The sequence below is a fragment of the Ochotona princeps genome, chromosome 29, assembly GCF_030435755.1.
Source record: "Ochotona princeps isolate mOchPri1 chromosome 29, mOchPri1.hap1, whole genome shotgun sequence".
Classification (NCBI taxonomy): Eukaryota; Metazoa; Chordata; class Mammalia; order Lagomorpha; family Ochotonidae; genus Ochotona; species Ochotona princeps.
The window spans coordinates 2580621-2648949 of NC_080860.1; the positions used below are offsets into that span (position 1 = coordinate 2580621).

The following is a 68329-nucleotide window of genomic DNA, read 5'->3' on the forward strand; positions in this document are numbered from 1 at the left end:
CATATGGGCACTGGTTCTAATCCCGGTAGCCCCACTTCCCACCCAGCTCCTTGCTTATGGCCTGGGAAAGCAGTCGAGGATAGCCCAAAGCCTTGGGACCCTGTACCTGTGTGGGAGACCCAGAGGAGGTTCCTGGCTCCTGGCTTCGGATCAGGTCAGCTCAGCTCCGACCGTTGCACTCACTTGGGGAGTGAATCATCGGACGGAATATCTTCATCGCTGTCTCTCCTCCTCTCTGTATATCTGACTTTGCAATAAAAATAAAATAAATATTTTTTTAAAAAGCCACTGGGTTACCGTGCTGGGCCCAACATTTATTCATTTTACATGCAGGGGACAGAGGAAGAGAAACTGGACTGGTTCACTTCCTACATGGACACAACAGTGAGAGCTGTGTCATGCCAAAGCCAGGCTCCTAGAGCTGCATCCGGGTCGTCCATGTGGGTTCAGGGTAGACCCCTCCCCGGCCCCACAGGTCTCACTCCCACACCACCCACACAGGCTGCGGCTTTTTAATTGGTTGTGCTGTTAACACACAGTTCTCTCTGTTTTATTTTATTTTAATTTTATTGGAAAGTCAGATATATAGAGAAGAGGAGAGACAGAGAGAAAGATCTTTTTTTTTTTGGTAAGATTTATTTATTTTATTGCAAAGTCAGATATACAGAGAGGAGGAGAGACAGAGAGGAAGATCTTCCGTCCGATGTTTCACTCCCCAAGTGAGCCGCAACGGGCCGGTGCGCGCCGATCCGAAGCCAGGAGCCAGGAGCCAGGAGCCAGGAGCCTCCTCCAGGCCTCCCACACGGATGCAGGGTCCCAAGGCTTTGGGCCGTCCTCGACTGCTTTCCCAGGCCACAAGCAGGGAGCTGGATGGGAAGTGGAGCTGCCGGGATTAGAACCGGCGCCCATATGGGATCCCGGGGCTTTCAGGGCGAGGACCCTAGCCGCTAGGCCACCGTGCTGGGCCCGAGAGAAAGATCTTGCATCTCAAGTGGCTGCAATGGCTGGAACTGAGCCAATCCGAAACCAGGAGCCAGGAGTTTGCTTCAGGACTCCCACACGGGTGCAGGGTCCCAAGGTCTTGGGCCATCCTCTACTGCTTTCCCAGTCTACCAATAGGGAGCTGGATGGAAAGCAGGGCCCCTGGGATTAGAACTGGTCCCCATATGAGATCCTGATGACTTTAGCCACTAGGTTACTGTGCTGGGCCCGCATTCACAGTTCTAAGTGCTGTCTAGACAGGAATTTGCTTCACCCACACAGTACCTCAGAGATGGGTATGGTCCCGTTTTCCCAGTGGGCCACTGAGGGCTGTAGAAATCTGGCAACGTGCCAGGGCTGGAGCCTGGCTGGCTGACCCTTCTGGGCTGGTTTCCCTTGAGTCTTTGGCTGCAGGGATCCCCTGTGCCCAACAGGGCCTGGGTCTGCCCTTGCTTCCCCTGCATGCGGCAAGCCTGGGCACAGAGCTCGTGTGTGCATGAAAGCATGGGAGTGGAGACTGTGCTGAGCAGCTGGGAGACAGGTCCCCCAGCCCAAGGGCAGGATTTCCCAGCTCTGAGTGGGGTCAGCTGGGAAGCCCCGAAGAGCTGTGTTAGGAAGCTGGCTGCCAGCCTGGGTCTCCTCCTGGGATTCCTTGGTGAGGGACTGAGCTTAAAGGAACGTTTTCTGGGGTTCAGCCAAGATGCTAGGGGATGGCAGAGCCACAGGCTGTATGGTTTTCCAGCTCCCATGGGAAGGCACGGCTCAGGGGGCAGCTGGGGAGTGAGGGCCGACCTCCCTATGCAACCTGCTGCAGCTCCCGCTGAGACCTGGAATACAAAGGAAGTAGCTGAGGCCAATCCAAGACCTGTTGGCTCCAAATAGGCATTTCTAGAAACTTCTAAAGCATTTTTTTGATTTGAAAGGCAGAGAGAGAGAGATTTTCCACCCTTTACCTTCTGCTTCATTCCCTAAATGTCTGTGGCAGCTGGGGCTGTGCCAGGCCAGACCTAGGGGCCGGCAGCCTGGTCCAAGTCTGCTGCATGGGTGGCAGGGAGCGTGCGCTTGAGCGGCTTCCCGAGGTGTGCAGGAGCTGGAGGCTGGCGGTAAGCAAGGTTGGTGGGGACTGGAGCCTGAGCACCCCGACATGGGCTGCCGGCTTCGCGCTGTGCAAAGGACCTGCCCCCATGCAAGCTCAGTGAGGGTGTGAGCAGTCTGTGTGAATGGTGGTCCCACTGCCGCCCCTGCACGATGAGCCAGAGGGGACATGCAGAGCCGGATCACATGCGGCCTCCACACTCGCATCAGAATCCTCCCCAGGCCTGTGGGACAGGTGGCTGCGACTTGGAGGAAAAAGAAGGTGCTAGCAAAAATAATTTTGGTGTGTGCGGGGAGGGGCATCTTTATGACTCACAAGCACTGGTATCCCATATGGGCACCGATCTGTGTGCTGGTTGCTCCACCTCTCGTCCAGCTCCCTGCTTGCAGCCTGGGAAAGCAGCAGGCCCTGCACCCGTGTGGGAGACCCGGAGGCTCCCGGCTTTGGATCGGCTCAGCGCCGACGGTTGCAGCCATTTGGGAAGTGAACCAGCAACGGAAGATCTCTCTGTCTCTTGTCTCTCTAGTTCTGCCTTTCCAATAGAAACAAATGAATCTTTTAACAAAACAAAATCTCTCTCCTAGCACAAAGAGAGGCCAGGGACACGGTGATCTGCCCCATCCCTGCTCCAGCATACAGTAGATCTGGCAGCAGGTGGTTGCTTAGCAGCATGCACTGACTGAATGAATACTGGTTCCCTGGGCAGGGAGAGGCGGGGCCTGGGTTGCTGACCTCTTGGTGGGACGGGGTGACGGTCCACACGCAGCTCCCGTGTGAGCCCGGCTAAGGGTCAGTCAAGGTCGATGCTGGCAGGAAGTGGGAGCTTCCACGGTGCCCAGCACGAGGGGACCCCGCAGACTGAGTGGCTGACAGGCCGCAGGAAGTGACCTCTCAGCGCTGCCCAGGCTGAGGTCAGAGGTGAAGATGTACCAGGTGGTGCGTCTGCGGTGCAGGTGTGAAGGAGTCACCCCCTCTCGCGGCTCCCCCTGTGTGAGGGCCTCATTACCTCCCCAGGCCCGGCCTCCCAGTTCCTTGGGATTCGGGAGCGGGCGATGGAGCGTCTCATGTGTTCACCACTCTGGTGCCAACCAGAGTCTTGGCAGCAGCTCAGTCCACCGCACCACGGTGCCCGCTCTGAGGGAAATATTCTTAGCGGGCACATTTTAAAAAGTAAGCAGAATAAATGAAATCGATTTTACAGCACATTTTATCTAGCCTCAGACACCAGCCTGTCAGCCAATTGAAAACGTTGAGTGTTCTTGTAGAGCTAAGCGTTTGAGGCGTCACGTCCACGGCTGGCATGTGGGACTTACTGGTCTGACTTTCCCGGCGACTGCATGTGTCACCTGCTTGTCGCTTGTCTGCTGGGACTCAGGCTTTGCAAGGTGAGGGGACTGGGCACAGTCACCGTCGGGCCTGCAGTCCCTCCATCTGGTGACCACGCAGCAACAGTGGCTGAAAGGAAGTGGGCTTCCTTGGTGGTTGCCTCTGTTTCTCGCCCATTCTCTTGCCCTCGTTCCCTTCCTGAGACAGAAGCCGAGCGGCTGTGACACAAGTCCCGGTCGTCTCTTGCCTCTGCTGCCTTTGAGCCTCGCTGCAATGCCCCGGGGGAGCATGCTTCTGAGGGGTGGGGCGGGGTGGGGTGTACAGCATGTGGTGGCCTGCTCAGAGCACAGGCCACACCTGGTACCAGCACCTTGCTGAACAGGAACAGATCCAGCGGCTGAGTCCTCCTCGCCACCGCAGGGGCGGGTCCCACTTAGCCGAGTGTCCTGGGACAGAGCAGTGGCCTGGGGGGCAGCGACGGTACACACTGAGTGAAGACCTATTGGGCTCTGGGCACTGTTCCGGAAGGCAGGGGCATCATCTGGGTAAAAGAGGCTGATTGCTGCTCTCTAGACAAAGCAGAAAGCCCATGGACAAGGGGGTGGCCTATGTACAGACCCAGGAGCTATGGAGAGACCGAGGCAGAGGAGAGGCGGGGAGGCATGTCGTTAGAGGGGATGCAGGATGTGTTGGCTGAGAGGATGACAGGTCAGCCAGGACTTGAGTGAGGGAGGGTTTGCCTCTCAGGTGCTGGAGGGATGGCCACTGGGCAGGGGCACAATCGCCCAGAGGAGGTCCGTGACCTTGTGGGCCAGGGGCAGGACTTTGGCTTTTAGCCTGAGTGAGGTGGGGGCCATGGGTTCCATTTCTGTTGCTTATTTGGGAAGGTCCATTGGTCCCTCCCCCAACAGCCCATAGCCACGGGGGCTGGGTCGGGCTGAAGTCAGGGGCTTGGTGAGATTCCCGCGCTGGCAGCAGGCACTCGATCACCTGCGCCATGGCCGCCGCCCCCCGGACCTGCATTGGCAGGAAGCTGGAGGCAGAGCCGGAGCCGGAAGTGGAAGCAGGCCCTCCGATGTGGCACACGATAGTTCAGCCAGCCCCTTTGCCACTAGCCTGGTAAACAGGAGACCGGCTCTGGTCCTCACGCCTCTGCCCGTCGTCCAGCTCCGTGCCAGTCCACAGCCTGGAGGCTTCAAGTACGAGGGTCCTGCCACTCTCGAGGCGGACCGTGATGGAGCTCCGGGCACCTGACCTAGCCCTGGCATTCACAGCCATGTGGGCATGGGAGAGCTCTCTGTGTCTCTGTTGCTTTTTCAGTGAAAAAACAAAACAAACAACTTACAAAGCATTCCACTGCATGTTTAGATGCCATTTTGTTTGCTCACCAAGGGGTGGCCGAGGACATGGTTTGCCCTCCGGCAGCTGTGAGCACTGCTGGGCACGTGGCCGTGCATTGTCCTCCGTTGCAGGCTGGCACCTGGCCGCAGTACGGGCAGGCCTTGCTCCGTGTGGAAGCGTTTGCGGCTGCCCTGTGTTACACTGCATCGGCCGTGGGAGCCAATCCCAGCCGCCTCCAGCTCCACGGACCTTTGCCAAGGTTCATTCTCTTGCTCTCTCCTTTTTCCTTCGAAAAGGCTGAGAACTAGCAATAGAGAAAGAAATGTGGAGAGAGGGAGGAAGGGAGAGAGATTCCACCTGCTGGTTCCTGCGCCCTCCCAACTCCCCTAACCCAGGCCCTCTGAGCAGGGCAAGCAGGGTGCCCAGCAGCAGCTTTTGTGCTCCACACGCCTACCCCATATGTCTTTTCAATCTGGAGCATTTGGGGTGCAGAGGTCCCCAGGGCCCCTGAGACGCCCTTGCAGCTAGCACCTGCTTATCTGGGAGCTCTGTCCCCTGCATGCCTGCCTCTCCTCCCACAAGGCCTTGTGACGTACTTCCTGTTCCCCGGGTCCCCCCTCTGCCGCCGGAGGTGACGCCCCTCAGCGAGGCCCAGTGTCCTCTCATCTGGGCCGGCTGTGGCGTCAGGGGGCGGCACAGCGTGCAAGGGGACACGCAGACTGTGGCCTTGGGACTCTCTTGGGTAAGCACCACGCACTTCTGGGCCTTGAAGATGTGGTTGTAAATTAGTGCCAGCAGAGGGGGCGAGATGGTCAAGGCAAGTGTGGCGCAGGCATGCGCAGAGGAGGGCCGAGGCTGGGCCCAGGCCGTTTTCAGGGACTTGGCTGATTCCTAAACAGAGCAGACGCAATGAAGCACAAAACATCGCCATGGCCAAGGCTGTTGAAGGCTGTGAGGAACCCGAGACTGCATGAATCAATTCATCCGCAGCACGGCTCACCCAATGGGTGCACTGATTGGCTAATGGGACCACCGTGCTAGGGGCACAGATCTGAGATCTGGAGAGAAGACACCAGCCATGTAAGGATCCAGCAGCAGGTGCAAAAGTCCTGTGGCCAGAACCTGCCGGAGTGGACAGTCAAGGGAGAGAAGCGGGGGGGGGGCAGGAGGGGAACAGCTGGGCAGGAAGGTGGGCGAAGCCCAGCTAGAGAACTTGAGTTGGGCTCACTGGTCCCAGGCACAGCCCCAGTTACTCCTTCACCTAACTCCCCTGCTTTTCTTTTCTTCTTCTTCTTTTTTAACATTTATTTTTATTTGTAAGGCAAAATGAGGGAGAAAACTTCCATCTGCTGGCTTACTTCCCAAATGGCCACAACGGCTGGAGCTGAGCCAACCCAAAGCCAGGAGCCGAGCTTCCTCAGGGTCTCCCATGTGGGTGCAGGGTCCCAAGGGCTGGGCTATCCTAGAGCATTAGCAAGGAACTGGATTGGAAGTGGAGCAGCTGGGATTTGAACTGGTGCCCACGTGGGAAGCTGACGCTGTAGGTGGAGGATTAGCATGCTACACCACTGCCCTCCTCCAACTTGCTTAATGCTGTGAAGAGCTATTCTTGTCACCCTGCTGCATGAATGGGGAAATTGAGGCACTGAGCGTTCCAAACCACTTGCTCCAGGACACTGGGGTAGGATTCCGGATCTCTTACCTTCCAGCCTCACCCTCCAGGCCTTGACCCCTGCCAGATCAGGGTTTGACCCTTTCCCCAGGGGCCCTTGTGGCATTGAGTCTCCTGAAGAAAGATAGTGCCAGGCGAGGCGGCCCGGCTTCTGCAGTCAAGGGTGCAGCCGAGGATGGGCCTGGCAGAGGGCTGCTGTCTCCCAGGGCTCCATGGGCAGCCCTCAGCTAGGGGTTAAGCGCCCTGCTGCACAGGCCCTGTAGCCCGGGAAGCCTGCGGCACCCTTGCAGGAAGAGCGTGAGGAGGCTGGCAGGGTGGGCGGGGCTGTGGGGGCAGCCCAGCACTCACCCACCTGTCTCCAGCAGGCGAGACTTGAGTGCCTCAGCACGTGTACGCTGGGGGACAGAACTGTCAGCCCTGGGCCTGGACGTTTCTCAGGAGAAGCCCTCTTGCCCCGCAGGCTCCAGTTGGGAGCAGACATGATGCGCTGCCAGGCCGGGTGGTGCGTGCTGATAAGGGCCAGGCGCCCAGGGAAGGCCCTTCTGATAAGGTGGTCTGGACAGCCGTGGAGGCTGGAGCCCGGCCCTCAGGCAGGGATCTGCGAGGCTGACACCGGAGACAACAGGGTTGGCATAGAAAGTAGGTGCGGAGGTGAGGGGGTGGGGTGGAGACCCTCTTGTAGGCCTGGGCGAACCTGAGGGTCGCTTCCTGCTCACTGGGAGCAAAGATGACCACGGTCGGAGGAGAGGGCACGAGGAAAGCAGAGACGAAAGGGAGCGGGGAAGGGGCCTGGGCGCCAGGCCCAGCCCACGCTCCTGGCCAGTCCTGCCCGGGGCGAGGAGGTGGGCGTGCCCCAGAGCCCCGCCCCGCATAGGCTCCGCCCACGTCCTGGCATCCCACGCGCTGGGCCGCAGCGCTCCTGGCCAGCCCTGCCCGGGGCGAGGTGGGCGTGTCCTCCGAGGCCCCGCCCCGCAAGGCCCCGCCCCCACGCAGGCTCCGCCCCCCGCGCGCTCCCGCCCGAATCCGGAGCTGAGGCGCGCGGGGGCGGCGCGGCCGCCGGGCCATGGCGCATAAAACCGCGGGCCGCCGGCCGGGCCGCTTGTCCGCACGTCGCCGAACCCCGAGTCCCCGGCTCCGCCGCCGCCGCAGACATGGGCGGCCGTGTCCGAGCGCGCCGGGCGGCCGCCGGGCTGGGCATCGCTGGGCTCGTGTGCGCCGTGGTGGGCGCCGTGCTGATCGTCGCCGTGCCCCCGCTCATCCGGCAGATGGTCCTCAAGGTGCGTGAGGGCGCAGGCCCGGGCTGGGGAGGCGCCATGCGCGCCCCTCTGCCCGGCCGCGGCGGGAGGGCCAGGGTCCTCCACGCCGGGAGTCGGAGAGGCGGCCCCGGGTGCCGAGCGCAGCATCCTCCCAGCTCAGCCCACCCGGGGTCCCTCTCGCAGTCCCCGCTGCCCGGCCCTGCAGACTGGAAGCCCAGCCTGAGCTGCTGTGCCCACAGGGGCTGGCGGGCAGCTGCCCAAGGTCCTGGGTACACACGGCCCGAGCTCTTCCCTCTGATTCCAGCCCTGCCCAGCGCGGCTTGCCCTTTTAACCGCGGAAACACTAGGCGGTCAGCTGGCCAGCTTGAGGACAACCTCTGGGCGGCCGAGGGCTGCAGCCTGCCTGGCCAGGGCTGGACAGTTGCCGAACATCACCTGGCACTCCTTGTCGGCCCGAGGTCCGGCGGGGGTCCTGAGGCGCGGCCTCAGCAGGGCGAAGGGGCGGATGGCAAGTGTGCGTCTAGCGGCCGCCCCTGCTTGGCATCCGGCGGAGAGGGCCCTGGAAGGCAAGCTCTGAGGCATGCTGAACGTGCCGGGCCTCTTCTTGGTTTGACAAATCCGGTCTCCCCGCGGCCTGGGACGCGCCTTGCCTCTGCGGAGGGCGGGAAACGCGACCGTTGTCGCCGTGCTGGGGAGAGCTGCAGAACCGCTTGGTGGTGCTGGGGTTGCAGGTGCCCAGCGGGCGCGTTACCCCCGTGGCAGCCCGCCCGGGTGCGCATCGCTGCCTCCCGGGTGGTGCGAGCCGCTGGCTTGTACACACAGCACCTGGCCCGGCGCGCTCAGGGCGTGGGGCGGCAGGACTTCACAGATGAGCCGTCTCCGCCGCTGGCGGGCTGGTCTCAGGCTGTGGGTCAGGTTCGGGGTGTGTGTGTGTGTGTGTGTGTGTGTGTGGCCCCACTCTCCCCACTCCTTCCTCTGGGCCGCCAGAGAGGAAAACCGCAGGAGTCCCCATTCTCCAGGAACCCCGGGGCAGGGAGCCCAGCTGAGGCGGCCGAGGAGGGAGCGGCCCAAGGCGATTGGTTTGGGGCCGAGTGGTGTGAAGACGCCAGGGAGGCAGGCACGCCCCCCCCCCCTGCCGGCTCTGGCCAGTCCTGGAAGAAGCAAGCCTGTGTCCGGGCCGGGGGCGGGGTGGGGGCGGGGTGGGGGCGTCCCGCCCTGTTTTCTTTGGCTGTGCGCACCCTTCTGCAGCTTGAATGGGAGTCCTTGTGTTTGGGCGCGTTATTTTTTTTACGCTTTTTGGGCAGTTAAAGAAATTCATATGGAACAGACCTGAATATTGGCTTGCCAAAAAAAGTAAAAAAAAAAAATCAAGAGAAGAAAAAAGGAGAAATTTTCTTGCTCTGGTCTTCGGTGCGCCTCTATAGGCCGCCACTGCGGATGTGGATGCAAATGTAGATTTAACCTTAAAACTATGTTGGAGGCAGAGAGTGAGCTGGCTGCCATCTCCCATTGGCAGGTCTGCCTCCCCAATGGCCAGGCCTAAAGCTGAAAGAGTGGGACTCCATCTGGGTCTCCCACACGTGGCAGGAGCTCAGGTTCGCGGGCCTTCCCTGCTGCCTGCCGGGGCCTTGCGTGTGTGCGGAAAGCTGCAAGCAGGAGCCGGGGCTGGGGGCTGAGAGCTGCACCTCCGACCTGGGCCGGGGCTGGAGTTTCTCTGAGTGGACACCTACACTGTGTCTCTGCTCCTCTGCCAACTGCCCTCTTCGTTCATGAGGGACAATGGCTGTCCTGGCAGCACGCCCTGTCTGCGCATGGGACCAGCCTGACTTTGGGGAGGACTTCTGGAAGTAGAGCCCAGACATGACTGTGGGCTCAGTTGGAGCTTTAATTTAAACCAGTTGAGGCAATGAGATGCACGGGGAGAGAGAGAGAGAGAGAGAGAGAGAGAGAGAGAGAGAGAGAGAGAGATTGATTGATTTGCTGGTTCACTCTTTTTTTTTTTTAAAGATTTATTCATTTTATTACAGCCAGATATACACAGAGGAGGAGAGACAGAGAGGAAGATCTTCCATCCGATGATTCACTCCCCAAGTGAGCCGCAAAGGGCCGGTGTGCGCCGATCCGAAGCCGGGAACCTGGAACCTCTTCCGGGTCTCCCACGCGGGTGCAGTGTCCCAATGCATTGGGCCGTCCTAGGCCATGCCACTGGGCCCGCTGGTTCACTCTTAAATGCCTGTGACTGCCAGGCTGGGCTGGGCTGAAGCCAGGAGCCTGGAGCTCCACTCGGGCCTGTGGTGTGCCCACCTGCTGCCGCCTGGGGTGCACGTGGGCAGGGAGCTGAAGCTGGAACCCAGGCACTCTCATGTGGGTGCCTGGCGTGCTAGGCGGTGGCTGGACCGCTGGGCCGGAATGCCTGCCCCTCATCTGGCTTTGGGCGATGACGGCCCCCTGCCCCCGTGGACAGCGAGACGTGGGCCTGCCCCAGCCTGGTCCCAGAGCCGGGTTACTACTCTCTCTTAGGGCTCCTCCGATGGGTTTGGTGTGATTTCTCAGGTTCCTGATGTGTTGAGTGGGATGGTGATGCGTTTTGAAATCTGTGTCAGGTTCCAGAGCCTGGGCCACTGCTGTGCCCTGTGCCAGCTGGGGGTGAGGGACCCCAGGCCGGTTCTTCCAGACAGGGTCAGGTATGGTTTGCCTCGTGGTGGGATTATGCGGTACAAAGGAGATTAAGGGTGTGTGAATGCCCTGGGCAGATCTACTTTCCCATCGCAGGCTCACAGCAGCTTTGGGAAATAGGCTGAGGCTCTGGGACTTCTCCTTTGTGCAGATAAAAGAAACGGGGCCAAGGCAGAGGTCTGTGGTGGGATGGGGCACACAGGCAGCCAGTGTGGAGGGCGGGAGGCCTCTGTGGGGACCCGGGGAGCCAAGTGCAGGGGCTTCCTGCAATGGATGTCCAGGCCGGAGTTCGAAGGACCTGGACCGTGTGCTAGTGCTGCTGCAGGGGGTGGAGAGGCTGCATCCCACTCCACGGTGCTGGGGTTCAGGGCCACCCCCTCCCGGCTCTAGCCTCCTGCCGCACACCCTGAGAGGCAGCAGGGACTGGGTTGGGAAATCTGGATGCGGCCTCTGGCCTGGCCTTGACCCAGCTGCTGGAGGCCTTTGGGGAGTGATCCAGTCCGTGGGTGAGAGCTTGCTCTCTGTGACTCTCAATTAAATATATTTAAAAATATTTAAAAAACCCATCTGTGCAAATGGGGGGTCTGTATTGTTAATGGCTTAATATGAGCGTGTGTGAAACTTTTGGAAAAGGTGTGGAAGGGCACGCCCAGACTGACCGTGCCCGTTGCTTCTAGGCGGGAGGCCCAGGGCGGCTGCACACACATGCACGTGTGTATAGAAGATGTGTTTAATTAAAAATTACACACAAATATACCTCATTCCCCTGAGAGTGACGAAACAAGTTAGACACAGGAATGCAGGAATCCCAGAGCAGAGAGTGGTGTGAGGAAGTGAAACTCCTCCCTTCTCTTGCTGCCCTGGGGAGGGCAGGCCAGGGGGTAGAGAGAGCGCATGCAGGCTGTGCCTGTGAGCTTGACAGGGTCAGAGCGCCCGGGGAACCCTGTCAGCACGCTTGGTTAGGAAGCAAGCCGAGGGGAGAGGCTCATTTGCGGGACCTAGCTGGGACGTGCGTGAGGGATATCAGCCGAGGTGGACGGCCCGCTGCGCCCACTGGGAGCTGAGGCCGGCAGGCCAAGTGTGGAGGCGTGACAGGCCTGCTCCAAGTGCCTCACGCTCACCTCCAGGGACGGTGGCCAAGGCCTCCACTGCGGCTGGGCTGTAGGGGAGCTGGGTTTACCATGCTACCAAATGTGTCCCTTCTGCCACAACCAAGGGAAGCTGGGTTCCTTCTGTGGTCTCTCGCTCTCCCCCCCCTTTTTTTAAGATTTACTTATTGGGGGCTCAGTGCAGTGGCCTAGCTGCTAAAAGTCCTCACCTTGAATGTGATGGGATCCAATATGGGTGCTGGTTCTAATCCCGGCAGCCCCGCTTCCCATCCAGCTCCCTGCTTGTGGCCTGGGAAAGCAGTTGAGAACGGCCCAAAGCCTTGGGACCCTGCACCCATGTAGGAGACCCGGGAGAGGCTCCTGGCTTCGGATCAGCGCAGCACCGGCCATTGTGGTCACTTGGGGAGTGAATCATCAGATGGAAGGTCTTACTGTGTGTTCTCCTCTCTCTGTATCTGACTTTGCAATAAATACAAATAAATCTTTTTAAAAATTTACTTATTGGGCCCAGCATGATAGCCTAGTGGTTAAATCCTCATCTTGCATGTGCCAAGATCCCATATGGGTATCGGCTCGTGTCCCAGCTGCTCCACTTCCCTTCCAGCTCCCTGCTTGTGGCCTGGGAAAGCAGTCGAGGATGGCCTGGAATCTTGGGACCCTGCACCCGCGTGGGAGACCCGGAAGAAGCTCTTGGCTCCTGACTTTGGATCAGCTCAGCTTTGGCTGTTGGGGCCACTTGGGGAGTGAAACAGTGGATGGAAGATCTTTCTGTCTCTCATTCTCTCTGTAAAACTGCCTCTTCAATAAAAATAGTGTCTTTCAAAAAAATTTTACTTATTTATTTATTTGAAAGAGAGAGCGGGAGCAGCAGAGATCTTCCGTCCACTATTTCGCTGGTGGCAGGGACCGAGGTTCGAGCCTCGTCTGCTGCCTTCCAGGGTGCGTGGGCAGGGAGCCAGATCAGCAGCCGAGCTGGGCTTGTACCCAGGCACTTACTCTGAATGCAGGGTCCCAGGCAGCAACTCGGCCGCCCTGCTAAATGCTCACCTCTGCCCAGTTTTGTTCCAGACGTGTCTGCGGCCTGAGCCTTTTCACCATCTCCACTGCCTCATAGCCCTGGGCTCCGTCACCAGATGGACGCTGTGGAACCATGTCCCCCTCTGCCCAAAGCCCTCTGAACTGCCTCTGTCCTGTCTCCCCAACTCCCTGTGCCCCTCAGCTGGCCACACTTGTCTCCCTGGTGGTCCAATCCCACGCAGAGTCTCCGCTTGCCTGGAAGCCTCAGCCTCCAGACGCGTGTGCTCGCTGCCCCTGAAGTCCCTGGTGTTGCCCCGTCCTGGGACCCCCTTCTCCCTCACAGACCTCAGACGCCAGCCAGGACCACAGGGCCCTGGGCCAGGGCAGCCTGGCTCAGGGTCAACCTGGGACGCCAGCTGTATGTGGTATGACAAACTTGCGGCCAACACTCGGACAGCCCCATTGTCCCCTCCTGGCCTGCACGGTGACCTGTGGGAGCTAGCACTCTGGAACTGTCCTGAGTTGCTTTGTGCCCCAGGCTAGTCTCCTTTGCCCGTAGTTGAGACATGGGAGCTGGTGATGGATGCCAGCTGGTGGGTACCTGTGACTGCCAGACGCCCCTGAAAGTGCTCTGTGTTCACTCATTTCATTTGGTGTCCAGTCACCACTGTCCCTGTCTTACTGTGGGACACAGCTGCACAGCACCATGTGGCACAATCAGGATTTCAACCCAGGGTGCTCGCAGAGAACACAGGCTCCTGGGAGGCAGGGCCCTGCCTGTGGTCGCACTTGGCCCGTGGTCGCGCCTGGGTGGGCTCCTGGGAGCCTCTGCATGGCTGTGGGCTCTGACTCTGCCCCAGGTCTGTCTCCTCATGCTCACTGGACAGGTGGTACAGACAGCTTGGCAGCTCGTCTCTGCAGTTCTCATGGGCTCCCAGCAGCACTGGGGCTTGTCTCCTGCCTGAGCCACAGGGGCCAGCTGTGTGTTCTCCGGCCTCTGCCAGCCCCTGCGGTCAGATGTGTCACACACAACAGATGGCTTTTTGTCTTTCTTCCTTTCTTTCCTTTTTTTTTTTTTTTTTTGGTTTTTGTTTGTTTCTTTCTTCCTTCCCTTCTTTGTCTTTCTTTTTTTCCTTTCTTTCTGACTTTTATTGGAAAGTCAGATTTACAGAGAGAAGGAAATACAGAGAGAAAGATCTCCCATCCACTGGTTCACTCCCCAAGATGCCACAACAGCCAGAGCTGAGCCGGTCCAAAGCCAGGAGCCAGGCGCCTCTTCTGGGTCTCCCACGCGGGTGCAGGGTCCCAGGCCACAAGCAGGGAGCTGGATGGGAAGTGGAGCAGCCAGGACATGAATTGGCGCCCATATGGGATCCTGGCTCATGCAAAGTGAGGACTTTATCAACTAGGTTACCATGCCGGGCTCATAGCAGGTATTTCTTAAAGACTCCCACATTTAGACACATGAAGTGAAGTGTGGGCTTATCGGGGGCCGCAGGCGGGGGCCTTGGCCAGGGTCAGTTGGGGCCATAGGTGCGCCCGTGTCTCTGTTGTCTTCCTCTTCCTGTTCCTTCTGGGGGGCCCTCCTTGGCTGAGCCCCGGCCACTGCTGAGAAACATGGGCTAATTTTAGTCTCTGTGGAGCTTATTTTTATTTCCTCTTTGTGCGTGGTGCAGTTGCTTCTTGCCAGCTCCACAGTGTGTCTGCCTGTTTCACATGTGTGACCAAGTAGGTGCGTGTGCGAGCCGGTGTGCTGCCACACCACCACATGTGTTCCTGGCCTGTGCATGGGTCCGCGTGTGTCAGCCTGCCTCCCCACGCGTGCACACTGTTGTGCTGGCAGGTCCTGTTGCCATCCAGCCTCAGTGAGGCCAGGCAGGTGTGTGTTTGATGTGCTGCTCCCCATTCCGGGAAGCAGTCCTCATTCCTGGGATGAAGCCGACTTGCCGTGCCCACACTCACAAGTCGCCCTGATACCTGGGAACGCTTCTCGCTGGCCTCAGCCTCTTAGGGGGCTACATGACTTCAGGGTGACAGAGACCTGTCCTGTCCTGTGGGCCCTGGGCACAGGTGGATCTCCTGCTGCTTGGGTCCTAGGTCCAGATCCTTCAGATGGTCCCTCTGCAGAGGGTGGTCCTGTGTCCTTGCACAGCCCAGAGGAGCTCCCACGGTTGGCCCAGGGCAGTGTTCTGCTTCATAGCCTTAGGCCCAAGGGTCCCACGGGTGTGCCCACCCCAAGCTGTGTGCCCTGTGAGGGGGCAGCAGCTCTGGTGCCATCAGCATGATTATGACTCCAGAAACTGCACTGTGGGGCCAGCCTGGAGTAAAAATATAAGTCAAATGGAGAATCTGTCTGGTTTTCCTGCCCCTCCCCTTCTTCAAATGTGGCCTTGGCCCCGCCTGCCCCCAGGGAGTGTCCAGGCTGGAGCTGCAGCCCAGACAGCAACAAAAACAATAGAGATGCTTCCCTGGGCTGTGGGGCCTGGCAGGGCCAGGAGTGGGCTCGCACAGCAGGTCAGAAGCCCCCAGACCCAGAGCGGATGCCCTCCCAGCCTGAGGCGCCGGCTTTATTGTCCTGTTGCTCTTCCTACTGCACACTGCGCTTCTTCCTGTTCACTGAGTGCCTGGGGCTGGGGAGGGGGAAGGAACAGGGCTGGCTCCACCCTCGCTTCCTGGCATTTTGGGTGAAGGTCTCACACCCTGGCTGGCTGCTCCTGAACCTCGCCTGTTGTTACCGCTGTGCTCACCCTCTAGTTGTTGGGGTGTCCTCAGACCAGGCGACTCGCCCCCGGGCTCCTGCACCTGCCTGCTCGTGGCCTCTCTGTGTCCACCCTTGCCTGCCTGCGGGCCCTCTCAACGCTGCGGCTGCAGGCTCCCTGTTCCAGGCTACTGTCAGGCCACCCGCCTCCTGCACTTGGAGGCCTGTTGGGGCAGGCCCAGCCCGAGAGGCCTGTAGTGTCGACCCTGGATGCCTCTCTGGCCTGGCCCCCGCCCATCTCCCTTCCACACTGGGACCCTGCTACCCGCAGTCACTCACTCCGTAAACATGAGGCATCTTGTCCTGCCCCTGGCTCTAACTCATTCCCCAGACACATACCTGCCCTGCTCTCTGTTCCCTGGGGTCTGGCCAAGGCAGGGACCTTGGGGCTGTCCACAGCTGTGTCCCAGGTCCCAGCTGCTGGAGCGTCCTCCTGGGGCTGCCCGGCCAGGTCCCCTTGAGACCAGAATCTGCTGTCCAAGCTGCAGTGGGGCGTTCAGCTCACCTCCCCGCTCCAGCGTGTCCAGGAGCTTCACTCGCGCTGCCCCTTCTTCCCCTGACTCTGAGCCTTGGGTCCTCTTGTATGTTTCAGCTCAAGGGTACCCTCTTGAGGGAGGCCCTCCCCTGGCCACCCCCCAGTGGGCACTGCTTTGTGTCCATCTGTCCCTGCTGTGTCGTAGCCACTCCAGGCTCTCTGTGAAGTGGCCTCGTCTACCTACTTGAGACTGCCAAGCACTGGGCCCTTATCTGCTGGCGGAGCTGGAGACGGCTGCCTAGGTGGGGCTCCTCTCTGTCCTTGGGGTTCTTCCTGGCTCTGGGATGCCATGCTGGTGAGTCCCCTTAACCTTCCAGTGGCTGAGCTCAAGCTGCAGGAAGCGCCCGAGGCCGGGGTCCTCCGTGCTCACCATGCAGTCGGTGCCTCCTTCCTGCCCTGAGCCTGAGAGCTGCCCCTGGAATCCCCTTCTTGGCTCAGGTGGAGGCGGAGTGGCTGGAAAACACCCAGCTCTCCAAGATGGCACCAAGTCTATGGGGTAGCGGTGTAACCCTTGTCCTGGCGCGGATGTCGGGGAGGTGTGGGGCAGGGTCTGGGCCACCTCCAGGGGACAGAGGAGTGTTTCAGACTGAGCAGAGCAGGCCTGGGGGCGTAAGCCCAGGCTCACCACTCAAAGGCCAGCCATCGCCGCTGCACTCTCTCATCCTTGGTCCTTGCCGTGGGAGCTGGGGGCCGGGAGAAGGGTGGGCTGCTGTCGGACCACAGAGAGGAGCGCTCTCCCATCTCCTGGTTCAATCCCCAAATGCTGACAGCAACAGCAACAGCTGGGGCTGGGTCAGTCCCAAACCAGGAGTGCAGGAGCCCGTGTGCAACATTGGCGGGGCCTTCCAGGGTGAGCATCAACAGAGAGCTGGGCTTGGAAGCAGAGGCAGGCTGGCGCCCGGCCCTCCCCTGACAGCTCAAAACCAGAACCTAAGGGACCCAGGTGGGGATAGGTGGTGTCCTGGAGGACTGAAGGCGTGCTGGCTTGGTGGCAGAGGGGAGGTGGCCGCAGTGAGAGTGGGGCCAAGAGCTGCCAGTGGTCCTGTCGCAGGGCCCCCCGCCCAAGTAGATGGTACTGGGGATTGTTTGTTCAGGTCGCTCGAGGAGGCGGCAGCATATCAGCCACTTGTTATCACAGAATGTTTCATCAATCAACTGTGTGATGGTCAGCCCTGGAGCTCGCTGGCCCTCACTCGCTCTGAGGAAGCCAGAACGTGGAGAGAGCGGGGTTGGCTGGCGGGGCAGGCTGTCCAGGCTGGGCGGAGGCCAGCAGGGAGCGGGAATCGGAAGGGCAGGGCTGGGTGCAGAAGGAAGTCATTCAGCGGCTGACCCCCACGGCCATTTCCACCCGTGCCTGCTCACATCCTGGAGGTGTTTGTGATGAGGGGAGAGCGATGTCGGGCCGGGCACCATGCCAAGCTTTTAGGCTTCGGGCACCTCGGGCAGACAGCTCCAGGTGGCTTCTGGCCGGGCCTGGCCGCGGAGGAGCAAGGTGAGCTCTGGGGTGTACCTTGGCACATGTGCCCACATGGAGCCTGGCAGAGCTGACCCTTGCTCAGGGCCCTGGACGCACCCTGATTTACCTGGAGTGTGGACCTCGCAGGTTGATTCAAGCATACCCTGGAGGTGGGCAGTTGGGCCCGCCAGGTCAAACCCAGCTGGGTGTCCTCGGGCGAGTCCTGTACAACTCTGTGCCTCTTTTCGCCTTGTGTGAAGCTGAGCTGAGGGCCTGTTGGCAGCACTGAGGAGCCAGTGTGTGCAGGGGCCCTGAGTGCAGGGCGTGGCCAGCGTGGGTGACTGAGGGCCGGGCAGTGGTCTGGCAGGATGCACCTCTCTTGAGTTGGGCCAGTTGCTTCTTGCTGAGCCTGTGTGGGTCAGAGTGAGCAGAGCTGTCTGGCTGAGCCGCCTGCAGCCATAGGGCTGGGACCCTGAGGCATGTTAGCTCTGGACTGGGTGAGGTCTGGGTTCCTCCTGCCCTGCTCCAGCTCTTGGCCTTTGTGTTGAGATAGACCTGTCCTCCCACAGCCTCAGGTGGACACAGAGAGAAGTCTAGCCATAGCAGTGACAGATGGGGGCTTCTCCCTAGGAGTCCACCCCCCGGCTGGCCTTCAGTCTTGGGGAAGCCTTGTTGCAGGCCACCTTGGTCCCCTCTGGCCGCCTGGCAGATGGGGGGCTGCAGGAGTGGACAGGCCACCTTTCCCTGGTCCCGAGCCAAGTGTGGCTGGCATTCCTTGGCAGCGAGGCGAGCAGCTTTGTGACTTAATTCTGGGGTGTGCTCCCAGACTCCCCCTCCACCTGCAGCGCCCCCAGCTTACACTTTCACCTCGGAGTCTTTGGTTTCTCGTTATTGTGAAATATGAAGTAATTCTGGGGAAGTGTGTAAGACACACACAATGACTTAGGGCGCTAGCGCCGACACCTGGGCCGTCATTCTCGTTGCCGCAGAGCCCCTGCAGGGCAGACTCCCATTTACTGATTTATTTTTAAAATATTTACTTATTGGGGCCCAGCGTGGTAGCCTAGTGGTTAAAGTGCTCGCCTTGTGTGTGCTAGGTTCCCATACAGGTGCCGGTTCGTGTCCCAGCTGCTCCACTTCCCTTCCAGCTCCCTGTTTGTGGCCTGGGAAAGAAGTTGAGGACGGCCCAAAGCCTTGGTACCCTGCACCCATGTGGAAGACCTGAGAGAAGCTCCTGGCTCCTGGCTTCAGATAGACTCAGCTCTGGCTGATGCGGCCATTTGGGGAGTGAACCAGTGGATGGAAGATCTTTCTTTCTGTTTCTCCTTCTCTCCTCTCTGTAATCTGCCTTTCCAAAAAAAAAAAAAATCTTAAAAAATAAATAAAAGATTTATTTGAAAGACGAAATGACAAAGAGAGAACAGAGCTCTTCCACATGCTGGTTTGCTCCCCGTATACCTGCAGCGGCCAGTGCTGGGTCAAGCTGTAGATGGCAGCCTGAAACTCCACCCAGGCCTTCCACCTGGGAGGCAGAGGCCCAAGGACTTGGACCATCCCGCGCTGCCTGGCACATTATCAGGGAAGTGGAGGAGTGAACCCTGCTCTGATGTGGGACGCCAGCCTCCCAGGTGGTGGCTTAGCCTGCTGCTGAGCCGTGAGTGCAGTACCTGCTGTGCTTTTTATAGCATCAGCCTCCCACCTCTGTCCCTGAACACCGCCTGCCTGTCTGCTCCTCCATGCACAGACGCTTGGCCGCTGGCGCTGGTATGGTGCAGGTGCCCGTTGGAGCCCCTGCCACCTCTCGGCTCCCGTTCCTCAGCCCCCCTTGGCCAGCACCCATCCTCGAGGTGGCTGTGTCCTGTGTCCCACATCCAGGGTTGGGAGTCTGCACATGAGAGTGACGTGGGTCTGAATGCTGCCTGCAGTGTGACCTTGGTCCGCGTGCTCGAGCCTCTGGAGGTGGGCTGACAGCCTCTCCCCCTGGCTGCCACCTTCTCTGTATCTGACTTTCCAATAAAAATAAATAAATCTTAAAAAAAAAAAAGATTTTCTGGGACTGGTGCAGTGGTCTAGCGGCTAAAGTCCTCGCCTTGAATGTGCTGGGATCCCATATGGGTGCCGGTTCTAATCCCGACAGCCCTGCTTCCCATCCAGCTCCCTGCTTGTGGCCTGGGAAAACAGTCGAGGACGACCCAAAGCCTTGGGACCCTGCACCCACGTGGGAGACCCGAAAGAGGTTCCCGGTTCCCGGCATCGGATTGACTCAGCTCCAGCTGTTGCAGTCACTTGGGGAGTGAATCATCAGATGGAAGATCTTCCTCTGTCTCTCCTCCTCTCTGTGTAGCTGACTTTGCCATAAAATAAATAAATAAATAAATCTTGAAAAAAAAAAAAGAGGAACTAGGGATTACCCTTTTTAAAAATATTTTCTGTGGGCAGTGCGGAGTGTGAGTTTGCTGTTGGGCAGCCAGGGAGCTGTGGGTGTGAAATGGGCCTCTGGGCAAGGCCTCCGGGGCTCTCCCCACCGCTCACTTCCTCTCGGCTTGCAGAGCGGGTGTGCTGCTGCAGTGGCCTGGGATTTGCTGAGCTGCGCATTGGAGCCTTTTTTTGTGGGCTGTTGCTGGGACCCACACCACAAGCGTTGGTTGGCCGCAACAATCGGTGGCCCTGGACAAACTGTATTCTGAAGTGGAGAGGGGACACGGGCTGGGAACCACGGAGGTGGCTGTTGTCCATGCTGTGGAAGCAGCGCTTCCAGCGCACAGCTGGACACCGTGTAAGTGTCCCCTTCTGTTCGCAGCTGGGTCTGGGGGTGTGTGACTGCGCCCTGGTCGGGTCCTGAGCTGAGCCTCCACAGCTTGCAAGCCTCCACTCTCATGGTCTGGCAGTGTCCATGCAATCGCTCTCCAGCGGTCCCGTGGGAGAATCCATCCCCGGCTTCTCGCCAACTGTGGTGGCAGTCATGACCTTGGGCACTCCTTGGCTTGTGGACGCATCGCCATGACCTTGGTCCCTGTATTTCCATGGTCCCTCCCTGGTGGCCTTTCCTGTTACAGGGACGCATGTCACTGCCTTCTGACCGCACCCTCTCCTGCCCCTCTCCCAGTCCTGGTTGATCTCGCATTGAGATGGACAGTCTAACACTTCCTACAGAGACTGTTTTCAAATAAGGTCACCTTTAGAGGTCCCAGGTGGACATGGGGCTGGAGGGGAGCTGTTCAAGCCAGCCCGATGTGAGCATGCTTGCACATGTTCCCGTGTGTGGGCTAAGCAGAGGGGGACATGGCCACCATGCCCTGGGGGGCCTGCCCTGCAACTGAGCTGTGCAGCTGTGAGCAACCCCTGGACCCCTGGACTTCTCTGTGCCTTGGTTTCCTAGTCTGTAAGACAGGGCTGGTACTGGCCCTGCCCCACATGACTGCTGCTGCAAGGGGTGTAAACAGGTGGGAAGTGCATTGGCACTGGTTGGCGAGCACCCGTTGGCCATCGTGGATGGCGCAGGGCTGTGCCAGGCTGGTGTCCATGGCCTGCTTGTGTTGTTCGGTCAGGCCCTGGAGGCCTGGGGGTGTTTGCAGAGGGAATCTGGACCTGTTGTTAACCTCCTGCCTCGGTTTGCCCATCTGTCAGCACCATCTTATCCCTGTGCTCCAGTCTGGGAGGTGTGGGGACCCTGGGCAGGGCCCTGCTCTTCCTGGGGGGCTCGGTGTGCACTCTGCCAGACTGTGGAGTTCTTGGGAGTGTGAGCCGGGGTGTTGAGGGGTGGGATGGGGGGCAAGGGGCCAGTGCAGGGGGCCTTCTGACAGCAGGGACACCCCCCTGAGCCTGGGAAGCGGCGGGAAAGGGACTGCTGGCCGGAGGCTGACCTTGGGAAAAGTGAGTTGACACAGCCGACCGTGCCGTCCCTTGTGGTCAGGGGCCGGGGCCATCCGAGGTCTGGGAAGGGGAGGGCTACAGCTCTCTACCACCCTCTGTGACGATCACAGTGGTGCCCTGTCCTCTCAGCTCATCCGGGCGTGCCCTGGCTGGCCAAGCCTCAGGTGTCCCTGACACCTGGACGGGGGTGGGGGATTGGTGCAGGGACTGGCATCCGTCTCCAGCTCTGTCCGTGTCCTACCCACAAAGGGTCAGGTGAAGTCGCAGTATCTCATAGTTGGTGAGTTAGCTGCAGGCAGTGGTGGCGCAGACAGGCGGGGGCCCGGTGCTGAGGGCGCTCAGAGCTAGCACCGTCCCTCAGCACCATCTGCCGTGCCAGCGTTGGTGCTGAGCTATGGGCGGAAGGGAGCAGAGGGACAGGTCCGGGCGACACCGCACAGAGGAGCGTGAGGCCGGGAAGAGCTCAGCAGGGAGCAGGCAGGCGGGACGGTAGTGAGCACCCACATGGAGGGTGCTCCTGGACAGGAGGTCCCCAGGGAGGGGCTGCAGGAGCCGAGGAGGAGCCAGGAAGGGAGATGGGGAGGGCGCCTGAGCCGTGCCATCCTGGGCAGAGCCCAAAGCAGGGTCACAGCCTTGTGGAGGGGTGACAGCCAGCAGCCCTGACTGACTGACGGATGGCGCCAGGGATCGTGCCCAGGGGCTGACCGGAGCCTTAGAGAGCAAGCTGTTCCCCTGGGGTGACTCTGCAAGACGCTAAGCCAAGGGAAGTCAGCTGGATGCGGATGGGCGGAGGAGGGGAAATGGGAAGTCCTTCGTGCAGGGCTTTGGTTCCAGAAGTGGCAGGGGTGGCCTCTGTCCTGAACGGTGCAGTTAAGATATTGACAAAGGTCACGTTTGGCAACGTTAAGATGGGAGCAGAGCAATCGCACTAGGCTCTAAGTAGCAGGCAGAGGAGGTGCTGGCCCTCCTGGGGTGGAGGGCAAATGGGGCCTGGCTTGCTGACCATGGTCAGATTCCAACATGCCGGCCTCTTGCAAAAGGCCAAGCCTGCACAGGCAGCAGCCTGAGCAGCCTGAGCTTCTGACGCATGCCAGGCCCGCTCCGCTGTTGCCCCGTCTTGCGAGACCTTGGCAAGCCTCCCTGGGTGTTCTTGACCCGGATGGGTGATTGCCAAGGAAGGCTCACTTGGCACCAGTCCTCTGAGGCACGCTGGCTGCCTCCTTCAGACCAGCACCGTGGCCTGGGTCACCTCATTCAGTGTCTCTGGGGAGGAAGGGGGACACTCCCATGTGACTGATTGGGACCTAGGCCACACCAGCCCAGTGAGCAGAGCCAGGGCTCCCGCGTGTGCCGGCCTCCTGATGACCACAGTCCAGCCTCACACACACTGCTGGCGTGGCGGGGTCCAGCCGTGCCTGCACGTCTGAATGGACGGAAGTTGGCGGGTCCTGTTGTATGACCAGAAGCTGCACATGTCCCGCTGTGCCCGCCGTGGCTCACTGAGCCGTGCAGCAGGAGGTGCCTTAGCTTTCTCACACAGGCACAGGGACGTGGCCACATGCCAGCTCTGCTTTCTATCTTCACGTGCTACGAGGTCGGGGTTTTTCCCACAATTTCTACCGTTTAGAAATGTGCACCTCTGGGGTCAGCGGGAAGCCGTGGACTTGGCCCACAGGTTGGTGGGCCGGGCCCACCTGGGAGCTGAGTGGTATTGGCTGAGGACACTCCAAAAGGTGAATGACAGTGTCCAAGGTGGCCTGGGGCCAGCCAGGAAGGGCACAGACAAGGTGTAAGGAGGGCTGAGGGCCCGACCATGGGTGATTGTGAAAGATGAGCAGGGCTTCAGCCGGCTCCCCAGAAGCGTCCTCTCCTGCCCAAGGCCCTTGCTTGTCGACCCAACAGGAGCCTTCAGAAGAGACCCTCGCACAGAGGGGGTTTGAGATTAGGCTCAAGTTCATCCTGTTTTGCTGGGTTTGTGCCCTTGAGGAAGTAATTGGTTTATTCTCACAGGGCACCTAAGCTTTCTCACCTATAAAATGGAGCCAGTGGCAGTACTGATCATGCAGACTAATTTTTCTAAAGATTTTATGTATTGATTTATTTTTGTGGAAAGTCGGATATACAGAGAGGAAGAGCTATAGAGAAAAAAGATCCTCTGTCCGCTGGTTCACTCCCCAAGTGGCCGCAACCGCTGGAGCTGAACTGATCTGAAGCCAGGAGCCAGGAGCTTCTTCTGGGTCTCCCATGTGGGTGCAGGGTCCCAAGGCTTTGAGCTGTCCTCGACTGCTTTCCCAGGCCACAGGCGGGGAGCTGGATGGGAAGTGGAGCGGCCAGGACACAAACCAGCACACTCATGGGATCCTGGCACATTTAAGGCGAGGACTTAGCGGCTAGGCCACCGCACTTGGGGCTAACAGACTGAACACTGCTGTAGGCAGGATACTCTGAGCTGCCAGGAACAGAAATGCTGCCCCTCAGCACGCTGGCTCTGACCCTAAGAGGACGAGGTGTATCTAGGCTTGGTCAGCACCTGGGTGAAGGTGTGTGTGTGTGTGTGTGTGTGTGTGTGAGAGAGAGAGAGAGAGAGAGAGTCTCTTGGCCTTGCCCTTGTGGTCTCATGATGGCTGCCACAGCTCCAGATGTCCTGTGGTCCCATGGCACCAAGCAGAGCCAGAGGGAGGCACACACCGTGGCAGGGCTCTGCCCAGCGTCCCTCTGTGATCAGAGGGGGATTGCCTCCCCACCCCTGGAAGCTTCTAGCCATCTTCCCGTGCCTTCACACTTGTCCGCTCAGTGAACCAAGTCCAAGTTCTCTTGCGGGGGTGCCGGGTGGAGCACTGTGTCAGATGGTTGCTGAATAAGGAGCCCTCCGCGGCCCCCTGGCTGTGGCTGCCACCAGCTAGCTTGTAGAATTTTCATACAGGCCAGGTGCCAGGGCAAGTGCCCGCAGTGAGGAGGAACAGCACCCGAAGGCATATGTTCTCAAGTCGCCCCCTCCCGCTGTCTTACAGCCAGACCAGTTTCCCCAAAGTCATCTCTGCTTTTGTACCAAGCTGTTCTTTAACTACTGATTCATTAGAGTAGGCAGAGAATCTTCCATCTGCTTGCTCACATTTCAAATGCTTGCACCATGAACTGGGCTGAGAAAAGCTGGGGGCCAGGAACCCCACCTGGGTCTCCCACGTGGGTGCCAGGGACCCAAGTGCTTGACTATGACCCTGCCTCTCGGGGTGCATTGGCAGGAAGCTGGGACTGGAAGTGGACCTGGACTTGAACCCAGGTGTTCTCACAGGGGACATGGTGTCCCCAGTACCAAAGGCCCGCCCACCTGGGCACCTTGGAGTGACCCTGAAGCTGTGGAGGCGCTTGGCACTGTCTGTGTTTGGGACAATGAGAAGTCGAACGCTCACACCCCAGACCTTGTGTGGCCACGTGTTTTCATTTCTTTTGAGCAAGCGAAACCGGGTTACTGGGCTGCAGGGAACACACACACTCTGCCTAGGCAGGTGTCGCCTAGCCGTCCTCCAGCAGGGGCCCTGCCTGTAGCCCTAGGGTTCCAGCCTCACTAGGACACGCCAGCAGCCCTCTGGGATGTCCCTGGGCTCTCCCCCCTTGGGGTACCCAAGGAGTCACCGAGTGCCAGCTCTGCATGCCCAGGGTGCCGGGGCAGGGCCGGGTAGGTGGGTGAGTGAATGAGTGTGTGAGTGCAGGGATTGTGGAGTGGGGAGCTCTGTGGCAAGCTGGGGGACACACTGCCCAGCACACCTGCTGGTATTTCAGAACAGCCAGAAATCTGCAGTCCCTGCTTGTTCTAAACAATGGTCAGTGAATTCAGCTATTTACACACAGTGCACAGTAGCCTACTGGCTAAAGTCCTTGCCTTCAATACGCTGGGATTCCATATGGACACTGGTTCGTGTTCTAGCTGCTCCATTTCCCAACAAGCTCCCTGCCTGTGGCCTGGGAAAACAGTCGAGGACGGCCCAAAGCCTTGGGACCCTGCACTTATGTGGGAGACCCGGGAGAGGCTCCTGGCTCCTGGCTTTGGATCGGCACAGCTCTGGCTGTTGCGGCCACTTGGAGAATGAACCAGCAGATGGAAGATCTTCCTCTCTGTCTCTCCTCCTCTCTGCATATCTGACTTCGTAATAAAAATTTTTTAAAAAGAAATCTAAAAAAAAAAAATCTAACTGAAAAAAGAAGAAGAAGCAGTGTGTGACCCCAGCTCACCCACCTGCCCAGTGGCCAGCAGTTGCTGAGTCTGGAGGAAGGCGGAAGATGCAGCCTGGGGGTGGGGTGGGGGAGGGGGGCTCCAGGAGAGTCCGTGTCCTTGAGTACCTGTTGTCAGGGGTATTCTCAACACAACACAGAGGCAGAGCGGGGTGGCGCCCGCGCCCTCTGACCCACTCTGGCTTTCGCCAGCACCCCGCTGACTGTCTTCCCCTTCTCCGATCGCCCTGAGCACCCGTGCACCAAGGTTCCCTGCAGTGTGTCTGGCGCAGCGGTGCCTGATTCTACCAGCACCACAGCCACCGTGTCCGGGGCGTGTTGGAGCACAGATCCTCAGCCCCACCTCGGGACCTTCTGAGTCAGCAGGTGAGGACCGGCCTGGGAGTCCACATTCCAGCAGGCTCCGGGTGCTGCTGCCGCTGCTGACCCAAGACACACTTGGAAGGCCGTGGCTTGAACAGGTGTCTGCCGAGTGACGCCACCCAGAGTCACAGTGCTGTCCTGCTGCCAAGGATCCTGGACGGCAGAGCTGCTCCTGGGCTCAGGAGTTCGCTGGGGCCCCAAGTGCCTCATTGCCGAAGGGGTGCAATTTAGGGATCGGCTTACAGCACAGGACCTGGGGCGACTCTCTTTCCTGGACACACACATCTGTCCCCTGTGGACCATTGGCTTGCTGCTGCTCATGGCAGGACGCCTGTTGCGATGCCATCTATCTGGGGCCCTTAGTGCTTTGGGGTGATGCAGCAATGGCTCACCGTAGCTTTTATCTTGAGCATACTGAGCTCTCATTAGTGGGGAACATGATTTGTCCCTTGTGTTTCATCATCTTGGAGGTCGAGCAGAGACAGTGAGGCCAGCCTGTGACAGCAGGGAGGACCAAGGGCCCGCCCGCCACCTGCCTCTTGGGTACCACCTCCACACACTGACCTGCAGCAGGGGAAACCAAGCCTTCTGGCATTTGGTAAGGACAGTGACCTCCGGTGGGCAGGTTGGCCTTATCCTGGGGTGCGGGTGGGGCTGAGCTGGCTGAGGACAGGGCTGCTTGGCAAAGGAGGGGGCACATGAGAGCCAGTGGGCTGGGCTGTTCCTGGGTGTGGGGGACCCCAGGAACTGTGACTGGCTGACTTGTAGCCCCCAAAGATTGTCCCTGGATCTCCAAGGGTGTGGCCTTGGCCCAAGAGGCTTTGCAGGTGTGGGTGGTTGCATTAAGCATGTGGAGGTCAGGGTGTGTCCTTGACCGTCAGGGGAGCCCTTCCATCACAGATCCTGATGGAGGGAGGGGTAAAAAGAGGGGCCAGGAGCTGGGCGGAGAGAAGCCACAGCCTCTGGAAGCAGCAGGTGGCGACTCTGTGGCCCTGCTCACCCCCGAGGGCAACCCCTGGCATTTGTCCTTGTGCCCACTAGACAGGAAGTTGCTACGTTTGTGGTGCCTGAGGTTGGTGGTGTGAAAGTTGTACAGAGGTCTCACTGCCCTTTCAGACAGGGAGTTGGTTTAAGTAGCCTGTATAAACCAGAAGTAAAAGTCCACGTGTTACTAGGCCTGCCTCTGGAAGGTTCAGGATTTTTACAGCTGTTCAGATGCCTGGCAAATGCAGGCTAGGCACAGGCACATAGTCCTCCTTCCGCCTCAAGCTTGCCTGGCACTCGCTGGGTACTGATCACACCCTCACGGACCCTACTTGTCCTAGAAAGACTTTCTGGTTTAGACTGGTTTTAAATTTGTTGAAATAATTGGGCAGCTGTCGAGTGTGCCCGTTTGTCAGCTTGTTAGAAGTGTCCCGGAGTTTGAGCACATTTGCTGCGCCGCACACAGCCGTGTGTTTGGATGTCCCAGGTATTCTTGCATGCTTTTGGTTTTTATCTAAACAAAGATCTGCCATCTTCTGGTTCACTTCCTAAATGGTTACAACAGCCATTTGTGGGCCGAAGGCAGGGGCCAGGAGCTTCTTCCTGACCTCCTACATGGGCGCAAGGGCCGGAGCACATGGACCGTCCTCGACTGCTTTCCCAGGCGCATTAGCAGGGGGCTGGATGGGAAGTGGAGCAGCCGGGACTTGAACCTGAGTGTCCCATATGGGAATCCAGCGTCACAGGCGGCGACTTGACCTGCTGTGCCATGGCACCGACCTCCACTTGTGCTTTCGTGCCCTGGGGTCATCACCTTTTCTTCATGCTTCTTCCCATGGCAGGTTCACAGCTGCTCCCTGCTTTTGCCAGCCTTGATGGTTTTGAGGGACACTGGCTGGGCATTTTGGGGGTGCCCTGTTGTTCTCACGAGCAGTCTGTAGCCCTGGGCGTGGGAGGAAGGGCCCTCCCGTGCCTGTCATGTCACCGTGTGTCCCTGTGACATGCACACACTTTGGCCCCTTTCACAGATGACACAGAAGGATCTCCTGGAGGCTGGGGCAGGAGGACTCAGAGCCCTTGGCTTGCAGGGAGGGACCATAGCTCCCCAACCTCTTCCGGGGTCCTCTGCTCCCAGGGTCGGGCACAGAGCCTCATGCAGGACCCCCGGGTGCACCTGTGCTGCCGGCTTCCAGCGCTCGCTCTGGTGGAAGAGGGTTTTTCGCTTCCTGTGTATGTTCTCCCTGCTGGATGCTGACACGCGTCCCACACCTGTCACAGCTGGAGGCTGCCGAGTGTTTGTGCAGGTGTGTGTGCTGGGGGCGGTGAGCCAGGTCAGGTGTGGGAGGCTCCCTCACAACCCCCAGGAGCCGCAGCCTCCACCAGAGGGGTGGCCCTCTTGAGCCGGGAGCTCTGTTCCCACTCCGCCAGGTCACACCCTGTCATTCCGTTTGTGCATGTTAGTGTTGCCTCCAGCTCCTGTGAGCAGGACTGCGGGAGGCCCTGTGTGGGCACACGCTTCAGTTTCCCGGGTAAAGAGAAGGAGTGGCATCCTCACGGGGCGTGCATTCTGCCACGATGCTGCCCATGCCCTGCCCCAGCAGCAGCATGGGAGCCTCCTGCTCGCTGTGCGGTCTTACTGGCCATGGCTGTTGAACTGTCCCAGCCAAGAAGCTCTGCTGTGCTGCTGTGGGATGTCAGTGCGCTGTGTTCTAGGGCAAGGCCTCTGGGGCTGGTGGGATGGCTCCGGAAGTCCGGGATCCAGTGTTATGCCCTGGCGTCCTCCGTGTGGGCATTTATCCTCAAGAGCTGCCTGCTGATCCAGGGTGTCTGTCCTAGCTCCATCCCTCAGGGTTGAATTCCAGGCAGCAGGAAGAGGAACTTGCAAACAAGTAACACGGGAGCTTCTGGTGTTGATTGTGTCATGATGGGGGATGGTCTTCGTGTCTGTTCTGTTCACTGCTGTGGTCCACAGGCCTGGAGCAGAACCTGCTGCATGTTGGCAGCTCAACAGCCATTGGCCAGGGGCCAGTGTTGTGGTGTAGTGGGTGGGGCTCATCCTCCCCCTGGGATGCCACGTCCCATATGGGCTCAGGATCCAACTGCTCCACTTTCATCCAGCTCCTGCTAGCAGCCTGGGAAAGAGGTGGACGATGGGTCAAGTGCTGGGGGCCCTGTCCTTCACAAGGGAGGCCTGGGTGAAGCTCCTGGCTCCTGACTCTCTTCTCCCTGGCCATTTGGCTATTTGGGGAATGAAGTAGTGAATGGAAGATCTCTGTCTTTCTGCCTCTCTCTGTAACTGCTTTTCGAATAAATTCAGATGTAAAAAAAGAGGACCTGGAGTGGTAGCCTAGCAGCTAAAGTCCTCGCCTTGCACGCACTGGGAACCCATATGGGCCCCAGTTCGTGTCCTGGCAGCCCCGCTTCCCATCCAGCTCTCTGCCTGTGGCCTGGGAAAGCAGTTGAGGATGGCCTAAAGCTTTGGGACTCTGTAACCGCATGGGAGACCCAGAAGAAATTCCTGGCTCCTGGCTTCAGATCGGCTCAGCTCCAGCTGTTGCAGTCACTTGGGGAGTGAATCAATGGATGGAAAATCTTTCTTTTTGTCTCTCCTCCCCTCTGTGTATTTACCTTTCCAATAAAAATAAATCTTTAGAAAAAACGCACTGGCCACTGTGTGGCCGTGAGCAGAGGGTGCGTGGTGCAGAAGTCCTGGGACAGATGCTGGCCGGGCAACTCAGGAACACAGCCAGGCCCGTGCAGCTGGGGCAGGGTGAGTTCAGCTCACACCAGGGAGGTGAGGCTGGGACTCAGGCCGGGAGCTAGGTCGCCAAACTCCCTGCTGGGCATCTGAGTTTATTGGAAGCTGAATAGGGGGGCATGGAGGGCTTGGCACACCAGAGCCACAGGATCAGGTGTAACCCCTGAAAGGGATGGCTGATCACCTGGGGAGGAGAGAGAGGTGGCGAGGGCAGTAGCAAGGAGGCGTGAGGCAACCCCTGCCTTGGTCCTGCAGCCTTGCCGGGTGGGGGTGGGGCATGTTTTGGAGGGAACGCAGCAGGACCGGCTGACGGACAGCTGCTGGGTGGGAAGGCAATGGAGGAGTTGAGAATGACTCAGGTTCCTGTGTCGTCAGCGACCTATGTGGGCTTCTCATAAAAAGCTCTCTTCGTTTCTTCTTGCCTTAGCCCCATCAAAGCAGAAGATGTGGGCGCTGGCCGGGGGGGCTGGCTTGTCCCAGCCCTGGGCTCCTGGCTGCTGTGGCCAGGAGCTGGGGCCCCCTGAGTCTGTTTTCAGTCATTGCTGCCATTCAAGGGCCAGGCCAGTGAAACTCCTGTGCCCAGGACCCGGTGAGGCCTTTGTTGTCTGTGCCTGTGGAGCGGGCTGCGGGGAAGCCCACGAAGTGAAGTAGGCAGTGGCTTTTGCTGCCCAGGTTTCAGTTCCCAGGAGTCTTCCATTTCTCTCTGCTCCCCATGTCTCAGGGCCAGGCCCCGCCCATCAGAACAGGCACCTTTAGACCAGGGGCCGCAGGGGTGCAGGGCTGTGGCCGGCACACAGGTGTGAGCCGTCTGTTTGGCCGAGGACCCACTTGGGTCTGCTCTTTGGCGAGCCTGCAGTTCTGCAAGCCCCATGCCCATACCCTGTGGGGCAGAGCCTGCAGCTGTGTGAGCCCCCAGAGGGTTCAGGAACTCAAGGATAGGTGGGGACCAGGCTGTTGGAGACAGAGCGGAGGGACAGAGGTAGCCTTGTTACCACGGAGCATGTGGCAAGCTCGGTGTTCTCTCGTGAGCAGCTTGTGGAAGTGGGCGGCGGGCTCAGCGGCTGGCTGCTGGTGCTTGGTGCCCTGTGCCCAGCGGGCACTGCAGATGGCAGTGTGCAAGGTTCAGCCCTCGTGACTGCCTTCTGTTGTTGACTCGGCACAGTGTTTTCTTCTTCTTCTTTTTTCTTTTAGGATTTATTTCTTTTTTATTGGAAAGGCAGATTTACAGAGAGGAAGATTTTCCATCCACTGATTCATTCCCCAAGTGGTCGCAACAGCCAGAGCTGAGCTGACTAGGAGCCAGGAGCCAGGAGCTTCTTCCAGGTCTCCTGTGTGAGTGCAGGGTCCCAAGGCTTTGGGCCGTCCTTGACTGCTTTCCTAGGCCACAAGCAGAGAGCTGGAAGGGAAGTGGGGCTGCCAGGACACGAACTGGCATATGGGATCCTGGCGTGTGCAAGGCGAGGACTTTTAGCCACTAAGCTACTGTGCTGGGCTCTGGGCTACTTGAAAGGTGGAGAGACAGAGAAAAATATCCTGTCCTCACTCCCCGCTGTGCACAACAACCAGGGCTGGGCCAGACTGAAGCCAGGAGCCAGGAACTCCATCCAGGCCTCCCACGTGATGGCAGTAACCCAAGGACCTGGGCCATCACCTTCCCGGGGTTGCACATGAGCAGGCAGCTGAGTCAGAACAGAGCTGGGGTTCAACCCAGGCCCTGGGATGTGGGAAGCAGGTGTCCCACTGGGCTCCACAACACCATGTTTTTGGGGTTCATTACTGCTTTGGCGGCTGAGCCAGTTCGCCTGGTAGGCAGCCTGCTTCTTATTGACATGCCCTGTTTGGCCAGTCATCTGTTGATGGACGCTGGTTGTTTGTAGTCGTGGGCCATTGTGCATGGTGCCACCGCAGACACTTGTCCAAGCTTTTGTTTGCTGGGCCAGGTGATGCTGTGGGCTTTTATCGTCCAAAGGACTGCCAGACTGGTTTCTGGGGCCGTGCCACCCTCCGCTCCTGCTGGCCGCTGGCAGGGCTTCGAGTCCCAGAGGCCCACTTCTGCTGCTGCGTGTTACTCTCTGGGAAGAGAAGTGCCGGTCGCTCCGGCAGGCGGGAGGAAGTGTGTCCCATGATCCTTGCGTTATGCTTGAGCTGCTTCTGCTTCTCGCTGTGTCTGTGCCCTGGGAGTCACGCTTGGCGGAGCCCGCCACAGCCACACCCGGCCCACGTCCCATCGGTGCGCAGCCTCCCCTCTGAGGAGCAGTGCCCAGGGAGCCGGTGCAGGATCAGAAGAGACCTTCCTCCAGGAAGCTCTCTGGGGTAGCCACCCCAGCAGCCTAGGCTGGCCACCATTCTGACCCCAGCGGACACCCAGTCCCGCTTGCCCTAGGACTTTACGTGAATGGGATCCCACAGTAAACCCACTTCTTTGTCTTTGACCCAATGTGGTTACTTTATACCCTAGGGGTGCTAACGGGGCTTTCTATCAAGCCCCAAATAACCTCTGCTTTCTCTCATGGCAGTAAATGAGTGTAGCAGGCCGTGGGTATTTTAGTATTGATATTTATTTATTTATTTATTTGGAAGGTAAATTTTACAGAAAGAGAAGGAAAGAGAGAGAGCTCTTCCATCTGCTGGTTCAATGCCCGGCAGCCAGGGTTGGGCCGGGCTGAAGCCAGGAGCCAAAAATTCCTTGCGGGCCCAAGTGCTGCCTTCGCAGGGAGCTGGGCTGGGAACAGGACAGCCTGGAGGTGAAGTAGGCATTGATGAAGAACACAGCTGTCCCAGGTGCCAAGGCCCAGCCCACCCTTCTGAATTTTATCAAATGCGTGCAGCTCACCCGAATCAGAGGGCAGGGCACGCCTGTGGGCCCTGAGAGTCAGCTGGCGCAGCCCCCCACCCTCTCCTGGCAGCCCCGTGTCGCTTGCTATTTCCAGTTCTTCCCCCGAATGCCTCTGCGACACAGGCTTTCGGTCTGGCCTGTGTTCCTCAGGGCAGTGCCTTGTGGCCCCCCTTACTGCGCACGCGTGGTGACCTGGTCCCTTCTAACGGCCAAGTAGCCTGCCATGTGTAGTGTGACTTGTTTACTTATCAACAGACACAAGTGGGGCTTCCCTGTGCCACTACATGGAAGCCATGTTCGTAGGTGGCGCCCATGTAGGCAGGCTGCAGGTATGTGGGCACAGGCCGTGTCTTCTGCCAGCCGTTTCTTGACCCAGGACAACGCAGCTAATTTTCTTTCTTAATACCCAGCCCAGATGTCCCTTCATCTGGGCAGCTTTCCTGCCTGGCCAGGAATGGGTTCCTGGTGTCTGGCTGCGGGAAGGGGTGTTCAACAAGCACTCTCCTTGGCACTCCCTCCCAACTTTGTATTCCAGGGTTGGGACCTTTGGCCTGGGGAGAAGGGGAGGGTCCGGTCGCCGGGTCGGCCTGTGCAGCAGAAGGCCGCGCCAGCTGCTATCTAATCACAGCTTAACCCGATGCCTCTGGTCTGGTGTGCCTGCAGAGCTGCTTGAAAGCGGGACAAAGTCCTCCGCCCAGGCGGAGGTGGGGCGGGGAGGCCACCCTGTGGCTGACCTTCCAGATGTCCCGGGGTAGCCAGGCTGCGTATCAGCGTTTCGGTTTCATGGACTCATTGAAATGTCACAACAGCCCCTGAGGGGGACACTCACTTTATACTCATTACCCCAGGCCCCGAGAGGGTCCTCGACTCAGCACCACTGGGAAGGAGAAAGCCCGGTTGTTTGTCCTCAGTTGCCCCCAGCATCAGGCAGGGAACAGACCAGGGACCCAGCCAGCCGTGGGGATGCAAGACCCGGAAGCTTCACCTGTGCACGCACGCCTCTGTGAGAACTAGCCGGAGTGGACGGTGGCCACAGGGACCTGCTCTGTGTGTTTGGTGATGTATAATTGATTGGTTACAGCCACTAGCATCGCTGCCCACCACGTGCCCCATTGCAGTGAGGCCTGCGAGGGTCTCTCCTGCCCACCCCCTTTCTGGGGTGCATCTGCTCACTTAGATTTTTCGGGGTACGGGTTTTACATGTGTTTGAGTGTGCTTGTGTGTACGCCTATGTGAATTTATTGAAGAGTCAGAGAATGAGAGAGAGAGAGAGAGAGAGAGAGAGAGAGAGAGAGAGACGGCTCCCATCACTCTTTACATGCCTGCTACGCCCCCAGCTGGGACCGGAGCTGGGAACCGGAACTCGGACTGGACCTTGGTGCAGGAACCTCCTGACTGGATCCGTCACCACTGCCTCCCGGCGTGGCGCTGGCAGGAAGGGGAACCAGGGCTGAGGACTGGTCCCAGGCGACGCCATGCGGACTGCGGCCTCATCGCCTGTTGTGTTCTTACGCAGCTTTCTCCACGTAACTACAGGCCGCAAGCACGCAGCTCACATGCTCGAGGTGTACAGCCTGCGGCTTCCATGCGGCCGCAACCATGCAGCTGCCGCCAAGTTGGTTTGGGGATGGGCCGAGGTTTGTTGTCTCCTGGCCAACGAGGCTAGGGTGCAGGTCACTAGCTGGGTGAGAGGTGGGTGGGCTGGAACCCAGGCCTTGGGGCCTCACCTGCATCCCTCCCGCCTTCTTGAACCTCTGTTAGAAGGTGAGCCCCGGGCCCAGCATGGTGGCCTAGCGGCTAAAGTCCTCGCCTTGAACGCCCCGGGATCCCATATGGGCGCCGGTTCTAATCCCGGCAGCTCCACTTCCCATCCAGCTCCCTGCTTGTGGCCTGGGAAAGCAGTCGAGGACGGCCCAAGGCTTTGGGACCCTGCACCCGCGTGGGAGACCCGGAAGAGGTTCCTGGTTCCCGGCATCGGATCGGCGCGCACCGGTCCGTTGCAGCTCACTTGGGGAGTGAAACATCGGACGGAAGATCTTCCTCTCTGTCTCTCCTCCTCTCTGTATATCTGACTTTGTAATAAAAATAAATCTTTAAAAAAAAAAAAAAGAAGGTGAGCCCCGAGGTTGAATTCACAGCCCACGCCAGTGCTGAGCGGCACGTCCCGAGCGCCTCCCAGACTCCAGGGCTCTCACCTTCTGCCGGGACCTCACAGGCATGGAGGGTGTGTGGGTGTGACATCACTCAGGTGGCTGGCTCTGGGACAGACGGTGTGGACACAGCAAGGCTGGGCAGGACACCAAGACTCCTCCCCTGCCCATCAGGTCCAAAGCCACCGGGTCTAAGTGGGCCATGGAACATGGCGGGCAGTCTGTCACCTCCAAGTCCAGGGGCAGGCCTGGGTGGCCATCTCTGGCCTCCTGCCTGCCCCAGGGTCTCTGACGGTAGGGGGCGAGGGGACCTTGTCCTAGAAAGCCATGTTCCAAGGACGGGAAGGATGATGCAAGCTGCCCTGGCCGCCTTGCCTTGTGGCAGAGGGACACGCATTTCTCAATCACGATGTTCAGAAATTTCAAACTGACCTCCTCCTGCCAAGTTTTTTTGATGTCCATCACAAATCTGCCGCGTGCTTGATGATGCCGACTTTGATGCCGGAACCATGCATGTGTGAAGGGCCGCAGCGTCCTGGAGTGCCTGGGGGGCTGCGGAGGCCGGCTTGGAACTGCGAGGCGGGGTGCGTGGGCCTCACTGCGTGTCTTGCCCTCACAGAATGTGCGCATCGACCCCAGCAGTCTGTCCTTCAGCATGTGGAAGGAGATCCCCGTACCCTTCTACCTCTCCATCTACTTCTTCGAGGTCATCAACCCAGAGGAGGTGCTGAATGGAGGGAAGCCGCAGGTGCGAGAGCGCGGGCCCTACGTGTACAGGTGAGGCTGCAGGGCACGGATGGGAAGGGGCGCACGTGTTCCTCAGGGACCTGTCTCTCCCCCTGGGTCGGGGGTGGGGGTCTCTGGAACACCCCAGGTGGCTGCCTGCGGGGCCGGTGCAGCCAGGGCTTCCTGTCTGGGGCAGTGGTCGCCCTGGCTTTCCCAGGGAGGGGGTGGATGGAGACGGTGGCCACTGTTGAAGGCGCAACCTAGGATGAAAACGCAGCACCTGCGTGAGAATGAGCCGGGCCGCCTGGGAGGACCAAGTTAGGAGCTTGACTTTGTCCGGCACACGGGGGACGAGGGGCGAGGGGTGAGGGCGTGGCTGGCTCAGTGTCCTCTCAGCTTTGTGAGCAGTGGGCTGAAGAGCAGGAGGTACTAATGACACGGCTGGTGGCAGAGAATGCCACCCACACGGTGGTGCTTTCTCAGCTTGGGGCTCCCTCTCTAACTGCCTTCCCTGTGTTCATGCTCCCCATGGCCCTGTCCGGTCACTACTCCCATTTTGTGGATAGAACTGAAACACAGCTCCCCCAGCAGGGGCAGAGACGCAGGGGGAGGCTGGGGGTGACCCTGCTTTGGTGAGAGAGGGGTCCTCTCCAAGAACCGCTTGAACAATCCTTGCTGAGCTGTCCGTCGTGGCCAGGCAAGACAGCAGCGGGAGGCCTGTGGGCAGTGGCACTGCATACTGAGGCCAGGAGCTTGGGCCCGGGGAGGTAGCCCAGTGCTTCCAGGCGGGGTGGCTGGGAGCGCCTCATGCTGTCCCGGTAGTGACTCCCGGCCGCCCCCACAGGGAGTTCAGACACAAGGAAAACATCACCTTCAACGACAACGACACGGTGTCCTTCCTCGAGGACCGCAGCTTCCAGTTCCAGCCGGACAAGTCCCAGGGCTCTGAGAGTGACTACATCGTCATGCCCAACATCCTGGCCTTGGTGAGGCTGTCCTTTCCCCTGCGCCCATGTCCTTCCCCTGCCCCAGGGTCTTCCCTGCCTGCCCCGGCATGGGGAGGTCCCCAGGGATGGTGGAACATGTGCCTGCCGCCCAAGCTTCATTCTTTCCCAGGGAGGGACACCTGTCTTGGGTCACAGTCACTTGAATCTTCTGTGCAGTCTCCCAGAGGGGGCGTCTCACGGACTCCCAAATGGCCCCTCATGCCATGCAGAAACACTACAGTACTGTGCACGAGTTGGGCTGCCAAGACCACCCCAGCTGCAGTGGGTGCCTGCGACTTGCAGGACTCATGGCCAAGGGCCCATGGGCAGAGAGCACACGCCAGGACTCACAAAGGGAGGAGCCTGGGAGACAGGAGTGAAGTTTCCGGAATCTTCTTCCCATGGAGTCACACAGGATGCACTTAATTGCCCCAAGCATGTGTTGTGTTACAGTCTGTGACAGGTCTGCCAGGCACTAGCCAGGGTTTGGCTTGGAGGCCGGTCACGTAGGCACCTCTGACTGCCACATACTCGAGCCCCAGACACCCACAGGAAAGCAGGGGCAGGCGTCACCCACAAAGCGGGGTGCAGCGAGGCCCCCTCAGCTGGGAATGGGCCCTTTCTGGAGTCTGAGCTCAGCAGCAGGCTTGTGGGTTGGCTGGCAACAATCTAAACCCCTGCTCATCCGCTCCAAGGGCTCTGCAGTCCAGAGCAGTGGGCCTAGGTGGGCTCTTGGGCCTGTGACGGTTGAGGACGGTGTGTGTCCCTGCAGAGCACCGCGGTCATGATGGAGGACAAGCCCATGACCCTGAAGCTGCTCATAACGGTGATGCTGAGCAGCCTCGGCCAGCGCGCTTTCATGAACCGTACCGTGGGCGAGATCATGTGGGGTTACCAAGACCCATTTGTGAACTTCGTCAGCAAGTACTTCCCAAACATGTTCCCTGAGAAGGGCAAGTTTGGATTGTTTGCTGGGGTAAGTGTGGCTCAGGGAGAAGCTGCAAATGCAGGGCCCTGTCCTGAGGCCTGTTAGTGTGGCCGGAAGCTGTCACCGGCTTGCCTGGGGCTGTGGGTGTGAGTGGTGGGGAACCTGGCCCAGCCTGGCTGCAGCGAAGGCACATGGCGGGGGGCAGGGTGGTGTCCAAGTATAGCTACAGAGCCCAGGGTGATCCCAGGAGGGCCTGCCCCCTCGCGCTGACCCCTGCTCCAGGGCCTCATTTGTTCAATAGTGTGTGTAGAGGGGGCTTCTGTCCAGGTCGGCAGCCTCAGCTGGTGTGGGGAAGTGGGTGTGTTTGGGGTCAGCAGTGTGCTTTTGTAGAAGCCCCTTGGGAAGAGGGAAGTGCTTGGCAGGTGAGAGTCACCATGCCGGTTGCCGGGACAGCCCCAGTCTACGGTAACAGAGGCCTCAGAGCAACAGACCAGCCGTGGACTGCTTGGGGTGGTGTGGTCTCCAGTGACCTGGAAACATCTGCCATTCTGCTCTGCTCTGTCCTTGGAGCGTGGTTACCATACTCCAGATAACCTCATGGCCCAGCATGGATACCAGGGTGTCAGCTACCCGCATTCCGGGTGGCTCAGCAAGAAGGAAGATGTGAGCACGAAGTAGCATGTGCCAGCTGTCTGTCAGAGACTGAGAAACCTCCCATTGGCCAGGGCTGAGTCCTGTGGCCCCGCCTCCCCATAGGGAAGACTGGGCAAAACAGCCTCTGGGTGGCGGTCCTGATGCTGAGGTGGGCATGGGTTATGCACTGAGTGGCACCTACCAGTCTCCACAGCCTCGTGTCAGTCCTGCCTTTCAAGTGTCCTGTTGGGTGACGTTTAGTCATGCTATGAGCATGAATAAAAATGGGTGCTTTGGGTCCTCGCCAGCTCCTGGGTGCTGGGCTTAGTGCTTCTGGCACATGCCCTCGCTGAACCCTCTGCACGCCCCTGCAGGCAGCTCCCACCGTGCTCAGCTTCTGCAGGCTCGGGTGGGTGTAGGGCTCGGCAGGTGTGTGGCAAGCCTGCACTGGCATGGGAGGCCGGGTGGGGCTTCGCACTGGGCCTCCTGAGAGCTCGCAGACCCAGCCCTCCGTGTGTCTAAGAGGCAGGTCTCTGGCCTGCCTCAATGGAGTCCCCATCCCATAGCTGTGAGCTGGGACCCTGCCCTGGCCAGGCTTAAGCTGGGGTGGGGCAGGATAGGACGGGGCGATGCTGCCTTCATCTGGGAGGAAAGCCAGGAAGAGGGGAGTGCCCGGTCCCCCCAGCCACCAGGGGTGGGTCTAAGTTCTTTGCAAGATCCCAGACACCAGATCGGGAGCCCTGGGTGGGTCCCAGCCCTCATGGGCCGGGCCAGCCTCCGTGCAAGGTAACACGTGCTGCCGCTTGCCGTGGTCCACAGATGAACAACTCCAACTCAGGGGTCTTCACGGTGTTCACTGGTGTCAAGGACTTCAGTAGGATCCACCTCGTGGACAAGTGGAACGGGCTCAGCAAGGTGAGGGGCAGAGTGCCAGGAGGCTGGGCGGGGCTGGGCGGGGCGGGGGGCTGAGGAGGCTGCTTGCCGAGGCCCGGTCTGTGGGGAGCTGGGCTCTGCCTTCCTGAGATTCTTCACTTACATAAATGTTTTCCAAACACTGCGCTGAAAACAGGAAGACGTGCCCATTAATGAGGAAAACAATGGAGATATATATAACATGGCCCTTGTGCCACCTGGCCCGCCCACCCACCACATGGAAACGCCCGCTGCTGTCTTCGTGCCTGCGGCACCCAGAGGGCGCTGATTCTGAGCACCTTGGGCCGTCCGGAGGCAGGCCGGGCACTTGGTGCTCCTCGTTCTTGCCTCTGTACCCTCCCCTGGACTCACGTGGCCAAGGGTCCCCTCTGCAGGGGATGCACAGCCTCCCAAGACCCTGGGGGCCATAGCCGTGGGTGAGGGAGATGCTTCCCATTGGTTATGAACTGGCATGCATTTTAGAAGCCCTAATCGTGCAGAGGGGAGGAGGGGAGCAGGTGGTTCTGTGCAATGCAGGGCTTGCCCTGTGCTCTCGGGTCTGCTTGGAGCTCTCCTGGCTGCCACCTTTAGGGCACAGAGCCATTTTACAGGTGCAGTCATTGAGTACCCAGCGGAGTTATACGCTGCAGGGTGTGCAGGGAGGGAGCAAGCCGCAACAGTGGGCGCCCAGCCACTCTGCGCCCCACAAGCCAGTGCTGGGAATTGATCTCAGCCACGCTGAGTGCCCGTGTCCCCGATGCTTGATTCCAGGTCAACTTCTGGCATTCCAACCAGTGCAACATGATCAACGGCACGTCCGGCCAGATGTGGCCGCCATTCATGACGCCGGAGTCTGCCCTGGAGTTCTACAGCCCTGACGCCTGCCGGTAACGGCGCCCACTGCCACCTCCCGCACGGCCCAGTCTCATGGGTGTCCTCTGGGCAGTGTCTGGACTCATCTGCCCTGGGTGCCATCTTGAGTTCTCTTGGCTGCACTTTGAAGAACTGCCCCTCCTCCCCGCCCCCGTGGCCAATGATCCCTCCAGGCCTAAAGCGGAAGGGGGAGGGCTGCTGGCAGCTGCTTAGGGTGCGTAGGAATGGAGTGAGGGCTGGGGGCAGGAAATGATGCAGGCCTTGTGGCTGGGAGGGGAGGCAGGAGCTGACTCCCTGATGCCCGGCTGGCTAACCGAAGACCCCCCTGGGTGCTGAGAAAGCCCACTGCTTCCCCCTCCCCTTCCACACCCAGCCTTTGGGGCCTGCTGGCATGCGCAGGTCCAATGTCCTTGGCCACAGGGCAGTAAGAGCCCTGCAACTCCTTCCGGGCTCTGCCACATTCCAGCCCACGGGAAAAGCCCTTCTCCTGGGAATTCACGCAGGTGGACCCTGACTTCTGAGTGTCCTCATCAGGCTTTTATGGGGCCCTGGTTTGCAGCTGTGACCAGATGGGCAAAGTCCCTCTCCCTTGTTTGGCTGCATACAGATGAACGTGTGAGAGGGGACGAGGGCTCACCTAGTGGAAAACGGGGTTTGTAAGCTTGGAGAAGGGCAGTGCCCGCTATCCACCTCTTCACCCCCCGGCTCTGGCCATCTTTCCCCAGAGCCCCCCGAGGGTGGGCAGGGAATGGTCTCTTCGACACCTGCAGACCCGAGGAGCTGATTGCTGCAAGCAAGGGTGTTTCCTTTCACAACCTGTTACCCATGGGTGGCACTGGGCAGTGGGCAGTGTAGGTGCAGCCAGCCTCAAGTGCGCCCTGAGACGCGTGTTAGTACTGAGTATGTGGGAGATGCCATCCTGCCTGGGCCACGGGTGAGCGATGGAGTTCCTGCTGGCACTTTGAGGTGGCTTGTGACAAAGGTGCAGCATGAACCATGTAGGAGGGGACCACGGCTGGGCTAAGACCCACCTGATGTGTGAGGCTGGGAGTGGAGGCCCTGGGCAGGAAGGACTGCGTTTGGGAATCACCAGGAGGGCTGTGGGGGTGCAGCACAGCACGGAGGATGTGAGCAGGGCCCGCCGCAGGAGTGTGCTGTGTGGATACCCCGCAGTATCCTTGGAGAATGGGGTCTAGGCACCTCCCCCATGAAACCAGAACCCCCAGAGGTACAAGTGCCCTCTGTGAAGTGGCACAGTGCCCACCAGCTGCCATGCCCTCCATGGACTTTGCATCTCTGTTCACTGGTGACCCCCAGAAGGTGCGGGCATGGCTGCCTGTGCTGGAGACTGGCAGGAGCGGGGGGAGCAGCTCCGTGATTGGCACCAAGGCTGTTTGGTCTCCAGTGCCTCCTGTCTGCGGGGCTGATGGGTCCTGGCGAGCTGTGCCCACCCAGCAGCTCCATCTGGCTGATGAAGGAAGGATCGGCCTGGGGAGGGGGCAAGTGAGGAGGCCCCTGCTGTGAGCCAGGCGGAAGGCAGGTACGGCAGGGGTCACCTGATCACCCTGTTCCATCTGTTCCCACAGGTCCTTGAAACTCGTCTACCAGCAGCCGGGGGTGTTTGGGGGCATCCCCACCTATCGCTTCGTGGCTCCCAAAACCCTATTTGCCAACGGCTCTGTCTATCCCCCCAACGAGGGCTTCTGCCCGTGCCTGGAATCTGGAATTCAGAACGTCAGCAGCTGCAGGTTCAGTACGTGTCACCTCGGCAGGGGGTGGAGGGCAGCAGCGGGGCGGGCAGCTCTTCGTGCCTCACCGCAGCCTGATCGCTGGCCTCTGCACCCCTGATAATCCTATTAGGCCGCCGATAAGGAGGCTGGCAGAAGGGTGATGGGTCGAGGGAAATGCTCTTACTGTGGCTTGCTGCCCTGAGAAATGCCCATGAGCTGGTGTGAGATGATCCCGTGGCGTTGTGATCACGGTCCACTGGGATCAAGGTCACAACAGCGCCTGCCTTCGAGGCTCCCGCTGCCCGGTCCCCTTCTGTGTCCTGAGCGCCATTCTTCCTGCCCACCTCTGCCCATCTCGAAGCCCTCTGGCCCCACAGGGCGAGGGGGACAAAGGGGACACTTGTTCTGTGTGAGCCTGCCTTGATCCCATTTCACAAGCAGAGACCATGCGGGTTGGGACAGGAATAAGTCTGGTCTGGGGTGTCGCCTGCTAGTTCCCCCCACCACACTGTGCTTTGTAACAAACTACAATTGAGAGGCCTAGTGGGAAAGGAGGCCCTGCCCCCCATTCTGATGCCAGGAAGTGGGTGACACTGTGGCTGTCCCCTGAGATCCCACGGGAGGGGTGTGGCGGTCAGGCCTGCTGCTGGCAGTGCCTGTGGCATCCCTGGTCCCTCTCGGGGTGTGCCCTCCCCTCCCTTGCTTGGTTGTAGCCTTGACATCATCAGCCCCACTCCTGTGTCTGCTATGTGAGAGCCAGTCTGCTCCCCAGTCCTTCCCTCTGCCCCCCACCCCTGTCCCGTTCGGCCGTCCGGCTGCCCTGGGTCCCCAAGCTCCTTATGCGTGAGCTGTCGCAGTGTGACCACCACTGCCTGACAGGCCTGTCTGAGTAGAAGCGGCCCTCTCGGCCGCTATCCTGCCACAGCCCTGGGGGATGGCTATGGAGCCTCAGGTACCGCACTGCTTAAAGCGCCCAGGACTCCCTCTGCCTGTGCTGCGAAGGCCTGGGGCTCCAGGCTGGGCAGCTGGAGAGCGCTAGGTCCACCGTGGGCAGTGTGGCTCCGGGCACATGACAGACTCCGCTTGATTCAGGCCTGAAAGGGTATGTCTTGGTTTGTATGGTGGTGAGTTCCAGTGCAAACCCTGAGCCCAGCATGGGTTCCCAGCAGCTTGCGTGTTGTCTGCCTTTTGCCCTGTCCTGGCTCTGAGTTCCGTGGAGGGGACCTCTCTGGTCTCCCTTGCATACATGCCCAGCTGTGAACCCATTACTGCAGCCAAGGAGAGAGTGTGCTGATTGGCCAGGCTGGGTCATGCCTAGCCCAGCTGTGTGGGTAAGGCTGGCTCAGGGCAGGGAGTTGGTGAGGGTCTAAATCAGGGTGCAAGAACCCCGAGACATGGAAGGAAACATTGTGCTCATCCGTGCAGAGGACAGCATGAGCGCCATGCCATCTTCTCACTAGCATGGCCGCTAGAAGAATTGTTCAGGTGCCAGGAAATGTTTTATTAGCTAAAGGCTTTTTTTTTTTTTAAGATTTATTTATTTTTATTACAAAGTAAGATATACAGAGAGGAGGAGAGACAGAGAGGAAGATCTTCCGTCCGATGTTTCACTCCCCAAGTGAGCGCAACGGCCGGTGCTGTGCCGATCCGAAGCCGGGAACCGGGAACCAGGAACCTCTTCCAGGTCTCCCACGTGGGTGCAGGGTCCCAAAGCCTTGGGCCGTCCTCAACTGCTTTCCCAGGCCACAAAGCAGGGAGCTGGATGGGAAGCAGGGCTGCCGGGATTAGAACCAGCGCCCATATGGGCATTCAAGGTGAGGACTTTAGCCGCTAGGCCACGCTGCCGGACCCTAAAGGCTTTTATTTTTTAAATTTATTCTTATTTGTTTGAAAGGGAGAGGGAGAAAGAGATCCCTCTGTCTGCTGGTTCATTTTCCAAACACCTGTAGTAGCTGGGGCTGGTCCAGGCTGAAGCCAGGAGCCTGGAATTGCATCCAAGTCTCCCACATGGGTGACAAGAATACAGGGCTGGAGCCTCTTATAGGTTTCCCACGTGGGTGGTGAGGGCCCAGTTACTTGGGCCATCTTCTGCAGTTTGCCCAGTCTGAATTTGAAGTGGCACCCATATGGGTGCCGGCACTGCAGGCAGAGGCTTAACCTACCACACCAATCACAAGGTGAATACACATCCAGGGAGCTGGGGTTCCAGGTCCCTCACTCCTGACTCCTGGCCTGGCTTTGGTCTTACTGTGAATGCACTCACACGGCATCCGCCTGCCACCCCCTTGTTTGTGTCTGGCACCGTATCCTGAGGACGCGGGCCATTCACGACCCGGGCTTGGCTGTAGCACGTCCCCTCAGTCGTGGAGAAGTTCCCCACCAAGGGTGCACCCTGCCCCGCCCTGGCTTCCTCGTCCTTCCCTGGTTCCTGCCTCTGGTACAGGCCAGTCTGCCCGCCCCGGCTTCCTCGTCCTTCCCTGGTTCCTGCCTCTGGTACAGGCCAGTCGGCCCGCCCCGGCTTCCTCGTCCTTCCCTGGTTCCTGCCTCTTGTACAGGCCAGTCGGCCCGCTCGCTGGTCTGTGCTTCTGCCGTGTTGTGTCTGAAGCTGAAAACGCACGCATGTTTGCCTTTTGGGCTATGAAAAGTCTCTTGGTCGCTAGGAAGCCCCTCACCTCCACCTGCCCTGTCCCTCGAGGGCCTTGGACTGGCCCAGCAGGGCCTTTAATCATCACCCAGGTAATCCTGGCCAATTAAGACTGGCACCATAAAGCTATAAATTAATTATACTTATTGCCCGGTTGAATCTCTCTCGGGTGTTTGGAAATAAGGGAGGAAGAAGCGTGAGTCTGCACACCTGCCTGGCTCCCATCTTGTCCAGTGGCCCTGGCGGCTCTGGGCTGCCCTGGCAAGGAGGTGGGGGCTTGCCATGGATTCTCCACTACCAGGGCTGCCTTGCCTGGGGTCTTCATGTCTGCTCCATAGTCTTGTTTGAGGCTGAGGTGGGCAGAGGGGAGACAGCTGTTGCTCAGCCAGCATCTGTTGTCTCCTGGCATCCACCCCGTTGGCCCCAGCAGTAGTCTTGGTTGGTTCAGAGAGGGCCTGAGGTGGGCTTCACACACGTTTGTGTCTGGCCCCACAGAGTTCAGACCTCATCAATGCCACACGCAGGTGGTGGAGTCCCGGTGATGACAATACTCCTGAACTGCTATTGCGTGTGTGTTGTTTTGTTTTTTAAAGTGTTTCACTTTATGTGCAACGCAGAGGGACAGACAGAAACAGCCCAGCAGAGGAGGGAGGGCTTAGACCTGTTAGCTCACTCCCAAATATCCACAACACTCCAGCCTCTGGCAGCCACAGCTGGGAGCTGGCAGCTCTGACGAGGCTTCCCTACACAGGTGGCAGGTGCCCAAGACCCCAGGCCGTCCCTGCTGCTTCCCAGGGGCCTTGGCGGGAAGCTGGGGCTGGAAGCAGAGTTCGACTTGAACCCACTGTGACAGGGGCTGCAGGTGTCCCAGGGGGCGCCTTCCCCACCCTCTCTGTTGTGTCCTTCCAGTATTTTCTCTTTGTTGCCCGTTTGCCAGTCTCACCCTGAGGCAAGCTCCTGTTTACCACGGAGTGTTTAAGCAAGACCGAGGTGGTGTTCCAGGAAGTGCCAGGAATGTTGGAATGTGGCAGCAACGAAGGACGGATAGGAAGGAATGTAGCGGGAATTTGAGAAAATGAGGTCAGGCATGGATAAAATCCCAGCCCTGATTTCACAGCACGCTGGGCTTTGCCGAGAACGGTGGAGAATGTGGAATGTGAAGCTGTGAGAGACACATGGGTGTACCTACTGTCACCCAGCTGGCAGCAAAGTGGGGAGTGGCAATGGAGAACCCCAGATATTTTGCATTTCTTCCTTTGAAGTGATATTGATGAAACATAAAACAACCGCTGATCTTTGAAACTGTTTGGTTTATTTCAGAGCGAGCCCATCTGCTGACCAATTCCCCAAATGTCAGTGATACTTGGGTGCCAAAGCTGGGAGCCATAACTTCATCCGGGTCTCCCACATGGGTGGCAGGGGGCCAGGCAAGCCAGGAGCCAGAGAGCCGGGCAGTGTCCTGCAGCGGGCCATGGCTCAGGGACCAGAGCTAAGCACCATGTCCCACGGTGCTGTGGGCTTCTGGAGTGCTAACGTGCCTCTCAGCTGCTCGGTCGAGCTGTCCCAGTGCCCCTGTTGACAAGGGTAAATTCCATGGCGTTTGGGGGCATTTGCAGAGCTATGCAGCTGTCACTTGTGTTCCTACGAGCTGTCACACCCGACACTCTGCCCTGTCCCTCTGGTCCACCCCACAGCTCTGTGCGTCCGTTTGCTGCCAGCCTGCGGTCCACCGTGCTGAGCGGGATAGCAGTGGATATTTGGCTGGCCAGGTCTGCGTGGCGCTGGCTGTGTGGATGCCTCGCTCTACCCTCTTCACGCTTGCCTGTGTCCGCTCTGCACGCTGAGGGGGGAGATCAGAGCCCACTGTGCCCAGCCTCTGTTGGATACCAGCTCTCTGCTTTGTCTTGGTCCCTCCTGCCTCTTGCCCCCTGGAAAAGTGTTTCTCCTGCCCTGCCCAGCATCCAGGCCGCTGAAGGAGGGCATCCTGCCTGTGGTCGGCTCTCTCTCCCGTCCCCCCCTGCACCCCTGGAACCCAGCTCAGGGCTGGCACACTGCTGCCACCCCTCCCGTGACTCACCCTCTGCCCTCTGCTTGCCAGATGCGCCCCTGTTTCTCTCCCATCCTCACTTTTACAACGCCGACCCAGTCCTCGCGGAAGCAGTGCTCGGTCTCCACCCCAATGAAGAGGAGCACTCTTTGTTCCTGGACATCCACCCGGTGAGCCCAGGGGCCCCAGGCGGGCAGGTGGGACGCCGCCAGTGCAGGATTGGGGTGCTGGGCTGCTGGACTTCCCCGGCCTGGATGCCTTCGAGGATGCAGAGCCATCAAAGAGCCCTCCTGTACCCCAACTCCATAGTTCACATATTTTATTGTTCCTCGTAAGGGTCTATAAAAGGACCATAAGACAGTAAATTAATTAGGCATTATCAGCCTGGTGTGTCTCCTGCAAATTAGCCGGAGCGGGTCCCAGGGCGCTGTCGAGGCACCATAAAGGTCTCAAGATAACAGCGGGAGTGGGACCCTGGTTCTGGGGTGCTTGGCCCACGTGCAGCTCCAAGGGCAGCCAGGGCCCCGAGGGAGCGGCCCGGTGAGCACCTGCCACCAGCCAGTGGCACCCACCCCGCTCTCCTCTAGACCCCTCTGTCACTGCCCAGAGCCCAGAGTCCCCAGCTGGCCTCTCCCGTGGGTTTGGGAATTCCCTGGGTCACCGGTCCCTGAGCTGCACTGAGGGCCGACTGCCATGTCGCTTAGCTGCTGTCTGGCATGCTGTTGCGGTGTGGGCACACCTGTGTGTGTGTGCCTCCCCACTGCCCTGCACTCGGCTGTGATGGGACACTTGGACGCCCAGGCTGGGAGGGCTCTGGTCACACAGTGCCCCTGTGCTGGACTTGTGCCCCTGAGTCAGGGACAGGTGGTGCCCTTCGCCCTGCCCTCCCACCCCAGGCTCGTCGCCATCCTCTGCTTCCATGCTTGCCGTGATTTTATTTTTATTGTTTTTGGAAAGCTCTCTTTATTTACTTTGAAAGGCAGAGTGTCAGAGATACCATTTATCTGCTGGTTCACTCTCCAAATGACCTCACTGCTGGAGCTGGGCCCAGCCGGAGCTGGAGCCAGGAGCTCCAGGCAGGGGCCCAAGCAGTTGGGCCTTATCTGATGCCTCGCAAGCACATTAGCAGGGAGAGGGGCGGGATTTGAACTGGTGTCTGTGTGGGATGCAGGCCTCCCAAGCAGCAGTTTAACCTTAGCTCTGTGCCAAAGGCCTGCCCCGTGCCCAGGGGCACGCTCGGCAGAAGACAGGCTTGTGCTGGGGGTGGGGAGCGGGGCGCCCTGGGGTCCTCCTGAGCCCCAGCTCCCAGGCACCCCCCTGCCAGGAGTAGCTCTGCCGGCAGCCGGTCTGCAGTGGGGCTCTTCTGTCAGCTTCCCAGTGTTCTGTTAGTCCTTCAGGTAGGACATGACAGAGTTCTCCTCCTCTCCCGCCCACTGCTCCCCCGCCAAAACCACCTTGCAAACACACAGGGAAGCGTGTACCCTGGGCTCTGTCTTCAGCCAGGTCTGGCAGTGGCTGCTGCAGGCGACTGGGTGGTGACCCAGCAGATGGGTGATCTTTCTCCCTTTCTAACATGTTGTGGGGCTCCCCGGCATGGGGAAGGTGCTGACCAGGACTCCCTCGCTAAGACACGATTGTCTGGATTGTCAGAGCAGATCCCCACCCGCCGTGTTACATAATGTGGGGGTGTGGTGTGCACCGCTGGAGAGGACAGATGAGAGGGGCGTGAGAGGGGTGTCTGCAGGTCGGGGTCCTGGGCAGAGTGGTCTCGGGGGCATGTGCTTGTCTGTAGGGCTCCCCGCCGGTAGAGGAGAACCCCCATATGGGGTCCCAGAATGCCCTATGGCAGTGACCGGCCCAGCCTTCCCCCTTCCCCAGCACCTGCTGCTTTAGGTCCATCAAAGAAGCCCTCCTTTCCCCCCAGCCCCCTGCCCTCAGCCCTTCTGCCCCCAGGCCCCCAAACTCCCTGCCCCCACATCCCCTACCCCAGTCCCCCTGCCCCCACATCCCCTACTCCAGTCCCCCTGCCCCCAGCCCTGGACAAACAAGCTGGGACACTCTTCTGAACATTGTTTTGTTCATTTTCATTGTATTTGAAAGGCAGAGAGAAGGAAAGATTAGCAAAGGTCTTCTCTCCGTTGGTTCACTCCCCAAATGCCTGGAATAGCTGGGCTGGGCCAGGCCAGAACCGAGAGCCCGGAGTTCCATCCAGTCTCCCATGTGGGTGGCAGGGACGCAAGAATGTGAACCTTCCCTGCTGCCTCCCAGAGTCTGCACTGGCAGGAAGCTGGGATCCAGAGCAGAGGCAGGATTCGAAGCCTGGCTCTGTGGTACAGAGTGCGGGTGGCCCAGGCGCCCTGTGCCGAGCTCCCAGCCGCCTTTTCCTAGGTGTGTTTTGCATGAGAGCTCAGTGGTGGTGCACGCTCCTGGGCTGCGGTCCACACACACATGTGACGACCAGGGCACCGGGGTGGGCACTGTCTCTCCCGCAGTTACCCACATCATCTCCTTGTCCTAAGCCCCTATCTTGGGCAGGGCTGGGAGAAGTGGGTTGCAGGTGTCCTTGGGGCCAGAGAGCAGCCCGAGTCCTCACTGTGCTGGTCGCTGCAGGTCACTGGGATCCCCATGAACTGCTCCGTGAAGCTGCAGCTGAGCCTGTACATGAAGGCCATCAGGGGCATCGGGTGAGTGGGCCGGGCAGGGCTGCAGAGGGGGAGGGGCCACGCGTCCACCTTCCCCCAGGGCACCCCACCCCAGTCCAGGCTTTCAGGAGGGTCTGTTAGAGCTTGGAGGCAGAAAGATACCAAGAGCTTCCATGAATGCCTCACTCTCCAGGTGCAGTTTCAAGAGCTGAGTTGGGTTTTTGTTTGTTTATTTGTTTGTGTGTTTGTTTTTATTGTTAGGTTTTAAAACATTTATTAATCTATGTGAAAGTCAGAATTGCAGAGAAAGAGAGAAAATTCTTCCATCCATTGGCTTGCTCTCCACATGGCTGCAACGGCCAGAGCTGAACCATGCTGAAGCCAGGAGCCTGGAGCTTCTTCCAGGTCTCCCGCATGGGTGCAGGGACCCAAGCACTTGGGCCATCCTCTACTGCTTTCCTAGATAAGCAAGGAGCTGGACAGAAAGTGGAGCAGCCAGGACACCATGTAGTGTCCATAGGGTTTGCCAGTGTTGGCTGCCTCTGTTGTGCCCCAGCGCGGGCCTCTTTGTGCAGCCCTGGCCATGGGCACTCTCAGAACATTCTATCACTTGGAAGAATTGTCCTAGGCGCCCTCCCCCGCCCCCGAGTTAGGGCTGTCTCGGGCCTGTCCTGTCAGTGGAGCCACAGACTGGGCCACTGTCTGCACCTGGTGTCCCTGGGCAGCGGGTTCTCAGCAGTGTCCAGCCCCATGCCGGCTCCTGGCTGACTCGGTCCCACTGCCGCGTGGGATGACCACTTTTCCTTGTTGGTTGACAGCCATCTGTGGCCCTTGGAGCGCTGTCGCCCAGAACACTCCTGCATCCAGGTAGACATGTGGGGGCCTCGGCCAGTCTGTGCAAAAGCAGCATTAAGATAGGGGCTGACTTTGGAGCAAAAAAACGAATGGAAATATAGACCTTTCTAAAATTAATTTTCATTTGATTTGAGAAACAAAGACAAAGATTTCTGATCCAGTGCTTCGCTCTTCCAATGGCCACCAGGGTCGGAGCTGAGCCGATCTGAAGCCTGGAACTTCTTCTGGGTCTCCCACGTGGGTGCAGGGAACTAAGTCCTGAGCCACCACCTGCTGTTCCTAGAATGTGGAGCAGGAAGCTGGAACAGGGAGTGGCGCTGGAAGTTGGACCCAGGAACTCTGACATGGGGGTGGGTGTCCCATGAGGCATCCCACCTGCTTTGCCAATGCCACCAGCACACAGAGCTTTTTGAGGGGCCATCTGTGTACCTGAGGAGGCAGCCTCCGGGCCAGGGAGACGCAACGCTGATCCGGCCACAGGCCAGGGAGGGCTCCAGTTTGCACATAGGCTGGCTGCACCTGTTACCTCGTGTCAGGGTTTGAGGTGGTTGTGTTCAGGCTCTATGTCGGCAGCTGTGTTTCTGGGTGCATGTGCCAGTCTCACACACAGTCCCTGAGAAAGATTCCTGGGGTGCAGGCCCGTGAGCACGAGCCCAGCTTCCCACAGGCCTCCGGGCTGCAACAGTGGCTGTCAGAGAGAAGTGGGGGGAGGAGCTCGAGGGTGCCGCCTCTGCAGGTACCAGAGCAGCCTGGGCAGCTGGGTGCTCGAGGCTGCAGGCCTCTGCCCAGGGTGGAACATGCAGTGCCGGCCAGGGCAGCTGACCGCTGGCTCCTGGGGACCGGCACCCAGTGGGGCCACATCCTTTGCAGTGTTCCCCCGAGGTGTCTTTATGCCACTTGGGACGTAAAGTGCGTCTCAGGTGCCAAGGCTGGAGTCTGCCTCTGTCGCATTGTTGGGGACCTTCAGGGGCCCGTCAGAAGCATCCCCTGAGCCCTGGCAACAGTCTCACTCGCTCTTCCTGCTTCTTTCCAGACAAACGGGGAACATCGAGCCCGTGGTGCTGCCCCTGATGTGGTTTGGGGAGGTAAGGCCATCTGCGTGTGGGCCTGTCACATGTGGAGCGAGCCCTGGGGCCGGCAGGACTGGCTGGTGAAGCCCCCGGCCCAGGGTTTCTGAGATCCTGTGCGCCTGGCTCCTTCTTGCCCAGCTCACTTTATTTCCTGTTGTTCTGTTTCTCTCAGTTTGGTGTACTTCACTGTGTTTTTTTTTTTTTTAAAGATTTATTCATTTTATTACAGCCAGATATACAGAGAGGAGGAGAGACAGAGAGGAAGATCTTCCATCCGATGTTTCACTCCCCAAGTGAGCCACAACGGGCCGGTGCTGCGCTGATCCGATGCCAGGAACCTGGAACCTTTTCCGGGTCTCCCACGCGGGTGCAGTGTCCCAATACATTGGGCCGTCCTCAACTGCTTTCCCAGGCCACAAAGCAGGGAGCTGTATGGGAAGTGGAGCTGCCAGGATTAGAACCGGCGCCCATATGGGATCCCGGGGCTTTCAAGGCAAGGACTTTAGCCGCTAGGCCACGCCGCCGGACCCCTTTCACTGTGTTTTAAATCAGGGTGAGCTAACTGGCCAGGACAGGCAGCCCCTGAAGGTCAAGTTAACTGGCTGCTTTCTGAGGGGCAGGGGACGGGACTCTGTTCCACTCCGGCCTTCTGGGCACCAGGCCTGCCCCCTCTGCAGTCCTACACCCTGCAGGTCCTCAGAATTGGTTCTATTCCTGGGGTGGGGAGGGGAAGAGCTGGGATCACGTGGGAGATGTGGAAAGGCAGGTCCACCTCCTACTAGCTGTTATCTGATCACGTGGCCCCTGCCTCGCCAAAAGGAATTCTGGGAAATGTAGTCTGGCTGTGTGCCTGGAGGCAGCGGAGGCGCCCAGGAGGACTTGCAGGGAGGAGGGCAAGCAGAGGCCGACGTGCAGAGGCGACCTGCCCCTGGCCCACACTGTGCTGTGTGCTTCCCCCTGTCCAGAGTGGAGCCATGGAGGGCGAGACGCTCAATACTTTCTACACCCAGCTGGTGTTGATGCCCAAGGTGCTGCAGTACGCACAGTACGTCCTCCTCGCACTGGGCTGCGTCCTGCTGCTCGCCGCGGTGCTGTGCCAAGTCCGCAGCCAGGTAGGTGGTGGTCAGAGCGTGGCCTGAGGTGGGGCTCAAGCCTGTCCTTCCTGTATCCCTGCTCCCCACTGCATTGCCCGCTCCCTGCTGCACTGTACTCTGCCTGTCCTACCCGGGCTGGGGTGCCACAGGTGGGCCCCGAGGAGACACCTCTTTGTGAAATCATTTCTTCATCACGTGTGGGTCCTTGTTGGGGAGCAAGGGAGCTGGCAGTCTGGTCAGGGACACGGGGGAACTGGAAGTGCGACAGGTGGAGCTGGCCGAGGGCCTGGCGTCCCTGAGCCCCGTCATGCCGAGACAGCCGCAGTGTGGACAGAAGTGATTTCATCCTGAGTTCACTCGAGCCAGATGCATGCAGAATGCCACCTTGGCTCAGGCCAACATCTAAGAAATGGATTTTTTTTTTTTTTAATGTTCAGTCTTTGACACCGGGATGTTTATATTCTCAGATGTGCCTCTTGTAGCTCCCAGGCTGGGCAGATGTATGCTCCAGTGAGCTGGGGCTCTGCTCAGAGCATCAGGAAAACTACCTTTGAAGAAGCATAGTTTAAACTGAGATGTGAATGCTAAGGAGACATGCCCCAGGAGGCAGGGACTGCCAGTGCCAAGGCCCTGAGGCAGGGAGGGGTGAGGCAGGGGTGAGGCAGGTGGGAGGCTCGGGCAGAGCCAGGCTGGCCTGAAGGAGGAGGGGTGGGGGGAGAAGGGTAAGGAAGAGCTGGCGTCTGAGCAGGGGCAGAGGCAGGTCACCCCGGGCCCTGAGAGGCAGCCCGGGCAGCTTGGAGTGACCACGGACGGTGGAGGGAGGCAGCCTAGCTGGACTGCTTGGTGACAGGCTGCAGGAGCCCCAGTGAGAGGTCCCTGTGAGGGAGGAGGAGGCAACTTAGGGTGCCAGTGTGATTGGAGAACTCCAGCCCTGGAGGCAGAAGACGAGCACCAGGAAGTCACCCTTGTTGGTTGGAAGTCATCCGTCCGTGCCTCGTCCACTCATGGCGTGCCCCAGGCCAGGGCAGGGAAGGAGGCAGAAGGCAAGGCCTGGAGGCTCAGGGCGAGAGCCGGGGCGGTGGGCAGGTGAGCTGGGCCATGACTGCCAGTGCAGACCAGGGCTCCCCAGAGGCTGGCTTTGAAGTGTGAGCCTCAGCCTGCCTGTGTATCGCACAGCCTGCCTCCCCGCTAGCTCACTTGCTCTGGCGCTGCCACGCTACCCTCCTGCCCCCGCCACATGGGAAGATGGGCGCCTGCTTGCTGGCTGCCATGGGACTGAAGCCTCTCTTGTTCCCAGCCTGGCCATCAGGCCCACAGCCGGATTTCCTCTCCCAACTGCCTGTCACGGGGTGAGGTGGCCAGGGCCGCCAGCCCTCTCTCTGAGGGGCCTCTAGGGTTTGAGCCCGAGTCAGGCCCAGCGAGGGTAAGCTCTTCTGGAGTTTCTTGGCTGACTTCTGCAGTGAGGGCACGAGGGACCAGAAGCCAAGCTCCTGGCTGGGAATCCCTGCCTGGGGCCGGGCATTACTGTGCTGTCTGCCAGGGAAGCCACCCAGGAGGCCAGGGCAGCTTCTGCCCAGGGCTGAGAACACAGAACAGGAAGCTGCTGGCCAGGGTCCCCTCCTAGACCTAGGGCCACCTGGGGCCAGACCCACTGGGACATGCCACCCAAGTCACTCTGTCGCTCACGCGGCTCAGGCCGCAGTCCTGAAGATCTCACGGCCCCGTGACTAAACTGGGTCTCATGAAGTCGTTTTGTTCTTGTTTTTGGCTTAGCAGGATTAAGCTCTGGTGGTTTTCATATGTTTATACTGATTCTTTCTCATTGCATGCCAGTTAACTCAATGTATTTGAACTTCTCTTTGGAGAAACTTTCTTTTCAAGTTCCTTTAACAAAAAGAAATCCGAAGTATGTTCCCAGGAAGCCTGTCTGCTCCGTTTCACTGCTGCTTCTGCCCATTGCACCGCGGATTCCCAGCCAGTGGCCCACCTCCCACCCTGGCTGCCTCTGTCACCCGTCTCCAGTGGACAAACTGTCCCCTTGGCCTGCCGGTTTCCGGAGTGCCCTGCCCAGGGGCTTGGAGCCCGTGGCCCCTCCGCTCTGTGCCCGGTGTCTCCTCTGTGCCTCCCCCAGCCCGAGTCGGTGTTCACGCTGTGTGTCGGCTGCAGCTCCCGCTACAAATGAGCTTGGTTGTCTTCTAGGAGAAGTGCTATTTATTTTGGAGTAGTAGTAAAAAGGGCTCACAGGATAAGGAGGCCGTTCAGGCGTACTCGGAATCACTGATGACGGCCGACCCTAAGGGCACTGTGCTACGAGAAGCAAAGCTGTAGGTGGGTACCAGGTAACGCCCGCCCCGCTGCCCCTTCCCAAAGCAAGGAGAGCTCGGGGGGATGCCCCCCAACTTCACCTGGCGGGAACCACCCGAGACTCGGGCCCAGCAGGTGGCAGTTCCTGGGGTCTCACGGGCAACTCAAACTGCCTGCTGTCCCCTTGACAAGGTCATGATGTGAGCCAGGCCGATGGTGGCCATGTTAGACAGCCTGGGAAAGTTCACTAAAACCCCAGATCCTGCAACTGCCTGCCAGCCTTCCAGAATGGAATGGAAAGGGGCCTCATGACCCCGAGGGGATGTAGAAGGGCCAGGAACTCTTGTTTGAGAAACATTGGTTTAAGCCCCAGGTGCTAGACCAGGAGCAGGGAATTGAGGAGTCAACATGGAGCCCCCAGGGCTGGGCCTGCTAGCTTTGTGTTGTCAGACTGGACAGCAACTAAAACCAACAGCCAGCCACAGGTTGTCCAGGGAGATCTTCATTTCAGGTAAAGCGCAAAGTCAATTTCAGCCCAAGTGCATGCTGGGTAATTACAGACACGCGCATGCCAAAACCTGGTTTATTGCTTGCAGAAGTTCAGACTCGGGCTCTAGTTTTATTTGGCACCCGGGCCTGAGAGAGAAGCGGGCATCACCTTTGGGGCCGAGGTGCCTGGGGAGTCAGGCACCTGCAGGGGAGGTGGCAGGCCCAGCCACAGGACCTGCAATTTGGGCTGGGCAGGGAGCAGTGGCATTCCGTGCAGCCTGCCTCTGATAACAGCTGTTTTTTTTAGCCTCTGGAAACCATGTTGCCCTGGGGAGCTGCTGAGGCTGGGCCGGCTTGGATTTCAGCAGCCCCACAGCTCTGCCTGGCTCCCCGGGGCTGTGGGCCAGCTGTCCCTCCAGGGAGGTTGCGTGGGCATGGCCTCCTCTGGCTTGGAAGGTATTTTTAGGTGGGCAAGAAGAGGGCAGCCCTAGGGCAGTGAGGGCTGCCAGCAGCCGGGGCTGGTTGGCAGGCAGCCCTGTGCAGGGAACAGTTTGGGCAGCTGCACCAGGCAGCCCTCAGGGCGCTGTCTCTCCTCTCCAAGTCCTCCTTCCTCAGCTACAACAAGGTGGAGAGCAGGAGGGGCAGCTGGCTTCACCTGTGGCTCCGGGGGTCCGTCTGGAGAACCCCCTCTTGCAGCATGGGGTTTCCTTTAGGGCGCCCCCTGCCCAGGGCCGGCTGTGGGGGGACCCCCACTGGGGGGAGGCAGGCCAGGGGTTGTGGGCGGAGTGTTGGGGGTTTCCAGCCTGAGTGAGGAGGATGGGGAGGGGAGGAAGGCAGAGGCTCAAGAGGAGGACTGAGGAGGGAGAGAGGTGGAGGCGACACGGGGCGTGACTCTGGCCGCGCATTCCGTCCTCCTCCACATCTTCCTTTACACTTCCTTCACCCTGAGACGTTGTGAAGGGCAAAGCCGGAGGAGGCACGGCGTGATGCCTCCACGGCGACCCCGGCGCAGGAGGCCCGCCCACCTGCCCGAGCCCCGCCCACCTGCCCGAGCCCCGCCCACCTGCCCGAGCCCCGCCCACCTGCCCGAGCCCCGCCCACCTGCCCGAGCCCCGCCCCTCCGTAGAGCTCCGCCTCCCTCCGCAGAGTCCCTCCCTCTCCCGAGCGCCCGGTGGCCAGGAATTCGCGGTGTGACGTGTGCGCCTCGCTGTTTGTGCGCATGCGCGAGCATGCGCGTGAGCCCGGGCTGGGTCGCAGTCGTGTGTGGTGTAGGCTTCCTGCATGTGCCCTGCTGCGTCCCCCGGCTCTGTGTGACACGCGGTGCTGTGGTCGCCAGGTCCTGTCTGGTTGTGGTCGTGGTGCACACGAGCCCTGCACTCCTGGCTCTGCTCGGGGTCCCGGGTCCCTGAGTGGGCGGGTGGGCTGGGTGCAGGCCCGGCTGTCCCCGGAGGCCGACCCCACGGACCCCACGCCGGTGGGAGTGGGCGCCAGGCGCGAGGCAGGGCCGGGCCCGGTGCTCAGCTTCCCTTTCTCCGCAGGGTCCCGGCTGCACGGGGTGCTGGCAGAGCCTGGCCGCCTCCGGCCCGGAGCATCCCCCCAGCCCCTCCACCCCGCTGCTTCAGGACTCAGCAGATGGCCCGCCGACCCCACAGCCAGACCCCACCGCGACCACCAGCTGACACACAGCCCGACTCAGGGATGGACCTGTTGCTGGGGGACCCCAGGGGAGGTTCTTCAGCTGAACACCATTCTAGAACCTTCTCTCCAAGCAACCCCGGGTTGCCATGGGCGTTGCATCCCGTCCCATGGCCACTGGGCGCCAGGGACACCTCTGCGTCCATCTTCCCTCCCTGTCAGACCTGAATCACGCAGCTGGTACAGGACTGGCTGTCGCTCGCACGGGCCTGGCCGGGAACGCAGGCTTCCTGTGCCAAAGCCAGGAGGACAGGGGGCTGTGCTTAGTGCGATGCCTGACCATGAGCGGCCCCTGACCCCCACTGCCGCCTCCGTGGACCTCGGCCCCTGGCGTCCACACAGGCTCCGGGCTCACACGCCCACAGCCCCGTTCCTCAGCCTGTGACTGAGCCGGCCACTCCTGACTTCTCAGGGGCCAAGGTGGTGCAGCTGCCCCTCCCACGGGGGTCAGGGGGGCATCTGCCCTGGAACAGGTGTCTGTCCCTTTTCTACTGGAAAACAAATGAGCTTTATCATCTTTTACAAATCGCCGTGGAAACAATAAACCTTTTTACAAATTGAACGCTGAAGTCTGCCCGCCTGTGGTGTGGGGCCGGGGAACTTGGTAGGAAAGGCTGCTTGCTTGTCTTCCGGAAGATTCCAGCCTTGGGTGCAATGCAGTTTTCCCGGGAGGGCCCCCCAGTCCCTTGGGGCCACTCCCAGCTTCTGCAGTGCCCACGGGGCTGCCTGGGGGTGGTGTGGCAGGGAGCAGGAGAAATGGCTGCTATACCCGGATTTTGCGTTTTCTTGTCGAATCTATGACTTGAAGAAGATGGTTTGGAACCACCTGCAGGTCCTCCGCGCTGGTCACCGCTGGCCTGCACCTGCAGGGAAGCAGCTCTGGTGGCCGGAGTGGGTGCCTCTCCAGCTCCCTCAAGCCAGATCTCTCACGGCTCGGCGTCTGACGGCTCCTCACTCACAGGCACAGCGAGGCGGGCCCGCAGGTTCTGTCCTGTACCCACGTGGCTCTGGTTTGGTTTCCCGCTGCAGCTGCTGGGGCAAGGACCAAGGCCAGTGCAGTGAGCATGCCCGACACTGAGGGTTTTGGAGACTTCCAGGGCTGTAGGGCAGGTTCTGGGGTGGCACCTCCTGGGTGGTGCCTTCTCCTTGACCTGTGTGGGCAGCGCGCACACGGGTAAAATGGAATTGAAAGAAAAGGTGCTGAGTCCTAGCAGCTAAAGTCCTCGCCTTGAATGTGCCAGGATCCCATATGGGCGCCGGTTCTAATCCTGGCAGCCCCGCTTCCCATCCAGCTCCCTGCTTTGTGGCCTGGGAAAGCAGTCAAGGATGGCCCAAAGCCTTGGGACCCTGCACCTGTGTGGGAGACCTAGAGGAAGTTCCTGGCTCCGGGCTTTGGATTTGCTCAGCTCCAGCTGTTGCGGCTCACTTGGGGAGTGAATCATCGGAAGGAAGATCTCTGACTCTCCTCCTCTCTGTATATCTTACTTTGTAATAAAAATAAGATAAATCTTAAAAAAAAAAAAAAAAAAGGAAAGTTGTGAGGGTTGTTTTGTGGTTGTTTTTTGTTTTGGGTGCAAAGCAATGTGTAGCCTATGTTTTTTCTGTCACACGTTAGGACCCTGTGTGTGTGGGACTAACCCCTCCTGGGTGGCCCCGCTAATCCCCTTAGTGCAGCCATGGCCACCTGGTACCGCCTAGGTGGCTTCGAGCACCACTGCTTGGAGCTGGGGTCCACGCAGGTGCCAGCCTGGACACAGCTGAGCAGTCTGAGATTTGTGTACAACAGGACAGATATGCAGGGAAGGCCCCGGCCATCCAGCGAGCAGGTGTCCCTGCCCTGCGCCCTGGCTGGCAGCCATGTGGGCCTCTCCTGGCCCATCATGAAAACAGTGTGGCAGAGGTGGTCTCCCATGGTCAGCATAAGCTCAGAAGACGTGGCGGGCCTCGGACAGGTGTGGGGCTGTGCCCTCGTCAAGGCCTCTGCCTGCAGCTGGGGGGCTGTGCCCTCTAATCCGTGGGGTTCCCAGCACTGTCCAAGCTCTATTCAGTGGCCTGGAGTTAGCATCTGTCACGTGGCCACCCCCTGCACCCCCATCTTAACTCCTGGGTGGCTTCCGACCCTTCTTTCCAATGGGCAGTTCTGGTCTTGGCCACTCGGGGCGAACTGCGCACACGGGTCCCGGTGACTGCCCTTAGAGTGGGTGTAGTGGGGCCCTTGTATCCGTTCCTCTCCGTGGGCATTTGGTCTCAGGAGTCTTAGCATGGGAGGGGGTTCTGGGGAGGGGACCCCATGTTTGTTCTTGGTACTTTAGGGCAGAGGCTTGAGCAGGGTTACCTGTGTGCTGGCCTCTGCTGGACGGTCCGGGGCTGGCCGAGTCCATCTCTGACTGCCCTGTGGCTGGGTGTGGGCTCCCGGGTGTTGGGCCTTGGCCGGGTGCCGTTACATCCCTCATGTACCCAGGGTGCATTCCTCCATCCTGCTGCGCTTTGGGTGGTCATGCGTCCACGGAAGATCCCCAGACAGGCACTCCTGGCCAGGGCAGGGGTCTCCCAAGAGCGCGGGTGCCAGCAGCCAGGTGCTGGGGTTGGGCCATGGGCACCCCGGGGCAGTTGGGGTGGGTGCACACTGCAGGGGACCCAGCTGGGTTGGGCCAGGGCATCAACCAAACGGAAAGGAAGGAAAGCAGGGCTGGGTGTCCAGTGACGAGGGGCAGCTGCTTGGAGAGCATGATTCCAGAAGTTCCTGCACAGGAAGTGCAGGTGCAGAGGTGTGGGGGTGGGGCTGAAGCTGGGGCCAGGAGCCGGGAAGGAGCCACCAGAGGGTGGTGAGTTGGGGTGCACGGGGGAGTGTTGTTGACCCTACTGGGAGTGGAGATCTGCAGGGGCAGCTTGGGGTTGGAGCTAGAGCAGCAGGGGACTCCTGGGTACATGGGATGATTGCTCCAGGGAAGGACTGCGTGGGGACGCAGGCTGAGCTTGGGGGGCTCTCTGTGGGCACCACTCGACAGAATCCCTGCTAGCAGCCCACCTTCCCGCTGGATCACCAGAGCACAGAGCCTCAGCATCCCCAGCAGGTCCCTGCAGCACGACTCTCCACAGGGCCATTTTATAGATAAGGAGACCGAGGCGGGGTGATGGCCACGTCTGCCAAGGGTTGCCCGCTCTGCAGGCAACGTTTTGTGCCAACAGGGTTCTGAGCTGATGTCCAGTGCCTCCCCACCCCATCAGGCCCAGGCAGGGACACAGAGCCCTGGCCCATGCGAGTGCCCAGTGGGTCACATTCTGCCTCCTTTCCACTCTCGGCCCCTGAGAGCAGCCCAGCATCTGTGGGGTGCTCTCCTAGGATGTGCCCAGTGAGGCGGGGTGTGGAGTGTGACTTGAGACGCCACTCGAGTCCAGGCTGCGAGTGTGGGCCTTCGCCACCAGAGGGCACTGTTGGTCCAGCTTCGTGGGACCGTCCTGCGCCTTGCGCTCTGCATGTACATGAAAGGGAAGAACCGGGAAAACCTCCCTTCAAAAGCCGTTCATGAAAAACACCAGAAACAGAAATCAGTGCATCTTGGTGCAAACAAAAAAAATAGGAAAAATTAAAATTCATGTACTTGAGAGAGAATTTAAAAATGCCTAAGATGAAAACCCTCTGTGTTGAATTTCAAAAAAAATGCTCACTCCAGAATAACTCTGTTCCCAGGAACCTCTTCAAGTGTGGCCAAATATTTACGTTTAAGAAGCTAACGGTCATGCAAGTTTTGTGAAGTCGCCAGGTTTGCACAATCCTTCTCATCCATCAATTAGTTTTTTAAAAAAGATTTATTTATTTTTATTGCAAAGTCAGATATAGAGAGGAGGAGAGACAGAGAGGAAGATCTTCCTTCCGATGATTCACTCCCCAAGGGACCACAATGGCCAGTGCTGCGCCAATCCGAAGCCCGGAGCCAGGAACTTCCTCCAGGTCTCCCGTACAGGTGCAGGGTCCCAAGGCTTTGGGCCACAGCAGGGAGCTGGATGGGAAGCGGGGCTGCCAGGATTAGAACCGGCGCCCATATGGGATCCTGGCACATTCAAGGCAAGGACTTTAGCTGCTAGGCTATTGCACCAGGCCCCATCAATTACTTAGAAACAGCGAAAGCTGCTTACTGCTGGCTGCCCCGAACACCTGCTATGCCCTTGGCGCTGGAGAGCTCACATCTTGCAGGCCTGCTATGGAGTGTGACCTGAGGCCGTCCCTGGGCATGGACTCAGGCCTGCTGGGAGTTTCAGAGGTCCTGGAGATGTGAGGTTTCAGACGGGCCAGCCTTGGGACCTAGCATCCTCCCACCTGCCCCAGAACCGGGCAGTTTCTGAGTGAGTTGGCATTTACAGGGCTGGCTGTGGACATACTGCACCGCTGGCATCTCAGAGGCCTTGCCCAAGGGTTCACTGCTCCATTTCCAAACCTGCTCCCTGTTGATGTGCCAGGAGGGCAGCAGTGGGTGGCCCAGGTGCTGGAGCCTGCACCTGCAGGAGAGGCCTGGAGGACAGAGCCAGCTTCTCCAATGAGCGTGAGGTGCGTTTCTCCACAGGGGTCTCCTTCCCTGTCCCCCTACTCCCCTACAAACAGGGATGCATTCAGCACCGCACCGGGTCACAGCGGCTCATGGAGGCTCAACATTGTCCTGCCAGCCGCCCCTGGGCTTTAAGGACCTGTCTGCCCCAGCTGCTCTTCCCACCGCTAAAGGACTGTTCACAGTGACCAGGGTGGGGACCGGGGTGACAGGTGTGGTGGCTGGGAGCAGAGAGCAGGGCATCACATCACCCCTTGGCCTGCAGTGTTGAAGGGCCCAGCATGGTAGCCTAGTGGCTAAAATCCTCGCCTTGCATGTGTCGGGATCCTCTATGGGCATCAGTTCTAATCCCGGCAGCCCTGCTTCCCATCCAGCTCCTACCTGTGGCATGGGAAAGCAGTTGAGGTCGGCCTAAAGCCTTGGTACCCTGCCCTGGCTCCTGGCTTCAAATCCACGCAGCTCTGGCCATTGCAGCTACTTAGGGAGCGAATCATTAGAAGGAAGATCTTCCTCTCTGTCTCTCCTTCTCTCTGTATATGTGCAGGCCTGGTGCATCCGTGTGCAGAGGCACCCCCAGGCTCTTGCTGTTGCTGCTGGGGGCAGGCTGCAGGGGCGATGGCGTCCCCCTGCTCCCTGGGGACAGTCGCTGGCCGCCGCAGGACCCAGAGAAGCTGCCAAGTGCTGTTTCCTCCCCCGACCTGCCTGCCTCTCAGCAGAATTAATTCCCTGAAAAAAAAATCAATCAATGCGCGCCGGCTCTAGCTCTCTGCCCGCCTGCCCTGCAGGGCTGGTAATTGGTGCTGGGGTGGGTGCCCTTGGGTTTGGCGCCTGCCTGCGGGGGAGGGCCCCCCACCTCTGCGTCGTAAGGAAGCACAGTGGGCGCTCTGCCCTCTTGGCCCCTCTGCCGCCTCCTTGCCCCCGTGGGCAGCTTTGTCATTGCAGAGGAGGACAGGCGTCCCCAAGTCCATTCGTCTCCCCTCATTTGCAAGCCCTGAATGAAGGCGCAGCAACTCCAAATGAGCTATTTATGGGCCGCCTTTTTCCAGCGCATGCCGTGCATATTATAATTAAGAGATAATGTCAGCGGAATGGAGCATTGTCACCGGGTAATGGCCTCCTGCTGCGTCGGCGATGTCAAGGCAAAGTCACAGCATTTATCAGAAATAAACGTTGGCGGGAAGATGCCACGTTTGTTTGTGCAGCGGGGACATCAATCCCGAAACAACGATACAGCGGTGGCGGCAGCGTCTTTCTCTCTTCCGGAGTGATGGATGCCGGCAGACGATCCTGGAGGTGGAGGAGGTGGGGGCGGCCGGCTGGGGCAGGGCCAGGCAGCTGCGCGTCGGCCGGGGCGTGGAGGACGGCAGGGCTGGGCGGCCTGACCCCTGGGAAGCGGGCTGGGGATGGCGCGGCTACCTTTGGATGACCTCCCGTGGAGGGAGCAGGGAAAGCGGGGACCCAAGGAGCAGTGGGCGCAGCCCGCCCCAGCGTCTGTCGCGCAGCACGGGGGCAGTGCTGCCTGTACCCGGCTCCTCAGCAGGCCCCCAGTGTCTGCACTGCTGCCCCTGCTGGTGCAGCCTCTACCCCAGCGGCCCTGGGCCCCGCTGCTGCCCCTGCTGGCAGAACCCCTACCCCAGCGGCCCTGGGCCTGCAGGGCCTGGTGCCCCCAGTACTTTCCCACCGAGCTGTAGTCCTTGCAGCGGCCTGACCTGTCTCCTGCTTCCCCGCCCTCCCCCACCCCTGCAAAAGCAGGGCCTTCACCCTGGTTCCTTCTGCCGCGGATAAGGGACATTCCCAGTTCTGCCTGACACAACCCCCATGTGGCTGCATCATGTCTGTACCTCCTCCAGGAAGCCCTCCCTGACTGCACTCTTGCTGTATCCTGTACCGGGCTGTGCACAGAACTGAGGCACACCTTCGTCCGCCTTCCCGAGGACCTGGCCCACCATGGTATCCCTGTGTACACAGTGGTGCTCAGTGAGCGTATGTGGGAACAGCAGACAGGGATCTGCTTGGATTACCCTGGTAGAACACCCGAGTGTCAGGACCTCGACCCAAGAGGTGTCAGAGCTGGGACTCAGCTGGTGGCCGTTCTGTCCGCAGCTGGCTGGCCATCGGCTGACCTCCGGGGAAGCCTCTTGCTGGCAGGCTGGGCGTCCCCTAAGCCAGAGGTGGCAGAGGGCATACACTACTTCCTCCCTGCCCCCTCCCACCAAGGCCTCCCAGGGCCTGGCTTCACACCAGGGTGATGGCTGATGCCGGTAGTAGGTCATAGGGCAAAATCGAGGTCAAGGGTGGGGAAACAGATGTCAGCCATGAGTGTGTAGCATCGCAAAGCCACAGCACTCAGAGGGATCGCCTGCACAGTCCCCTCCCCAGGGTTGAAGGCAGATTCCTACGAGTGCGTCAGGTGCCCACAGGGGCAGTGGTCGGGGCAGGATCCCAGCAAGGGGGCTGCTTTCTCTATCTAAGATTCATTTCATTTATTACAGACAGAAACAGCTACCTTCTGTCCATTTCCTCAATGGCTGCCAAGGCCAGGCCTAGGCCAAGCTGGAGCCAAGGGCCTGGAACCCCATCCGGGTGTCCTGCTAGGTGGCCCAGCTTTTGCTGCTTTTCCAGGCACATGGCAGGATGCTATAGCAGAAGTGAAGCAGCTAGGACTCGGACCAGCACCCACACGGGGTATAGCTTTACCTGGGCAGCCGTACTAGCTCCAGGGATGGTTAAAAAAAAAAAGTTAATTCATTTTCATTTGATTTAGAAGGCAGAGAGACAGAGAGAGAGAGAGAGAGAGAGAGAGGTGGGGAAGAAGGGAGAATGATTTTTCCATGTGCAGATTCACTGCTCCAATGGCTGCAACTGCAGCCAGGTCTGCCTGTTAGCCGGGACCATCATCGGCCATCATCGTGGCCATCATCGGCTGTCCCCTGCCCCCAGCGCAGGAGCCAGGAGGCCAGGACTAGACCGGGAGGAGCCAGGACTGAGTGAGGCAGTGTGACAGCCGTGGGACCGCACGCCTGCCCCGTGGAAGAATGTTTTTAAAGGCAGACAGGCAGAAGGTGCCTAGAGCTTGGCTGTGGCAGCTAGGTAGTGTGTGCCCCGTTTCCCCACCTCGAATCTGTCCCGCTGGGTGCTGGTGCCTCTACCCGGGCATTGCCTGCCCAGCCAGCCGCCCCCAGCAAGTGCTATGCCCTCGAGGTCTCCTGAGGGGCCCTTCACTGCGTGAACAGACCTTACCCGCCACGACCCCCCATCAGCACTGGGGTCGCTCCGCCATCCCAAGTGCTCCCCAAAAGTGAAGCGTTTCCAGCCGGGGACGGAAGGAGTGGGGCGTCTTGGGTGGTGTGGGTTGTGTGGTAGGAAACCACCTGCAGCGTAAACGTTGCCACCACTCCCTTCAGGCCCAGCTCTGCTGCTTCCTCCTTGGGTTCTCGCCCTCCATGCCACTGGCAGAGGTCCTGGGGTGGGAGGGAAGCGAGTTTGCAGAAGCCCAGGGCACACCCCTCCACCCCCTGCCAGGGTGGCCCCTGATGTGACCTTGGCCCTGGGGGTGGAAGGGTTGGAGTGGCACTGACTGGGGCTCTGCTGGAATAGATCCAACCAGCCCCAGGAATAGCCGGGCCTGTGCTGGTGGCAGGCGCTGGCACCAGGTGGGCCCGGAGTAGGAGAGGGGGTGGTGATGGGGCTCCATGGTGCAGGGTGGAGAGAGGGTGAGGGGGTGGTGATGGGGCTCCATGGTACAGGGTGGAGGGAGGGTGAGGGGATGGTGATGGGGCCCCATGGTGCAGGGTGGAGGGAGGGTGAGGGGATGGTGATGGGGCTCCATGCTGCAGGGTGGAGGGAGGGTGAGGGGATGGTGATGGGGCCCCATGGTGCAGGGTGGAGGGAGGGTGGGGGTGGTGATGAGGCTCCATGGTGCAGGGTGGAGGGAGGGTGGAGGGTGGTGATGGGGCTCCATCATGCAGGGTGGAGGGTGAGGGGGTGGTGATGGGGCTCCATGCTGCAGGGTGGAGGGAGGGTGAGGGGATGGTGATGGGGCTCCATGGTGCAGGGTGGAGGGAGGGTGGGGGTGGTGATGGGGCTCCATGGTGCAGGGTGGAGGGAGGGTGAGGGGATGGTGATGAGGCTCCATCGTGCAGGGTGGAGGGAGGCGAGGAGGGGGGTGGTGATGGGGCCCCATGGTGGAGGGTGGAGGGAGGCAAGGAGGGGGGTGGTGATGGGGCTCCATCGTGCAGGGTGGAGGGAGGCAAGGAGGGGGTGGTGATGGGGCCCCATGGTGGAGGGTGGAGGGAGGCAAGGAGGGGGTGGTGATGGGGCCCCATGGTGGAGGGGGTGGGGGGTGGTGATGGGGCTCCATGGTGCAGGATGGAGGGGTGACTATGGGAGCACACTGTGCAGGGTGGAGGAAGGCGCATGCTTGGCGCCTGGTGCCCAAGGCCGCTCTCCTGCCACCTCCCGCACAGATTGCAATTTTCGGCCTCGGCAGGAGGAGAGGAATGAGCTTGCATAATGGGAACATTTGGTTTTCACTGGGCCCGGAGAGGGGAAGGCTTTTGTGCTAAAGCAGGCACCATGGGGGCTGCAGAGAGGCTGGCTCCCGGGGCAGGGGCAGGGCTGGCTCCCGGGGCAGGGGCATGGTGGGGAAGGAGCTCTCTTTCCTCCTGGGACGCCCTCAGGCGGCGTCCCTCCCAGCCTAGGGCCGGCAGTGGCCTTCTCAGTTCCAGGGTCTCTGGGCCAGACAGGGAGAGCCAAGCACAGAGGGACGTCCCCAGGTGCCATATGCCACTTCTCGGACTGGGTCCCTGCTTCTTAATGGGGGGCAGAGCTGGGCTTATCACCCCTCCTGGAGGGCCGGGGGGGTGGGGGTGGCCTCTGTCCCTTCTTTCCTATGGGGAGAGCAAGATTGGGTGTGAACTGGGTCCCAGGCCCTGGCGGGGAGGCAGGGACAGTGGGGCCCAGAGCAGAGTAGGGTCCCGTGCGTGGAAGGAGGCGGTCGGGCAATGGATGCTGTGACAACCAGCTTGCAGTGTGGGTCACCCTGGGCCGACTTGGCACTTTCTCCCTCCGCCCCTGTCTTAACTGAGTCTGACATGTTACTCATTTTGAGTGATCTCTGCTAGGTCTGAGCCTGCTTCGTGCCATGCCCTGGTTTAGCCCTCTGCGACCCTCTGGGGGCGATGAAAGACGGGGCATCACAGCTGACCAGCCTGGTGAGGCACCAAGTGACAGTGGCCACTTGTGGTTTTAACCCACTGGACTTGGGGTCCTTTGTTCCCCATCGTGGGAGTGGCCATGGTGAACCGATACTGTTGGTCATGTGAAATGCTGTGTGGGTCCAGCCTGCAGAGAGCAAAACTGAGGCCCAGGAGGGACCGAGACCATTCTGGGGTTACTGAACCTGTGGCCCCAGCCATGGGACTCAGCCTGGGGACACTGATGGGCCAGACCAGTTAGCACGTGCATTGCTGTACCCAGTGACCCCCCCCCAGAAACCATGTGAACAGAGGCGACTGGGCCCCGCTTTTCCCGAAGAAGGAGGGGCAGCTGAGCCTCCGGGAAGGCCCGTGGACGCCCAGCAGGTTGCAGAGAGCTGGGCTGGCTGCCGCCCTCCCCGGCAGAGGCCCCAGGCCTCCCCCGCCGCTGGCTGCCTACCCTCTGCGCCTCGCGGGAGCCCGGCGCGGCTCTCGGAAGATCAGAAGTGATTTATTCCTGGCGTCTGTGCCGCCGCTTGCCGCGAGGCGCTGTGCAGCTGAACAATGACTTACGGGGCCATTTGTCTTGTTGGCGGCTTCTGATAAAATGAGCTCTCGGAGCAGACAGGGCCCTCGACGAATCCGGGCAGGGCTGTTCATTTAGAAACCAGGAGACCTTGAAATTGGCTTTAATTGAAGGGGAGAGCAGCGAGGGGCTCGGCCAGCTTTGTTGGGAGGGAAGGTCACCGAAGCCGCTCCAGAGCTGGCCTTGAGGCTCCTCCGCGGCCTCCCTCAGGGCTGGCCCCCCAGGCGGGCCACGTGGCCTCCCCAGGCCTGACCTCTCGCCTTGTGGACCTGAGATGGCGCCATCAGCACTGTCTAGGTTTTGTTGCCATGATGAACAACCTGGGGACCATGTGGCTTGGAACGCCCCCATCCATGTCTCACACTGACCTTGGGACCCCGTGGCTTGGACACCCCCAGCGTGTGTCTCACAAGCAGCGTGCCCACCATGAGCCCTTGTTCCGGTTCCCAGGCTGACGCAGCATCTGTAGTCTGTGTTGGTGCCAGGGCTGAGCTTCGTTTGGCCCTGAACCCACACAGATGCGCCAACCCCAAGGTCGTGGCTAGCAGGGCTAGGAGCCTGAGTGTGATTCAGGTCCCTGTTTAGGGCACGGGCCTGTGGGAGGCCCTTAGCCACCTCGGGGGTCGGGGAGGATGGCTGGGACAGGTGGGGGTTGGGTCCAGCCTCCCTCCCTCTCTCTGCTTCCTGCATGGTCCTGGGGTCTTCACTTTGCATCACCCTTGCTATTGCCACACTCCCCCGAGGCCAAAGCCTTGGGGCCGCCCACTCCTGGACTTGAACTCTGGGACCGAGTGGCTCTTCCCTATTTCAAAGTCACCACCCCAGGGGTTCATCGCAGCAAGAGAAAGCGGACAGAGGCAGTCAGGCATGTGGGCCACTGTGCGCTGTTGCTGCTGCTGCTGCGTTTTTCTATTTCAAAGGCAGAGCGAGAGTGAGAGATAGAGTGAGATCTAAATGCCTCAAATACCTGGTCCTGGGCCAGGAGGGCTCACCCTTGCTCTGCCGCAGCCTCCAGAGCCGTGCCCTGCTCGCCCAGGGCACTGGGCGCCACCACGAGCTGATGCACCTGCCGTGGGCAGGATCCTGACCCGAGCAGGGCTCACCCCGAGTGCCCACTGCTGACCATGCTGTGTGGCCACCCACGGTCGCAGCTGTGGCGGGCCTCCCCCGAGTCATGCCCCGCCCTGGCATTCTCCCCATGCAGGTGTCCTCAGGGTAGGAGTCCTGGTGCCACTTGCTCCTTCCCCAGTTTCAGATGGCGTCCAGCCCTCGTCTTCACTTTGCTGTTTCCCAACAGAAATGAGAAACTTCTTGAAGTTCATCCACCCAGGTCTGTGAGACCCATGTCTGTGAGAACCTGGTACATAGGCTGGGCTGCTGTACTGGGGCCCCCAGCCCTGCCAGTTAAAGCCAAGAGCAGCTGTGGGAGCTGGGTCCAGATGTGGCTGGACTTTCCAGCCAGGAGCTAAAGCATGTTCTGTCTTGGCTGCTTCATGCTTTCCCATGGCCGGGCTGTGTCCCCCGGTCTGCAGACCCCCATGTGGCTAAGGGACACGGGCTGTGCCCTCCCTTTTGGGCAACATGTGTATTCCTGCGAGCCCTAGCATCGACTCTTGTCTGTTCCTGCGTGGACTCTTGGCGCCAGAGTCATATCTTGCTCAGCGGTGGCCTGGAGGGCCTCGTGCTGTGTGCCCGCCAGCAGCCCTCTGCCTCCTCTGGTGTCAGCCTCTGGAGGACAGATGCCCTGGTGTGGAGGGACCACAACAGTCGTGAGCAGCCACAAGGACATGATCTCTTCTTGCACTTCCCCCTTTCTTTGAAATTGACTTATTTGTCTAAAAGGTTGCAGGGTGGGGAAATCTGCCATCAGCTGGTTCACTTCCCAGAAGCCTGCAATGGCTGGGGCCTGAATGACAGTCGCCAGAGCTAGGTCAAACTGAAGCAAGAAGCCAGGGACCC

The 68329-nt window shown here is 59.8% G+C and overlaps 1 protein-coding gene across 3 annotated transcripts; it reads left to right on the plus strand.

The window, feature by feature from the left end:
- The first annotated feature begins 7445 nt into the window (after positions 1–7445).
- On the plus strand, positions 7446–56051 carry SCARB1 (scavenger receptor class B member 1). 3 transcript variants are annotated; one of them, XM_012929871.3, is made up of 13 exons: positions 7448–7693; positions 35037–35194; positions 35988–36129; positions 36902–37105; positions 38510–38605; positions 39374–39489; positions 41062–41228; positions 45948–46066; positions 48507–48580; positions 50427–50478; positions 51429–51575; positions 53757–53885; positions 55889–56028. In XM_012929871.3, the coding sequence occupies exons 1-12, from the start codon at positions 7568–7570 to the stop codon at positions 53883–53885; spliced, it is 1530 nt and encodes a 509-aa protein (XP_012785325.3). In that variant the 5' UTR covers positions 7448–7567; the 3' UTR covers positions 55889–56028. The 3 variants fall into 3 exon arrangements, with proteins under 3 accessions (XP_058512857.1, XP_012785325.3, XP_058512858.1); XM_058656874.1 differs by lacking the exon at positions 53757–53885 and having other exon boundaries at positions 7446–7693; positions 55889–56051; XM_058656875.1 differs by lacking the exons at positions 7448–7693; positions 53757–53885 and adding an exon at positions 15986–16062 and having other exon boundaries at positions 55889–56051.
- Positions 56052–68329: the final 12278 nt, after the last annotated feature.

Excerpts from the sequence above, each read along its gene's own strand:
- SCARB1 (XM_058656874.1), top strand. The coding sequence starts at position 7,568 with ATGGGCGGCCGTGTCCGAGCGCGCCGGGCGGCCGCCGGGCTGGGCATC. Across the intron at positions 41,229-45,947 it reads CGTCAGCAGCTGCAGGTTCA|ATGCGCCCCTGTTTCTCTCC; the intron begins GTACGTGTCACC and ends TCTGCTTGCCAG. Across the intron at positions 46,067-48,506 it reads TGTTCCTGGACATCCACCCG|GTCACTGGGATCCCCATGAA; the intron begins GTGAGCCCAGGG and ends TGGTCGCTGCAG.